Source organism: Mercenaria mercenaria, chromosome 2 (genome assembly GCF_021730395.1).
Source record: "Mercenaria mercenaria strain notata chromosome 2, MADL_Memer_1, whole genome shotgun sequence".
Classification (NCBI taxonomy): Eukaryota; Metazoa; Mollusca; class Bivalvia; order Venerida; family Veneridae; genus Mercenaria; species Mercenaria mercenaria.
In genome coordinates, this window is record NC_069362.1 from 89225928 (window position 1) to 89298016 (window position 72089).

A 72089-nucleotide genomic window follows, 5' to 3' on the forward strand; every position below is an offset into this window, starting at 1 on the left:
TAAACATGCTTAAAGCAATTATTATGTTTTCCTTTTTAGCTGCTTTATCATTGTTAATCTATGTTTGTCGGAAAATAGCTCATGAGCTAAGGTTAACTTGTTATATTGTATCCGACGTAAAATAAAGCTTCTTGTATCTTGTATTTAGTGGTGTTCAGCATACACGAGGGGTAGACTCTTCCACGCGTTAGATACTACAGATCAGTGAAACAGACTAACACGAGGGGTGGAGACATTTAGTAACTTCTAGCCAAAAGAACTAAATTTGTAATTTTCATGGAATGTGAATTTTATGCACCGGTGTGATGTAAACAAACATGGCGGCAAGTTCGGTATTTCTTGTGATGGTTAGCGGCCAAATTGAATCTGCAGAGGTAAATAAAGAGCATTAATCTCTTATAATTCTCTGTTCAATCGCAGGAATGATTATTTTTTCATATGCCTATATATTACCCGAGCAGTAAGCTTAAAAGTGCCAAAGTTATATCTTGATTTATGAAGGGACAGGTTGAAACTCGCTGCTGCCAGTACAGAGACTCGGCTCATGTCTCTTTCTAGCTAAATATCAGCTCAGAGATTAAATTTGCTGTGATGGATCTCTGAGCTGAAACGAATCCCGTATTAAAACCTAAGCTGAAATCGTGCCAGAAGTCTTCTAGAAAAGTGGGAGTTGGAGTGGGATATGGAGTTCAACCCCTCAAAGTGTCAGGTGATCCACGCCACTAGAAGGAAACATCTTATCCCTACCCAGTATTACCTACATGGAGTCCAACTTGAGTCGGTCAGCTAAGCTAAATACCTAGTCTAAATAATGAGACCTTGGGTAGACCGATTTTACATTTTGATATTTTACTTGGTCTACCTAGAGGTCTCAACCAGAAACAATCAAAATTGTGGTGGAAACTGTGGTCGATTGAAATTACGATTTTTCAGTAGTCACGATTTTTTTTAGCCCTAACAGCTTACCTGTTTTTTAAATCATAAATAGTAAATATAAAACATAAGAACAGGACATATTTATCGAGAATTTTTCATTTTCCAATACGTAGTACACGCGATTTAAACCTCTGAATTTTTTTAACTGCCATAGTTTGAAAGTTTTTTAAGGAATATAGATAATATATACACCATTGGAAAGGAAAAATTAAAGGCTTTCTATGTATCTATGTATGTATTTCTTTTTTTGATCCGTCTCTTTATTATAACATAATTCCCGCCCAACGGAATCCATTGGGTGTTATTTACGCAAAGAAGGGGACAGTGCTATCACATTCTTTTTCTTTTCTGGTTTGTACTCGGAGGCGGATATCGACAAGTCAAGAAAATATAACGATATTCAACTCTCGAGTACAATTATTTGGACTACTAAATACCTAGGCGTGGATATCTCAAATGACCTATCATGGGACAATCACATAAACAGGTCAGCCAAAAAGCTAACCAAACCCTAGGGTTCTTACTAAGAAACATTAAGGTCAAATCCCAACACATTAAGACCATTGCTTACCAGACTCTAGTCTGACCCCAGCTCGAATATGCCTTCGAGGTATGGTCGCCCCACACCCAAAATCAGATTGACCAAATACGCATCCAAAGGAGAGCCGCCTGTTGGATCAAGACTGACTACGGCCGTACTCCCAGTGTATCAGATATGCTCCACTCCCTAAACCTTCGTCGACTGGATTTAAGGCGTATAGATTCTAGGTTATCACTCTTCTATAAGATTCATCATGATCTGGTTGCTATCCCAATCGTAGATAACCTTACCCCAATGACCCGATGTGTCCGCTATGGCCATTCCCTAAGTTATAGGTTAATAACTAGAACCACTGACTATTACAAGTTTTCTTATTTTCCGAGAACAGTGTACCATTGGAACCAACTTCCCCCCAGTGTAGCCCACCTCCCTACCCTAGAGCAGTTCAGTGCTGCAGTTTGCAGCCTTGAACACGCCTTGCCTTAGTTATCCTGCAAACTCAAGATTGAAAGTTTTAACCTTTTTATATCAGCAAAGTTGTTATTTTTTTTTAGTTTCTTCCACTCTATAAATTTTTATCACTATATTCTTTCTCTTTATGATTTTGACGCGCAAAATGTCTACGTTCCCGCAAGAGGTTTGACATCTACGGAAGATAGATAGATAGATAGAAGTCTGTCACGCTAAAATTTCCTCAAATGAAATGCAGTGGACTCACCTTTTGGGCCATATAATGATATATGTTTCAAAGATGATGACAAAAGATGAAAGGTTTCATTTAGAGGATATGGTGCACTGGAAGAATTGAGAAATGTTAGAAAGTCCTACTTTAACATTCTTGTGACATCTACATTTTATCACAGGAACCTGAAATTCTATCCTATCCATATTTAATAAGCCAACACAAGTCTATATAAAAAAAGTCCCCCCTCTATATCGTATATAAAAAATCACGAGGAATGCAATGCATCCACACCCAACCCACCTCATGAAAAACAATAAAATTTCAAAAAACACTAGTGTGAGTGTGATCGGGTTTTGTAATTATCAAAGGACAAATAAAATAAACCCGGAATTGTGCTTACTTGTCGCTATCACTGTATTGACCAACACAAAATCAACAGTTTTAACAACATTTCGTTCATCGTCGAAACCATTGCGTGACGTCACATATTTTGCCTCGGAGATAATAAATAAATAGTTTCTCTATACATTATTTTTTATCATTAATATTTCTTTCAATAAATATTACATCTTTGAATTCATTTACCAGTTTAATAAAAGAATATTTAGCCAAATCATATTGGAAAAACCCAAAGATGAGAAGTAACTCGAGCGTTCCGAAAAGCAGGAAAGTAACTCGACCATTGACGCAAGCAGGGAGTAACTGATATTTTGTTATCATGGCCAGACAGCTATGTCTAGTGATACAGTATGAGTTTTGAACTTTTCTGATATTAGATGTGTTGGAAATGACGATCCTGCTTTGACAAAATTCATGGTTACGCGTTCATAATATTGTACTTTAACCCGTATGCTGTATAATACAGTTCTTACTGTATTACCGGATACAGGCATTTACACAACAACTTTATCAACTCCGCAGCAGAAATCTACATTAACCTGTGACGTCACACAATGGCTTAGACGATGAACAAAATGTTGTGGAAACTGTTGATTTTGTGTTAGTCCATAGGGTGACAGCGACAAATAAGCACAGTTCTGTGTATATTTTATTTGCTTTATTTGCCCTTAGATAATTACACCACCCAATCACACCCGCACTTCTGTTTTTCGAAATTTTCTTGTTTATATGTAGTGGGTGGGGTGTGAATGTGTTACATTCCTGGTGTTTTTAGCTCACCTGTCACAAAGTGACAAGGTGAGCTTTTGTGATCGTGTGGCGTCCGTGCGTCCGTCCGTGCGTGCGTAAACTTTTGCTTGTGACCACTCTAGAGGTCACATTTTTCATGGGATCTTTATGAAAGTTGGTCAGAATGTTCATCTTGATGATATCTAGGTCAAGTTCGAAACTGGGTCATATGCGGTCAAAAACTAGGTCAGTAGGTCTAAAAATAGAAAAACCTTGTGACCTCTCTAAAGGCCATATTTTACATGAGGACTTAATGAAAATTGGTCAGAATGTTTACCTTGATGATATCTAGGTCAAGTTCGAAACTGGGTCACGTGGGATCAAAAACTAGGTCAGTAGATCTAAAAATAGAAAAACCTTGTGACCTCTCTAGAGGCCATATTTCTCAATGGATCTTCATGAAAATTGGTGAGAATGTTCACCTTGATGATATCTAGGTCAAGTTCGAAAATGGGTCACATGGGGTCAAAAACTAGGTCAGTAGGTCTAAAAATAGAAAAACCTTGTGACCTCTCTAGAAGCCATATTTCTCAATGGATCTTCATGAAAATTGGTGAGAATGTTCACCTTGATGATATCTAGGTCAAGTTTGAAAATGGATCACATGTGGTCAAAAACTAGGTCAGTAGGTCTAAAAATAGAAAAACCTTGTGACCTCTCTAGAGGCCATATATCTCAATGGATCTTCATGAAAATTGGTCAGAATGTTCACCTTGATGATATCTAGGTTAAGTTTGAAACTGGGTCACGTGCGATCAAAAACTAGGTCAGTAGGTCTGAAAATAGAAAAACTTTGTGACCTCTCTAGAGGCCATATTTTTCATGGGATCTTCATGAAAATTGGTCAGAATGTTCACCTTGATGACATCTAGGTCTAGATTGAAACTGGGTCATGTGCAGTCAATAACTAGGTCAGTAGATCTAAAAATAGAAAAACCTTGTGACCTCTCTAGAGGCCATATTTTTCAAGAGATCTTCATGAAAATTGATCAGAATGTTCATCTTGATGATATCTAGGTCAGGTTCGAAACTGGGTCAGGTGCGGTCAAAAACTAGGTCAGTAGGTCTAAAAATAGAAAAACCTTGTGACGTCTCTAGAGGCCATATTTCTCAATGGATCTTCATGAAAATTGGTGAGAGTGTTCAGCTTGATGATATCTAGATCAAGTTCGTAACTGGGTCATGTGCGGTCAAAAACTAGGTCAGTAGGTGGAAAAATAGAAAAACCATGTGACCTCTCTAGAGGCCATATTTTTAATGAGATATTTCATGAAAATTGGTGAGAATGTTCATCTTGATGATATCTAGGTCAAGTTCAAAAGTAGGTCATGTGCCTTCAAAAACTAGGTCATTAGGTCAAATAATAGAAAAACCTTGTGACCTCTCTAGAGGTCATATTTTTCAATGGATCTTCATGAAAATTGGTCAGAATTTTTTATCTTGATGATATCTAGGTCACATGTGCTCAAAAACTAGGTCACTATGTCAAATAATAGAAATAACGATGTCATACTCAGTTCAACACTGGAACATGTGGGGATAGGTGAGCGATTCAGGACCATCATGGTCCTCTTGTTTTTATATAGAGGGGGGTCTTTTTTATATAGACTTGTGTTGGCTTATGGATGGAATAGAATTTCAGCTTCCTGTGATTTTATTAAACTTGATTATTGAAATAAAAGATTTTGCTTTTAATTAAAATGTCTTTAACTATTTTCAACATACCTTTCAACAAATTATAGTATTAAAATTCTTTCAAAAGGCGTGTGCTACATCTATGAACATTTATTAAACTTGTATAAATGTTGTGTCAGTTATGTTTAAACATTTGACTTTCTTTCATCATTTGCCTTCAAAGAATTTGTAACACTTCCATTTTAAGGCTTTGAAATAGTTGTTAAACTATCGAGATTGACATTAGGATTTGAATTCAGTCTAGCATTTTACAGGTAAATATTGCTATCCTAGGCAAACAAAACTGATAAAATAATTAATTATGTACACTGTGAATAAACAAATCGATCACTGGATGCCTAGAAAAAATCTAGAGTATAAGCGAGGGGTTCAGTTACCCGATGGCTAAAATGCAGGCTAGGCGTCCTGTTATCGGACAGCTAGACACTTCCTTTAAAAAAAATTATTTACGTTTATTTCTGTTTTATTTTATTTTTTATTTGCAACAAAATTAAAAATGAAAATGAGCAACTATTATATGGAAAAAGCAGGTCAGTACTCCTAGACAACCCCCAACAGTCTTGTGTCTGCAGGTATGGATCCATATCTCTAGACACTTTCTATCAAATAAACAGAATCTGATGTGTCTAATCTTCCAGTTACTGGACGCCTGCCCATTTAAGCCAAGGCTGTGCAAATGATGGTCAAGCAAATACTGGTACTTTATCAGCACAACCTTCATGCAGATTATTTTTGTTATTCATAGATGGTCTTGCTGATTGATTATTTGCACCAGTCATGTCAATAAATTATTTATGTTATTCACATGACAGCCATGCGGGGGAAAGGTTATGCAAATCATTTTTGTTCAATGTGACTAAACATACTGTATACATTTGTAGTAAAGTTTTTCTAAAGTGTTTCCTGTTTATCAGAGTATTCTTTTTATTTATTTGTTCTGACAGTATGAGTTCATTAATCCCTCAGAATGATTTGATATCAGTAGAAAACTAATGAAAAGCATGCATTTATGTCAGCAAATTTTTACATACAAAATATTCTATTTATTGTTTTTCAATTTGTTTTTCAGTTTCCTGAGTTTGATGATATTTACTGTAGATATTGCTTCACATATGGACAAGATTGGCTCATAACATCTGTAAGTACATGATTTTTCTCAGGGAAAGCAATAATGTAGTACTTTTGAATACTTGTAGTATTAGTAAGCTCCCCTCCATTGAAAAATTCAAGGGTATGAAATCATTGATATTCAGTATTGGCTGTAGTTGTAAGGATTCTGGTAAATTAGCAATTTTTTTGAAAAGCAGGGACTCAAATAGTTACCTGTGCAAGTCTGTCAAAATAGGAATGGCATTCCATCTATACAGTGCTTTTAGTAGGGTATAGCGGATTTTAGGGTGTAGAGAACTAAGCTTGATAATTTTTGCATTAAGAAATTATTATATAAATTTTTAAAGTAAAAAAAAAAAAATATCCTATTCTTTTATTGGCTTGCAGACAGACATTCTCACATACATCCTAGATGTTAGCTTGTTTTGTTATTTTTCTTGTGTCATTGTCTGAAAATCAGTGCTATCCTGTACTGACAGTTACGCTAGTGACTATGTAAAGAGCATAAGAGTTTTGCATGTAAGTTAGTACATTGTATCTCAAAAACTAATGCAAATATTGAATGGAAACTTCATACCTTTCTCTGAGTTTATAAGACTAGGTCATAGCATCAGTTCCCATTTATTAATAAGTCTGACATATATTTTGTATTGTGTTTTGAATACTGATGTGAATAAAATTAATGTTGTTGTTGTTGCAAAATTATGTCCCGTTTCGAACGTAAAATCTTCTGGTTAAAGTTTTGCATGCAAGTTACTATCTCCAAAACTAACGCAGATATTATGAAGTTAAATGTAGCTTTTATTTAAAAATGTGAAAATGCTTAGCTATCCTTACATGTAATTTTACTCATGACAAAGTTGGTACCAAACTGTTCGTTATTTTAAGTAGAAAATGACAATTGTAATTGGAAATTTAAGTTGTGTTATTTAACTCTACATTTAAAGAACAGAACAGAACAGAACAGAACATGATCTTTATTACACCCAAGTAATTATACAATATGGGGATTAAACATAATGACAGTATATAATAACATGTTTACATGAACTTCCGACAGGCAAATATTATTTTATTGTTGGGGGAAAACATGAATGTATCAGAAATTTTATACATCTAGTAAAAATCAGTATTTCAAAAATTACAGAGACTACAAGTTGTATTTATAGTTTACAAACATTAATTTAAGTTGTAGATAAAAAAAAAAAAAAAAAATAATAATAAAATAAAAGAAATCCTAGCAAGTAATGTAGTTATTAAAGAACAAATCAACAAAAAAAAAAAAGGTCGTTATGAATATCATGCAGACGCTTTAAATTCTGTTTGAAAAAAAATGATGAGTTATTGTCATCACTTGAGCGGTTGTCGGCGTCGGCGTTGCCTGGTTAAGTTTTATGTTTAGGTCAGCTTTTCTCCTAAACTATCAAAGCTATTGCTTTGAAACTTGGAATACTTGTTCACCATCATAAGCTGACCCTGTATAGCAAGAAACATAACTCCATCTTGATTTTTGCAAGATTTATGGCCCCTTTTGTACTTAGAAAATATCAGATTTCTTGGTTAAGTTTTACGTTTAGGTCAACTTTTCTCCTAAACTATCAAAGCTATTGCTTTGAAACTTGGAATACTTGTTTACCATCATAAGCAGACCCTGTACATCAAGAAACATAACTCCATCTTGCTTTTTGCAAGAATTATTGCCCCTTTTGGACTTAGAAAATCAGTTTTCTTGGTTAAGTTTTATGTTTAGGTCAGCTTTAATCCTAAACTATCAAAGCTATTGCTTTAAAACTTGCAACACTTGTTCACCATCATAAGCTGACCCTGTACAGCAAGAAACATAACCCCATCCTGCTTTTTGCAAGATTTATGGCCCCTTTTGGACTTAGAAAATATCAGATTTCTTGGTTAAGTTTTATGTTTAGGTGAACTTTTTCTCTTAAACTATCAAAGCTATTGCTTTGAAACTTGCAACACTTGTTCACCATCATAAGCTGACCCTGTACAGCAAGCAACACAACTCAACCCTGCTTTTTGCAATAATTATTGCCCCTTTTGGACTTAGAAAATCATTTTCTTGGTTGAGTATTATGTTTAAGTATACTTTTCTCATAAACTATCAAAGCTATTGCTTTAAAACTTGCAACAGTTTTTCACCATCATAAGTGGACACTGTACATCAAGAAACATAACTCTGTCCTGCTTTTTGCAAGAATGATGGCCCTTTTTATACTTAGAAAATCATGGGTAGTACAATAGTTCTATTATACAAAAAAAATCAGATGAGCGTCAGCACCCGCACGGCGGTGCTCTTGTTCTTTGTTACATTAGTTTCTTAGTGATAATTAGACATATTGTTAACATTTACTTGATACATTGTGACTGTTGATCTTTGTGACTATTTCATTCTTACTACACATACATTGATGATTGAATAAAAAAAATAATTGTTAAACTTCTACATCTTACTTGGACACTTAACTTTAAAAGGCTGTACCAAGTTGGTTAACAATAAGCAATTCCCCATAACTAAAAAAACTCGTTTCTTAATACAGATACTGGATTGACTCTTAATTCTAAAGATATTTTAACATTTAGGATAATATTCCTGATTCTGGAACAACAATTCGAATAGCCACGCACTGGCTGTCTTAGGGACAGCTCTTGTTTACCAACCTCACCCAGGGTCAAGTCCCATAACTATTATGTATTTTGGGTAAAATTTGCCCCCATTTGGACTTAGAAACTCCTGGTTGAAGTTTTGCATGCGAGTTACTATCACAAACTAAGGCAGATATTGAATTGAAACTTGTGTCTTCAGGGTTATAAAAGTTCTGGTGATAGGATTTAAACCAGACTTAGTCAAACTATCGTAATTGTGATTTTTTTTTTCAATTTGACTGTAATTTCAACAGATAATTAGTTACTTTTGGTTAATAATCTAGGAAGAGTTCTTGAAAGTATAGTAATTGTAACAGGTGATATTGTAACAGCCTGTTTTTACAGTGTACATAAAATAAAATAAGTCCAATATAACTTAAATGAATTTCAAGTACTACCTAATTTCTCGTAAGTGGTACAGTATCCTCATTGAGTGCTAGAGGTCAATGTTGCTTTGTTCCTTCAAGCCATGTCACATTAGCCCCCCCGCTTAGCTCAGTAGGTAGAACGTTGATCTACGAATTGCGGGGTCATGAGTTCGACTTGGCAGGGCGTATGTGATATTTGATAAACGACATTGTGTCTGAAATCATTAGTCCTCCACCTCTGATCCATGTGGGGAAGTTGTCAGTTACTTGCGGAGAACAGGTTTGTATTGGTACAGAATCCAGGAACACTGTTTAGGTTAACTGCCTGCCGTGACATGACTGAAATACTGTTGAAAAACAGCATTAAACCCAAAACAAACAAACAATTTAGCCATGTCATATTAGACACATAAAAAGTTATACATATGATATGAGTAGCTCCTTGGCATGTTGCTCAGCACTGTATAGAAAGCTACCTTTTTTTTCTGTCATACCTTCAGGGCTCGACCTGGAGGATTGCCCTATTGCCTAGGACAGGTACAAGTGGAGTGCGGACAGACAAAAAATCATAGTCATTTCTAAGAAAATCATGTACTATGTTTTTTTGCTACACTGTATTGCAATACCTCAGCAGAAATTGGGTTCCGGCACGTAAAAGTATAGTTAAAGAATTCCCTATGACAATTTCCTCTACAGAGTTAAAGTCAAGTGAGGAATTTATTTATTAGTTGTATAACTTTTTTTCACAGTCAGCCAAAAATGAATAAATATATTAAATCAGATAATGTTGTGTAAACAAGAGTTGTTTATTAGTCCCCTACTGGTTGAAAACCAGTTTCGGGGACTATAGGAATGCACTTTTCCGTCATTCCGTCCGTCCGTCTGTCCGTCTGTCTGTCCGTCCGTCCGTCCGTCTGTCCGTCCGTCCGCAATTTCGTGTCCGGTCCATAACTCTGTCATCCATGAAGGGATTTTAATATTACTTGGCACAAATGTTCCCCATGATGAGACGACGTGTCATGCGCAAAACCCGGACCCCTAGCTCAAAGGTCAAGGTCACAATTGGAGGTCAAAGGTCAACAGGGCTTTTTTCCTGTCCGGTCCACAACTCTCCCATCCTTGAAGGGATTTTAGTATTACTTGGCACAAATGTTCCCCATGATGAGATGATGTGTCATGCGCAAATCTCGGACCCCTAGCTCAAAGGTCAAGGTCACAATTGGAGGTCAAAGGTCAACAGGGCTTTTTTCCTGTCCGGTCCATAACTCTCCCATCCATGAAGAGATTTTAATATTACTTGGCACAAATGTTCCCCATGAGGAGACGACGTGTCATGCGCAAAACCTGGACCCCTAGCTTAAAGGTCAAGGTCACAATTGGAGGTCAAAGGTCAACAAGGCTTTTTTCCTGTCCGGTCCATAACTCTCCCATCTATGAAGGGATTTTAATATTACTTGGCAGAAATGTACCTCATAATAAGACGATGTGTCATGCACAACTTTCAGACCCCTACATGAAGCTCAAAGGTCAAGGTCACACTAAACAGTCAAATGTTAACATAGCATGAACAGGGTCTGTTTCGTGTCCGGTCCATAACTCTGACATTCATTAAGGGATTTTAATATCACTTAGCACAAGTGTTCCCCATGATGAGACGACGTGTCATGCGCAAATCCCAGACCCCTAGCTCAAAGGTCAAGGTCACAATTGGGGGTCAAAGGTCAACAGAGTTTTTTTCCTGTCCCGTCCATAACTGTGCCATCCATGAAGGGATTTTAATATTACTTGGCACAAATGTTTCCCATGATGAGACGACGTGTCATGCGCAACACCCAGTACCCTAGCTTAAAGGTCAAGGTCACACTTTGAGATCAAAGGTCAAGAGGATTTTTTTCCTGTCCGGTCTATAACTTTGTCATGCAAAGCAGGATTTAGATATCAGTTTGGCACAAATATTCCCCTGGATGAGACAACATGTCATGCGCAAGAACCAGGTCCCTAGGTCTAAGGTCAAGGTCATATTTAGAGGTCAAAGGTCAAATTCAAGAATGACTTTGTACAGAACATTTCTTCTTCATGCATGGAGGGATTTTGATGTAACTTGGAACAAATGTTCACCACCATGAGGCACCCTGTTTTTAGAATTACGTCCCTTTGTTGTTTCTATAAATAGATTTTATTGTAACTTTTTTATTACTGGCGGTAGAGAAAAATCGAGACCACTTTTCTGTGGTACAGCATGCATGTTACATCCAATTTTTAGGTGTATTTTGACCTATCTCTAACCTGGTAAAGGGTTTCTTGTGGACTTATATTATATAGATTTTTTTTTTTTTTTTTTTTAAAAGATTAATTTCCCTTTGTTGTTACTATAAATAACTTACATGATAACATTTTTATAATCAGCCAAAAAAATTCAGTATGAAAACAACTGTGGGTTTTTATATATGCACATTTTAATCCAAGTGTGTTGTTATAACATATTGTATATGTAGTACAATATTGTTTATACATCATTGACAGATATCAGTTCATTATGTTATACTGCAGTAGAGAAAATTAGGTGCCTTCCAGTAGGGGACTTTGTATTGCATGGCAATACTTCATTCACTTGTTATACAGGGCTTGGAGGAGGGAATTACTCAAGTAACGAAGAAAAGTCAGGATGAAAGACAACAGTTTGTATGGAACTTCCCTCTTGATGTCACATTTAAAAGTACAAACCCACATGGATGTAAGTGAATGGAGTATAAGATATTTGAGCTGCACCATGAGAAAACCAACATAGTGTATTTGCAACCAGTATGGATCAAGACCAGCCTGCACATCCGCGCAGTCTGGTCTGGATCCATGCTTATCGCTAACGGTTTCTCTAATTGCAATAGGCTTTGAAAGCAAACAGCATGGATCCTGACCAGACTGCATGGATGCAAATGCACTTAGAATGTTGGTTTTCTCATGGTGCAGCTGATTTAAATATGTCCATATAACATTGACTGCTATGTAGAATCCATATACATGTAGTCTAGTAATAATATGACTGTATTCTTGCATACCAGACGGGGATTTCCGGTATCTTTACCGGTGCTGGAAAAATCCATCTTACACCCCGTCTCGTGCTGTAAATGACGTATAACGAACTACATATATGTAGAAGATTTATGTAGTAATTTATATTTTATTTAAAAAACAGAATAAAATTCAATACATTAACAGTTCCTGTTAGTTCCTGATAGTATATTTCTTGATTCAAATCACGTTATTTTATCAAAAATTCATAACGTTACGCTGCAACTGATAAAACAAAACCGGAACTAAACATTGTTGTTTGTTTTGAAATGCATGACGGACGTTGGTTTACGGCGCTTTGTTTAAATACACTGCCATAAGAAATAGTTCTAAAAAGAAAGTCGTTCTATTGATTTTATTTTTATTATTATTTCTTGAAATCGGTATGCAAGAAAAAGATTCTGTCACTGGTTATAGGTGCAAATGGAAATATCCAGCTCTCGGTTAACTGTTTAGGCGGTAACTGACGGCAAGGAGCCTCGTTACCACCTAAACAGTTACTTTCGAGGCCGGATATTCCCATTTGCACCTATAACCTATGGAAGAATCTTATATAAAAAATCCGCAGGAAAATAGAGAAAAAATTAACTAAATTAGGTGTAATAAAAATGCGATTGCTATTTTTAGTACATGTATTGGTAAATATTGAAATATTGTGTGATTGTTAGAATAAATGGTACTGCCTTCAACATTGCAAATGTTTCTAGGAACCTTAAATGTAATACTTGCGTAGCTATAAATGCTTCTTCAAATGAAATTAGTTTTCTGATTCTTCAAAAAATCAGCAGTGCATCAGTCGTGTTTTAATACATTTAACCCTTTCATTATTGTCCTGTTTCCCGTGCAAGTTTGAAAAATTGGCAGATCTTTTCGGCAGTTAACCATTTTGTTTTTCAAGTATTTCTCACTTTTTTTAAATTTGCAAACATTTCATTTTCATAAAAACATTCAAATTGACTTTAGTACTAATAATTATTTAACATTAATGTCTGGTTCGTGATTTAAAGCTCATTACAGGAATACACATGTTCATTTCTAAGTCAGATCCTCTTATTTGAATTTTAAATCTAATTAGAGGTTCGAAAAATGTCATTGTGAGAAGCTTTAATATGGTTATCCTTAATTTAGTGCAACAAAAAAAATCAAGAAATATTTTAATCAGGATAAAAATAGTTGTTTCAAAACAATCAAAATGTTTCTGTTCTTACTTTTGAATTTATTTCATGTTTTCTATTGCCTTTTTTCACCCATGTGCTAAGGAAAATTTGAGAATAATGCAAATTTCATTACTAGAACTTTTAAAAATCATTTTTTGTTTTTTTTCAATTTCCATTTAATGATTTATTGTTCATGGTGTCATACATGTTTTACAGGGCCTCAGGTTGTTGTGCATTGCTACGGTCCTGATGTGTTTGGAACAGAGGTTGTAAGGGGATATGGTGTTTGTCATATACCAATCACACCTGGAAGGTAATTTATACTCATTATCCCCTACTGAAGGCGGGTTGATATTGTTATGGCGTTTTTCGTCCAGCCATCTGAAAATAGAAACGTATATAATCTAGAAAGTATTTTAGCTACAATCAACAAACCTCACATGCATGATTATTAATCCCCCTTGACCTAGTAATTAAGCTGTTTTGCCCCTTGAATTGGTAAAAAAAAAAGAAATGAAAATCCTTATAATTCAAAAAATATTTCATCTATTTAAACTAGTAAAAATCCTTTGAAATGTTTTATACAGTGTACTCCTGTATTGGACGCTCTCCCATAGTTTATGACTCGTACTTTCTACGAAAAAAGTTTGATTTACAGCAATATTCACTTGCCAAATCTATAAAAAAATAATCTCTTTCTTTTTGAAGGGGCGAGTAAGGATGGTCCCTAAAATAAACATTCCCCTCTTGCAAAATGCAGGGTCCTTTAAAGTTGTTTTTTCAGAGGTAGTAAAAAATCATTAAGAAATTTTAGTAATAATTACCAAATTTGCTTAATCAGTAATTCAGCAGGCTGTATCTTGATATAAAACATTTAATGCACTTTATTTTAAACTATCTCTTTGCACTTTAAAAGTGTAAACATACAAAATTGTTTTGGTAATAACATAATGTTCGTGCATAATGCGTAATGTTACATCTTCGTGCAGACGGGCACAGTAAAGTATTTATTTTAGTTTTATAGGAGTGGAAAGTGACCCATCCTGTCTTCTGTAACTCTGAATGTAATTACTGCTGTTCTACCATGTAATTAATCCATGATGAGACTCTTAAAGAATTTAATAAGCTATGTTTTTTTATGATTTCTGTAGTGGCTCTAGAAAATAGTCATTATACCTTGGATGCTGTAATCATGGACTGTACAGACTTGTTTTGTTTTGAAATACAGCACTCTCCTGTGTGCACAATGCATAATTGTTTTTTTCAGAATCTGTACAATCGAAAAATCTAAACAAAGGCTAATTGTTTAGTAAGTAACGGTTGTTTTTATCTAACTAATTTAAAGAAGTATAAAATACACAGATTGGCAACAGGGGATAATCTCGCGCAAGCTCGTGTTTAGGCGGGTTATCTTACTGAAGCGTTTGCTAACTTGATCACTCGTGATCAGATCAACAGATGCTTATAAAAGTATTACACTGGCGATACAGCTGGCACGTAATAAACCGAATCGGGTCCAATTTTCAAACGACAACTTTTGATTTCTCAGACTTCCAATGATAAATTAAATCCTTCCCTTTTGTAGAAAATACTAATAACATTAAAAAGACACTATTATCATTATAAACAATCTGATAGAAAGTTTTTCACAACACAAATTTTTATCCTTTTGCTGTCTGTTTCATACACCGGTAAAATGAGATCTCATTCAGTTCCCACATGATGTTGGCGAGATTTGCTCTATATGCCTTTGAAGTTGCCGATCTATTCATTTTTATAGCTCTTTGACTTATGTAAATATCAAACTGAATCAGTGAACAGCTTTGACAGTTTTTACTGTTTTATCCATCCAATGCATTTCCTATAAACATTTTGCATTTTCTTCAAATCTTTAATAATCAAGTTGATAGTAGAGAAGATAAATCACTTTATAAAATACAAAGGTGTGTGTGTATGTTACAAATGTGTATGTTACAGGCACATGGTATAATCACACTGGCTAAAATTGATCAGATCAGATCATTGTTCCAACATTGTTTGACTGGTGAATTTACATACAAAGAGTGGTAAACATTGATAAAATTATATATTTTCAGTTTTGTAGGTATGGTTTACAGGAATTTGTTCCCATAATATAATGAACCAAATGGAAAAGATGGGTGGGCCTAGAGCTCAGATGGGTCAGAGTCTGCACATTGTGTTCATTTATCTGATATTCGTGCTATTGATTCAAAACTTCTGTACAATCTGATGGTGTAACAGTGGAAGGACATTTTTGTTAACTTTTGAGAATATCTTATGAAGTACTTTGCTTATCATGATCAAGTATTATTATTTTACACTTTATATTTTGAAGGGGTTTCTTGAAAGACAGTGCATGCATATTTTCTGTGAAATAATCTGGTTAGTTTTTGAAAAATTGGCCAAAACCCTAACACATCACAGTTCCAATTGTGTCGCTACTTAACATACTCAAGTGGTTACCATTCCGTTTCTCACTTTTTGAGCTAAAAATTCTCCCCATAAGAATCATTCTGACTTCACACAAACTAGTGTACCAACATTCTACTATAATTATGCTGAGCACAACGGCTGTTCTTATATATTGTATTTGCATATTTATTTTTGCGAGACAGTAGTCACATTTTTTGTGTAATTTATCCAGAACTAGTTGAGGGCCATTTTACATATGCACAGAAACTTAAATGAGTTCTAAACCATTGCCACTTTTGTTGTAAAGAAATTGGCTAATTGTTTCACATAATTTTTTATTATGAACCCATCATTGATTCCATTTTCTGGGTAAAACCGTGTGATAGCCTGCATGTAAACTGATAACATTAGTTATTTATTAATATCCAAAATAGTAACAACCATTTTGATATGTGAAAATGTTCCAAGTGACATAATACACAATGAAGTTCAGAAATAAAGTTGTAAGGAAAACTTCATTTTATGGCAAACAATAATTATAGGTCATTGCTTTCAAGGAGTAAAATGTTAAAAACATTCACAGGTTGTTTTGTGTAAATGAAAGATACACATGGTGTAAAGCTATGGTAAGGACTAAGGCTTAGACATTGAGATTATGAGAAACAGGATTGTATCCTGGACTGATTTAAATGTGTTTAAAGTAGCAAGTCATTGGAACAGTGTTGCATTAGGTTTCTTGCTGATTATTCAGAATCTAAAACAAACTGCAGGTCCATTATTATTTTCATTTGACTCTGTATATAATGGGTAAAAAATCCTTTAAACCAAAAAAGTGTCATTTCATCCATTTTGAATCCACTCTTTCTGCAAAAAATTCACAGTTCAAGTAATGTTGGAACCACCTGATCTGATCAAGCTTAGAATGACCATTGTGATGTAGTGACTAGTTGAATGGCCTAAAATTGGAAGATACTTGATGATGAAATTTACATAAATGCACAATAGCTGCAAGCAAGTTTATATTAATATATTCAGAGCAGGAAAAAACTGCTTGTTAGTGGAATATTGTACAATTATTTGCCTTATTGACAAGGAATTGCTAGGAAATTCTTCTTCTATATGAAGGTTGTCATTGCCGTTGGGAATGTGTGAACTTGTGACTTGCAATTAGACCGAGTTAAGTGCTTAGAGCTGCGAAAATATGGAACAAGTAACACGATTAATTATATATGAAAATTTTGAAGTGGACCATTCACATGGTGTAGATGTATTTATTTCTGATATGGATTTCCCTTAATAATTATGTCTTTTTGCCTTAACAATTAGAAAACAGCCTGTTTATTAAGATCATATAATTATATATATATAAGGTAGAGCGTAAGGTCATTATGGTTTCGAAACTGGCAATTATCCCATTTAACCAGAGAAATGCTGAAAATATTGTGATGTTCTTTGGTAAATTATGAAGAATGCAAGTTTTATGAAATTATGTTCGGGTAATCATATACAGATTTCTTAGAATGCAATTATTAGCTTGTCTATTTTTAAAAAACTACAAGATATTGTCGTCACTTGATGGTTGGCGTCAGTGTCGGCATTGGCATTGGTTATAATTTTGATTAGGTCCACCTTTTCTCAAAAACTGTAAGAGCTACAGCTTTGAAATTTTGCTCACTTGTTTATCATCATTAGGGGACTATGTAGGCCAAGAACCATAACTCTGTTTTGCATTTTGTCAGAATTATGGCCCTTTTTATACTTAGAAAATTTGAGTTTCTTGGTTAAATTTTTTGTTTAAGTCCACTTTTTCTCAAAAACTATCAGAGCTACAGCTTAGAATCTTTGCACACTTGTTTATCATCAGTAGGTGACTATGTAGGCTAAGAACATTAACTTTGATATGCATTTTGTCAGAATTATGTTCCGTTTTGTACTTAGAAATTTGAGTTTTTATCAAATTAAAGTTTTTGTTTAGGTCACCTTTTCTCAAAAACTATAAGAGCTACAGCTTTGAAACTTTGCACACTTCTTTATCACCAATAGCGTACTATGTAGGCCAAGAACCATAACTAGCCTGCATTTTGTCAGAATTATGGCCCTACTTGTACTTATAAAATCTGAACTATAACTCTTTTCAGCACTTGCAGAAGAGCAATGGCACATGTAGGCAGAAAGTGATGTCAAATCACCTTCAGCTTTCCTCATATGTAATGGAAATGAATGTCTTAGAACAAAGGTTAAACTTGAAACAAAAGTTACATTTTATAGTTGTCTTCATTCAGGGTTCACATGCAGGGATTACCCTGTCTAAAAGTATGTATTTAACAGAGCTTTAACTTGTTGTAGACTGATAAAATAGGGTGTAGTTGATCTTTTCATTTAAAAGCTGTTAAATACTGGTAAGTATTTCTCGATAGAATGATCAATTGTTCAATTAAAAGCTTTCATGTTGTTGTTTTTTGGTGGGCGTGGAGGGGTGGGGGGAGGTATTCCGTATTTAAGCATTTATCTTGGTTATCACTGGATATTCTGTTGAAACTGAATAAAAGTAGAAAGAGTTAAAGAACTGAGATTCCATAAGGATGAATATACTCTTACTTAATGGCAATGGTGGTCCTGAAATGGTTATTAGCACAACTTATTATAGCCCAATGCCAAGATAGATTTATGAGTACTAATAACCACTTCAGACACACCATTGCCATTTAGTGAGATGTTTATCATAAACCTTAATACAACGATTTCTTGTTTGCTTGAATCAGTTGAACATATAAAATATTGACATTCATGAATTTTGTGTTATCGTGATGACACAGGGTAAAATGACATAAAAAATGAAGTCACTCATCCATGGTGGGCCAAAAATCAGGGGGGGGTTTGCCCGCTTCTAGTTATATGGCCTAGGTTACAGAATTTTGTCCTAAGCATTTTTGTTACTAGTGTAGTGTATAAAAATGCTAAATAGAGTATTCCCTCCTGCACCACTATCACCAGTGTCAGCTGGTAGTATTATCCAAATGAATTCTACCATTTTACACCACTGGAGAGTCATATGGCTTTGATGATGATCTTTGGACATTGCTATCATTTAAGCCGTGCCATGGGAAAACCAACATAGTGGGTGTGCGACCAGCATGGATCCAGACCAGCCTGCGCAGCCGCACAGTCTGGTCAGGCTCCATGCTGTTCGCTTTTAAAGCCTATTGGAATTGGAGAAACTGTTAGCGAACAGCATTGATCCTGACCAGACTGAGCGGATGCGCAGGCTGGTCTGGATCCATGCTGGTCGCACACCCACTATGTTGGTTTTCCCATGGCATGGCTCATTTCTGTTCAGAGCTAATATTTAAACACTAAGCATTACATTTTGGTTACTCCGGGCAATTTCAAGGCCAATAATATAAAAAGTGGAAAAAAATTGACTGTTGATAAAATGTTAAGGCCACTGATGTTGAGGCAGAGAGAACGTCTTCTGAATCAGATAGCCTTTAGCCAGCTGGCGGCAATTTATGATTCTGCCTTTGCAACCAGTGCAGACCAAGATCAGCCTGCACTTCATTCAGGCTGATTATGGTCTGCACTGGTTGCTTTTCAGTCAGAAAATTATCATTGAAGACCCCTTCAAATAATAAATGGTATTGCCCAAAGTAAATGATGGACCAGTCCATTATGGAAATTTAGCAGAGTAAGGGTTAATAACTGGAATTTCTCAATCTTAGTTATGGAATATTCATCTTATGGTTGCATGTGGTCAATAGATAATTGGTTAAAAGTAAGGGTGTCACCATATCTGTCACCTGATCTCAGTGTTGTTAAGATTGAAAACGTTAACCCAGACATGTTCTTAGACTTGTATTTGAGATTTGATTATCCTGACTTCTCATGAATCAATGCTTGTTAACTCAGTCTGTGCTAACTAATAAGACAAGAATCTACAGCTGCTGCTATAATTGTTGAGTAATGTTGATGGATAGAAGTAAATGACAAACAAGAACTGTGAATCACTTTGTTAATTACTCTGTATAATTCTGTTTTGTAGACACAAGAGAAAACTGGCCATGTTTGTGCCGGAATCATCATCAACATTACAGAAGTTTACCTCCTGGTTCCTAGGTCGACGCCCAGAGTACATAGACCCTCGGGTTATTTCACAGGGAGAGGGAAGAGAAGGTAACCTATAAATTGCTTAGTAGTCAGGGGTCAATGAGTCATGGTTTATGTAACATTCTATGAAATATTACAAAAAAAAAAAATGACACAGGTGCCTTAAAGCGACTAACCCACACATTGTGAATTGTAATTTTTGAAATAAATTTTCGACAGAAGGGAAAATGCCGCAATTGTTTCATATGCTGTCTAGCGTCCCTAAAATTCCTACTTTTTCCTATTTTTTTTCAATTTGGCTAAAATTCCTATTTTTTAAAAAAAATCAATGGAAATTCTTAAAAGGCCCTATTTTTTCACAAAAATTCCTAATTTTTTTAACTTTTTTGCAATGATCAAAAAGAGAAAATGTTTTAAATGTTGTTTTAAAGTTCTTCTTATTCAGAAAAAAAACAGTTTAGCACAGATCAAAGCAGTTTACCAGTGGTAGACGTCTTTTCTGTAAATAAAGCACTATTTGTGAGTTACTTTTATGTCAGTCACATAAAGGTAAGCACATTACATGGTCTTTAAAGTCCATATTTTAATTTGAAAATTCCTAAATTTAGCCCTAAAATTTCCTTTAAATTGTACCAAATTCCTTATTTTAGCCCTATTTTTTTGTACAAATTGTCCTAAAATTAGCCCTAATTTTTTGTCAGGGTATGCTAGACAGCCTGCATATATTTACATGAATAATAATGGTTGACCAGTTTATAGTTTCCAGAATTACGGAAACATTTGAATTTTTGCAGTTTTTCTCATGAAGTTTTATATAAACCGTTACAACGCTTTATTTTGTTATTTATGTTGTAAACATTGATAAATATAAAACGAATCGTGACAGTATTTTTAGACGCTATCATCACGTGGGCAGCAAACCAAAAGTGTGCATGTAGTTTGATGGGTCAATTTACATACTCGTCTACCTATTAAAAAAGGGAAGTCAGAATGATTTACTTTACTTTATTAAGGTAAGAACTGCTTATCGTACTGAATAACATTACCTAAATATTAAAAGTACACCACAAAACCGAACTATAGGTAGCGCACAGAATTATGGCGTTTAAAAGTGAAAACAAAACAATAACATAAAATTAAGTCAGTACACTAAGTTTACGATTTAGTCAATGATTCCTTGTTGGCCGAGCGGTTATGGTATTTGTATTATACCTTTTCGTCGGGAGTGCGATCCCCAATTTTTTTCAGTTTGCATTACATACTTTGTGTAAGTTTGTTTTTCTCTGGTTTCTAATTTATTGTTTTGTTGCTTATTTTCATATAAAATTGGTAGTATCTGTAAATCAATCAATCCTAAAATTATGGCCGGGCGATGCTTTTTGTCGAGCCCGCTTGCAGAAGTGAATACATAGTTGTCCAAATGGCTGTTCGGTGTATGTGCGTGCCTGCGTCCGTCCGTCCGGATTTGTTTGTCCGGACCATAACTTTGACATGCATAGAGCAATCTCGTTTATATTTGGCATGAATGTTAACCTCAGTGGGACGGAGTGTCCTGTGCAAACCGCAGGCTCCTATCTCAAAGGTCAAGGTCACACTTGGAGGTCAAAGGTTAAATTCAATAATGACTTTGTCTGGAAGATTTCTTCTTCATGCATGGAGGGATTTTGATGTAACTTGGCACAAATGTTCACAATCATTTGTGGAGTGTCATGCGCAAGAACCAGGACCCTAGGTCTAAAGTCAAGGTCACACTTAGAGGTCAAAGGTCAGATACAAGTATAACTTTGTCCGGAGCATTTCTTTTTCATGCATGGAGGGATTTTGATGTAACTTGGCTCAATTGTTCACCATCATAAAACGGAATGTCGTGTGCAAGAACCTAGAATTACTTCCCTTTGTTGTTACTATAAATAGCTTATATTGCTTTTTTATTACTGGTCGTAAGGAAAAATCAAGACCACTTTTCTGTAGTATAATATGCATGTTACATCCAATTTTGAGGTGTTTTTGACCTATCTCTACTGGTAAGGATTTTTGTGTGGACTTAGTTTTTTTTAAAGATTTACTTCCCTTTGTTGTTACTATAAATAACTTATATTGTAACTTTTTGCAGTCATTTTTTATTTGGCATAAATGTTTGCCTCAATGAGACACTGGGTGTCATGTGCAACTCCTAGTTCTTTTGACAGCTGGCGGGCTCGACATGTTGCCCGTGGGCATCTAGTATTAAAGTGAAGTGTAAGATATTTATAAAACTAACACATACAGGTTTAAAAATATCACAGGAAAGCTTAAAAAACACTAGATCGTATTAAACGTGGAGTGTATTTAGACATAATTACGTGTCAGTTGTGACATATAATTTTAGTGAACATGTTAGAACTAGATTTGCAAACTCGTTTTGTCTTCATTCAATTTTAGTGAAGAAAAAATTAAAGACAAAATTTAACGGGTCTGGGAAATTCAGTTGAACTAACAACGAAAAAGTATAATACGAATACGAAAAAGTATAATACGAATACCGTAATGAGAAATCACTGATTGCATTGTAAACATACGAAGTGTACTGACTTCATTTTAATATGTCATTGTTTTGTTTGTTTTTATTATGCCCCCGAAGGGAGGCATATAGTTTTTGAACCGTCTGTCGGTCTGTCAGTCTGTCGGTCTGTCCGCAATTTTCGTGTCCTGTCCATATCTTTGTCATCCATGGATGGATTTTCAAATAACTTGGCATGAATGTGTACCACAGTAAGACGACGTGTTGCGCGCAAGACCCAGGTCCATAGCTCAAAGGTTAAGGTCACACTTAGACGTTAAAGGTCATTTTTCATGATAGTGCATTCGTGTCCGGTCCATATCTTTGTCATCCATGGATGGATTTTCAAATAACTTGGCATGAATGTGTACCACAGTAAGACGATGTGTCGCGCACAAGACCCAGGTCCCTAGCTCAAAGGTCAAGATCACACTTAGATGTTAAAGGTCATTTTTCATGATAGTGCATTCGTGTCCGGTCCATATCTTTGTCATCCATGGATGGATTTTCAAATAACTTGGCATGAATGTGTACCACAGTAAGGCGACATGTCGCGCGCAAGACCCAGGTCCGTAGCTCAAAGTTCAAGGTCACACTTAGACGTTAAAGGTCATATTTCATGATAGTGCATTGATGGGCGTGTCCGGACCATACCTTTGTCATTCATACATGGATTTTAAAATTATTGGGCATGAAAGTGTACCACAGTAAGATGACGTGTTGCGCGCAAGACCCTGGTCCGTAGGTCAGAGGTCCTAAACTCTTACATCGGCCATAACTATTCATTCATAGTGCCATCGGGGGCATGTGTCATCCTATGGAGACAGCTCTTGTTTCAAAATGTCACAATAGTGTGCAATACCTGTACGTTTGCACTCTATTGATAATCAGGTGATGTTTTTTTTTTTAAACCGGGAAACCCTTATTAGAAATTATAGACGAATGTTTTTATCATAAATTTATTAGTAAATCAATGATTTTCAACAGAATTTGATGAAAAATACATTGTAAGAACATCGAATATGCAGCATAAAGGTGAATACAGCAAAAGTTTGATTTTTTTAAAATCTGACACCACGATGTGTGGGTAATTAGTCGCTTTAAAGCTGTCTAAATCAGGTTTTGTGTAATTGTAGTGTTGTAAACAAAATTTTTGTCAGTTGTTATTTATGAACATTAAACTTAACTCAAAAACCAAATAGGTCATGCAAATAGCTATGATATTTGCAAAATACTTTGACCTTTGCCCTGTATGCTCTTGGGATGTAAAAAGATTCTTTCATGATGACTATCTTCTACCCAACTGCTTGCTTGTACTGATAACATACCTGTAAGGGGCAACTGGGTCTTCCTCTATCATAGTAAGTTGAATCTAGGATATAAAGTGTGTAAGTGTTACAGAAAAACCAACAAAACAAACTAGTTGACTTGGAAAACAACCCATAAAGTTTCTGTAGAGAAAATGATTAATGGTATACTGTAAAAACATTTAATTCTGCAAGTATGAAATTTCATAGTTTTGGCCAAAATGGTTTTTAGCTCATCTGATTTTTTGAAAAAAAATGATGAGTTATTGTCATCACTTGAGCGGTTGTCGGCGTCGGCGTCGGCATCTGCGTCGGCGTTGCCTGGTTAAGTTTTATGTTTAGGTCAGCTTTTCTCCTAAACTATCAAAGCTATTGCTTTGAAACTTGGAATACTTGTTCACCATCATAAGCTGACTCTGTATAGCAAGAAACATAACTCCTTCTTGATTTTTGCAAGATTTATGGCCCCTTTTGTACTTAGAAAATATCAGATTTCTTGGTTAAGTTTTATGTTTAGGTCAACTTTTCTCCTAAACTATCAAAGCTATTGCTTTGAAACTTGGAATACTTGTTCACCATCATAAGCAGACCCTGTACATCAAGAAACATAACTCCATCTTGCTTTTTGCAAGAATTATTGCCCCTTTTGGACTTAGAAAATCAGTTTTTTTGGTTAAGTTTTATGTTTAGGTCAGCTTTTCTCCTAAACTGTCAAAGCTATTGCTTTAAAACTTGCAACACTTGTTCACCATCATAAGTTGACCCTGTACAGCAAGAAACATAACTCCATCCTGCTTTTTGCAAGATTTATGGCCCCTTTTGGACTTAGAAAATATCAGATTTCTTGGTTAAGTTTTATGTTTAGGTCAACTTTTTCTCCTAAACTATCAAAGCTATTGCTTTGAAACTTGGAATACTTGTTCACCATCATAAGCAGACCCTGTACAACAAGCAACATAACTCCATCCTGCTTTTTGCAATAATTAATGCCCCTTTTGGACTTAGAAAATCATTTTCTTGGTTGAGTATTATGTTTAAGTCAACTTTCCTCATAAACTATCAAAGCTATTGCTTTAAAACTTGCAACAGTTTTTCACCATCATAAGTGGACACTGAACATCAAGAAACATAACTCTATCCTGCTTTTTGCAAGAATGATGCCCCTTTTTAGACTTAGAAAATCAAGGGTAGGACAATATTTCTATTACACAAAAAAAAAAATCAGATGAGCGTCAGCACCCGCAAGGCGGTGCTCTTGTTTGATGAAGATATGAATTCACAGATTTCCACTTTTTAGCTCACCAGAGCACAAAGTGCTCAAGGTGAGCTTTTGTGATCGCCCTGTGTGCGCCGTCCGTCATCGTCAACAATTTGACTGTTAACACTGTAGAGGTCACAGTTTTGGCCCAATCTTAATGAAACTTGGTCAGAATGTTACCTTCAACAAAATCTTGGACGAGATCGATATTGGGTCATCTGGGGTCAAAAACTTAAGGTCACTTAGTAAAAGGCTTGTTTGTACTCTAGAGGCCACTTTTTGGCTCCAGTCTTCATGAAACTTTGTCAGAATATTTGTTTTCATGAAATCATGGACAAGATTTAATCTGGGTCATTCGGGATCAATAACTAGGTGCCCGCCCGCTTAGCTCAGTAGGTAAGAGCGTTGGTCTACGGATCGCGGGGTCGCGAGTTCGATCCTCGGGCGGGGCGTATGTTCTCCGTGACTATTTGATAAACGACATTGTGTCTAAAATCATTAGTCCTCCACCTCTGATTCATGTGGGGAAGTTGGCAGTTACTTGCGGAGAACAGGTTTGTACTGGTACAGAATCCAGGAACACTGGTTAGGTTAACTGCCCGCCGTTATATGACTGAAATACTGTTGAAAAACGGCGTTAAACCCAAAACAAACAAACAAACAATAACTAGGTCACTAGGTCAAATGAAAGAGAATGCTTGTTTACACTCAGGCCACATTTTTTTGAATTGGTCAGAATGTTTGTCCTTATAAAATTTCGAACAGGTTAAAAATAAGATCAGGTTGCCTAATGGGTAAAAAACTAGGTTACTAGGCCAAATTGAAGATAAAAACTATAGAGGTGACACTTTTGCTCCAATCTTCATGAAACTTGGTCAGAATGTTTGTCTCTTTGAAAACTCAGACAAGTTTGAAACTGGGTCATGTGGTTTCAAAAACTGGGTCACTAGGTCAAACATGTTTGTAATAATGTGTTACTCTGGGAAGCGACCTAGAGCCTTCGTGGCTATCTTGTTTAGACAAAATGAATGCAAGTTGTATTTATAGTGATTTTATCTATGAAAAGTAGTCCCCCACAAATACTGATGATTTCACAGTACATTTGAATAGAGTCACTTAAGAAAATGAAACACAGTCATTTTCTGTTACATGATTGCTGCTTTGCAATTAGTGAAGTTTTCATTCAGTCTTAAACAATTCAAAATAATGTTTCCCTAATCCATTTTATTTATTCTTTGTCACAACTGATTCTGATGAAAATGCTGTGCACTTGTTTGATTGTTTCAATGAAATTAAACTTTTGACATGAATGCACAATCTGTATTGCCAAAAAATTGTTACCTTAAGTCTTTAGATCAGCAGTGGATGTGGCAGAATATAGCAACTTTTTAATGTTTCTTACTTAGCAGATGTGTCATTTTTATCGCATGAAAGGATTTCTTTCTTTCTTTTATTTGAAGGGGGATTAAGATCAGATAGTGGATGAAGAAATTAAAATCCAAATTATTATCTATAGAAAAAGTATATTAACATGTTTTATTGACAGGCATATAGTAAAGAAATACAGATTATTAATTGTTGCAAGACTAATGTGTTTTTTCAATGGCTTCAGCTCAGCTTAAGTTTTGTTTATGACCAAAATGGAATTTCAAGGATAACATATGAACAAAATATAAAACACTCTATATTAACTCAGAAATTTAAGTTACCTTTGGAACAGTTAATTTTTAAAATAAATTTTGTTATATCTTACTCTTTTTTTTTTCCGTCGTTTATATGACAGAAAAATTGTTGAAAAAGACGTTAAACCCGAACACACACACATACATTTTTTCAGAATTTCGTAAAAAATACTGAATAATCTCATTTTTGAGTCGGCTAAAGGCTGAAAGCCTTTTGACGAGTCCTTGCTGTTCAGCGATTCTCTAAATGGACCGAATAACACGTGAAGGGATGTAGTTCCATTAGATTTCTCAAACTTCAAACAGTTCACTGCATGAATGAAGTTAAGTTGTGTCAATTCCCTTTGCTATGACCAATATACGATGTAATCTGTCATATTTATGACTTGTAATTGTGCAATACTCGAATGTAACTCATTAAGCATAAATGTGCATTTTAAGAATTGCGCAGGCTTACAAAGCTAATGGGTAACATCCAGCGAAAGACAAAAAATAGTTCCACAGGGCTCCAGATAAGATGCGTATTAGCGTAAATTACGTATAGAAATAATGCAAATACGCATGTCTAATAATTTCTAAGCGTATAAAAACGTATATATAATTACAGAAACGCACACAATGCTTTTTTTAAAAACAAAATCTGAATCGTCTGGATGCGTTAGGTAACATAGCCGATCAGCCTTAATTCTCCCACATTGAACGTAAACACGCATCGTATGATTTCTATAAACTTTGCGTGGGTTGAATTTTGCAGTCAGTAAACGGATAAATTATCAGAAGAAGAAGTTGTATTTTCTTGTAGTTTTTGAAATCGAAAGTAGATCGTCTATGTTTGGCTGCTTTCACGAAACGAAACAACTTTTTTATGAAAAGATTTAAATAAGAGGTAATTTAACCGTAAACTTCAATGTCAGATACTGCCAATTGCTGCTAAATGTCTTCGTATCATCACAATTTGTAAAATATATTGTTGAAAACTGGAGAAAAGTGTAATCGTATCTGAATCTAATATTTTGGGTAAATATCAAGCTCACTGTGTTATGAAATTTTAAGAAAAAAACTAAAAACAAACTGAAACTGGTAGACTATACTGTCAGTACATCAATCATTAGCCGACTCAGGCCCTTCAGACCTTTGATTCATTTTTCCTTTATCCTGAAGACATGGTTTTTTTTTATTTTTAGCTCCACTATTTGGTAAATAGGGGGGCTATTCTACTGAATCGCCCCGGTGTTGGCATGAGCTTTCTTGGTTAAAGTTTTTCGGCAACCTTTGTTTTTCTGTCATATCTTTGTTACTATTGCTTATATCTTACTGTAACTTCACTTAAACATTGTCCAGCATACAAACAAAGTTTGTGCAGGGGCTGGGCCCATTATACATAAGGTCAAGGTCACCAAGGTGTTATACTTACTAATAGGTTATTTTTAAGGTTAAAGTTTTTTGGCTACCTTTTGTTTTTCTGTCAGAACTTTGTTACTATTGCATATATCTTACTGCAAGTTCACATGAACATTGTCCGGCATACAAACACAGTATATGCAGGGGCTGGCCCCATTATACCCAAGGTCAAGGTCACTAAGGTGTTAAACTTAGGTTATTTTTAAGGTTAAAGTTTTTCGGAAACCTTTGTTTTTCTGTCATACCTTTGTTACTATTGCTTATATCTTACTGTAAGTTCAAATAAACAATGTCCAGCATACAAACAAAGTATGTGCAGGGGCTGGGCCCATTATACATAAGGTCAAGGTCACCAAGGTGTTATACTTAGGTTATTTTTAAGGTTAAAGTTTTTTGGCAACCTTTTTTTTTCTGTCATGCCTTTACTATTGCTTATATCTTACTGTAAGTTCACATAAACATTGTCCAGCATACATACAAAGTATGTGCAGGGGCCGGGCCCATTATACCCAAGGTCAAGGTCACAAAGTTGTTATACTTGGAATTATTTTCATGTAAAATTTGTTCGAAAGCTTCGTTTATAGACATATCTTTGGTACTTTAAAAGATAATGACTTGAAATTAAAAATATTTCGTTATAATCATCATCTGCATGTGCGGTTACAATCCCCATAACTCTAATTGTATTTTTTACAGAATTATGCCCTTTTCATACTTAAAGATTTTTGGCAATCTTCACTTCCTGGATATAACTTTAGTACAATATAAGATAAAGACTTGAAAATTAAAATGTATCTTTATCATCATCATCTGCATGTGTGGTAACAATCCCCATAACTCTGATTTGTATTTTTGACCAAATTGTGCCCCTTTCATACTTAAATTTTTTAACAAACTTCGTTTTTTGGACATAACTTTGGTACTTATAAGATAATAAATTGAAACTCAAAATATATCTTTGCCATCATCATCTGCATGACTTGTATGGTAACAATCCCAATAACTCTAATTTGTGTTCCTGACAGAATTATGCCCCTTGGTGTATCGTCCTTTTAAAGTTGAGGTCTCTTATTGAGACATATATTCATTTTACTGTCAAATCTCCAAATAGTAGAGCGCGCTGTCTTACGGACAGCTCTTGTCATTTATATCAATACATATCAAAGCTTGTACTTCTCATGTGACTTTTACATGAAAAAAGTAGTGTGTGCTTGCAGTCATTATTTCCATAAACAATTTTGGACTAGAGTTAAAAAGCTGAAAGGTGGTTCCTTAAAGCCTTTGAATTTTAAGTAAAATATATACTTAGCTTGCATGGTGTGTTCCCATGGCAACATTCATTGAGTTTACAATATCACAATTTTTGTACAGGATTGTAAACTATTTACTTTGCACCCCTCTGTCTTCCCAATAAAATCAGTCTTGAATAATCACTTTCTCAGAATCCAAATGACATTTCAATACAGTAACTTAACCGAAAAGCTGCATCAATTTGAGCTGCGCCATAAGAAAATCAGCATAGTGCATTTGTGACCAGCATGGATCTGAACATCTGCACAGTCTGGTCAAGATCCATACTGTTTGCTTTCAAAGCCTACTGCAATTGGAGAAACCGTTAGCAAACAGCACGGATCCTGACCAGACTGCACGGATGCGCAGGCTGGTCTGGATCCATGCTGGACACAATTGCATTATGTTGGTTTTCTCATGGTGCGGCTCATTTGATTATTCACTAAAACCAAAGATTCATAGAAAATATTTCAGCAGATATTAGATGTTAGAAGTAAGTTAAAAGAAAAAAGATTGCTCAAGATCACATACTTTTTCATGAAAACAGCTATTCATTTTACACAGTAACTGACATGATTATAGCGTCATGAAGTCTGTGGGGTCATTTCAATGCAAGAGTGTTTTTTAGCATTCCTGGGGTAACATATATTACTTCAGCATAATTCTACCTCTCAGCATCAAATCATAGACAGGTTAATCCAGAAAAATGCAAATACACCACATTTGAGCTGCACCATGAGAAAACCAATATAGTGCAGGCTGGTCTGGATCCATGCTGGTTGCAAATGCACTATGTTGATTTTCTCATGGCATGCCTCAAATAGTGTTTTTTTTAGCTCACCTGTCACAAAGTGACAAGGTGAGCTTTTGTGATCGCGCAGCATCCGTCGTCCGTGCATGCGTGCATGCGTAAACTTTTGCTTGTGACCACTCTAGAGGTCACATTTTTCATGGGGTCTTTATGAAAATTTGTCAGAATGTTCACCTTGATGATATCTAGGTCAAGTTCGAAACTGGGTCATGTGCGGTCAAAAACTAGGTCAGTAGGTCTAAAAATAGAAAAACCTTGTGACCTCTCTAGAGGCCATATATTTCAAAGATCTTCATGAAAATTGGTCAAAATGTTCACCTTGATGATATCTAGGTCAAGTTTGAAACTGGGTCACGTGCCATCAAAAACTAGGTCAGTAGGTCAAATAATAGAAAAACCTTGTGACCTCTGTAGAGGCGGTATTTTTCATGGGATCTGCATGAAAATTGGTCAGAATGTTCACCTTGATGATATCTAGGGCGAATTTGAAACTTGGTCAACTGCGGTCAAAAACTAGGTCAGTAGGTCAAATAATAGAAAATCCTTGTGACCTCTCTTGAGGATATATTTTTCATGGGATCTGCATGAAAATTGGTCAGAATGATCTAGGTCAAGTTTGAAACTGGGTCACATCCGGCCCAAAACTAGGTCAGTAGGTCAAATAATAGAAAAACCTTGTGACCTCAGTAGAGGCCATATTTTTCATGAGATCTGCATGAAAATTTGTCAGAATGTTTATCTTGATGATATCTAGTTCAAGTTCGAAACTGGGTCAACTGCGATCAAAAACTAGGTCAGTAGGTCTAAAAATAGAAAATCCTTGTGACCTCCCTAGAGGCCATATTTTTCATGGGATCTGCATGAAAATTGATCAGAATGTTCATCTTGATAATATCTAGGTCAGATTTGAAACTGGGTCACATGCAGTCAAAAACTAGGTCAGTAGGTCAAATAATAGAAAAACCTTGTGACCACTCTAGAGGCCATATTTTTCATGGGATCTGTATGAAAGTTGGTCTGAATGTTCATCTTGATGATATCTAGGTCAAGTTTGAAACCGGGTCAACTGCGGTCAAAAACTAGGTCACTAGGTCTAAACATAGAAAAACCTTGTGACCTCTCTAGAGGCCATATTTTTCAATGGATCTTCATGAAAATTGGTGAGAATATTCACCTTGATGATATCTAGGTCAAGTATAAAACTGGGTCACATGCAGTCAAAAACTAGGTCAGTAGGTCTAAACATAGAAAAACCTTGTGACCTCTCTGGTGGCCATATTTTTCATGAGATCTTCATGAAAATTGGTGAAAATGTTCACCTTGATGATATCTAGGTCAAGTACAAAACTGGGTCACATGCCTTCAAAAACTAGGTCATTAATTCAAATAATAGAAATACCTTTTGACCTCTCTAGAGGCCATATTTTTCAATGGATCTTCATGAAAATTGGTCAGAATAAATGATGTCATACTCAGCTCATGTGGGGACAGGTGAGCGATTCTGGACCATCATGGTCCTCTTGTTTATAAAATGACACAAGACTGTCTTTTTAAAGTATGCTGTATGATCTTTATTTGCAGTAACGAGAGTAAGATCTCAAGGATTTGTGACAGTGTCCTTCAATGTTGTCATGAAAGATTTGAAGAAGCTTGGATACGATGTACTGCCATCAGATGTATCTACTGTCAATGTGCCAGAAAATGTCGGCATGGCAACAACGGAAGCGTGATCTACACAATTTCTCCCATTTAATTTATTTGAAATGATCTTAATGCAAAATTCTGTGATATTGCTGAGAAACATGATAAATGTTAGGTATACAATAGAACAGCTATTGAAGAAACAAACAGATTACACGTATGTTCAGACAGAGTGCTTGTTTCATGTCAGATTATTTTAATTGAATATATTCAATATGATTGATATCATGGGTTTAATTGAAAAATAAAGGTTTGAAAGAGTTTGGGTAAATATTTAAAGTGTTATCAAAAGAACAAAGGCCAAAGATAAAAGATGTATAGACTTATATTGAATATTGAGATTAATAATCAGTATAATTGCAGCTTTTATCAAGTAATCATTTATTCAGAAGTATTCAAACTGAAATGGCATTGTCATATAATGCTACAACAAATAGAGGCTGGTAGATGGGGATTTAGCAACTTCAAACTAAGCTAATATTTGATTTTATTATGCCCACCTTCGAAGAAGGAGGGGTATATTGTTTTTCAGATGTCTGGTCGGTATGTAGACCAATCCATTTCCGGATGATATCTCAAGAACGCTTGGGCCAAGGATCATGAAAATTGATAGGGAGGTTTGTCATAACAAGCAGATGAACCATATTGATTTTGAGATCAGTAGGTCAAAGATCAAGGTCACAGTGACCCGTAATGGATAAATGGTTTCTGGATGATAAGTCAAGAATGCTTGGGCCTAGGATCATGAAAGTTGATAGGGAGGTTGGTCATGACCAGCAGATGACCTCTATTGATTTTGAGGTCAGTAGGTCAAAGGTCAAGGTAACAGTGACCCAGAACAGTTAAATGGTTTCCGGATGATAACTCAAGAATGCTTAGGCTTAGGATCATGAAAGTTGATGGGGAGGTTGATCTTGACCAGCAGATGACCCCTATTGATTTTTAGATCAGTAGGCGGAAGATCAAGGTCACAGTGACCCGGAACAGTTAAACTGTTTCTGGATGATAACTTGAGAACGCTTAGACTTAGGATCACGATACTTGATAGGGAGGTTGATCATGGTCAGCAGATGATACCTATTGATTTTGAGGTCAGTAGGTCAAAGGTCAAGGTCACAGTGACCTGGAACAGTTAAATGGTTTCAGAATGATAACTCAAGAACTCTTAGACCTAGGATCACGATGCTTGATAGGGAGGTTGGCCATGACCAGCAGATGACCACTATTGATTTTGAGGTCAATAGGTCAAAGGTCAAGGTCACATTAACCCGAACAGTTAAAGCGTTTCCGGAAGAATGCTTGGGTCTAGGATCACGAGACTTAATAGGGAGGTTGATGATCATGACCAGCAGATGACCCCTATTGATTTTGAGGTCAATAGGTCATAGGTCAAGGTCAGCATTGACACAGAACAGTAGAACTGTTATGCACAGTGACCAAATGATTTCTGTTCCTTGTGCAATTACTGAATGCATCAAGGGGGCATTTCGTGTTCTACGAGCTCTTGACGAAAATTAATACATGTCTTCTAAGTTATGCTACCCATGTATTGCACAAACCAATACTAGTTTAATTCTTATTGTTATAGTTGTTGGTATAAATTTCACTGAAAATATATTCTGTGTAAATTAATATCTTGTTACCATTTTTTGGAAAATAAGGGATAGCTTTACTACCATTGTGAGGCAGGTGCCATTCAGCTTTATTCTTCATCATGACATGTATATGAAATAGCATGCATGTCAATGCAAAATAAAGAAAAAAGATTTTCAAAAGAAATGATATTTGTGTTCTAAATCTTAGATTTTAGCTGAGTTAGAAATTCAAACATTGTACATAATAAATGTTTGTGCAGCAACTGGAAGAAAATCAGGATATTTCTTTTCAGTAGGTGATACAGGTAAATTCTCATGAACTTTTGACCTTATTATTATCATGTAGGCACCAGGTATTTACATCTTCAAATAAAGACATTCTATGTGAGACCAGTTTGTTAAGATTCACAGATGTTTATGTCATTTAGTTACTGTATTGACCTAAGGCTATGATTGTAGTACATGTATTTTTTTAGGAATGAAAAATAAATTCTTATATATATGTTGTCGTGTTAATCTAAGTGTGAAGTGAGGGTGATGATAAGGTAATTTTGTTGGGATGTACAGGCAAAGATATTAATATTCAACATCACATTTTGAAACTGAGAAAATCTATATGAGACTGAGTATTGATGGATGGGCTTACTTGAACATCTTCAAAAGTACGGGTCCAAACTACATTGGACTAGGTCTGAAGCATGAACATCTTCAAACCACTTGTCCGAACTACATTAGGCTAGGTCTGAAGCATGAACATTTCAAACCACTGGTCTGAACTACATTAGACTAGGCCTGAAGCATGAACATCTTCAAACCACTGGTCTGAACTGCATTAGACTAGGCCTGAAGCATGAAATCTTCAAAACCACTGGTCTGAATTGCATTAGACTAGGTCTGAAGCATGAACATCTTCAAAACAACTGGTCTGAACTACATTAAACTAGGTCTGAAGAATGAACATCTTCAAACCACTGGTCTGAACTACATTAGACTAGGTCTGAAGAATGAATATCTTCAAACCACTGGTCCGAACTACATTAGAGTAGGCCTGAAGCATGAACATCTTCAAAACCACAGGTCCAAACTGTATTAGACTAGGCCTGAAGCATGAACATCTTCAAAACCACTGGTCCGAACTACATTAGAGTAGGCCTGAAGCATGAACATCTTCAAACCACTTGTCTGAACTGCATTAGACTAGGCTTGAAGCATGAACACCTTCAAACCACTGGTCTGAACTGCATTAGACTAGGCCTGAAGCATGAACATCTTCAAACCACTGCTCTGAACTGCATTAGACTAGGCCTGAAGCATGAACATCTTCAAAACCACTGTCTGAACTAGATTAGACTAGGCTTGAAGCATGAACATCTTCAAACTACTTGTCTGAACTACATTAGATTAGGCCTGAAGCATGAATATCTTAAAAACCACTGGTCTGAACTACATTAGACTAGGCTTGAAGCATGTACATCTGCATTAGACTAGGCCTGAAGCATGAACATCTTCAAAACCACTGTCTGAACTAGATTAGACTAGGCTTGAAGCATGAACATCTTCAAACTACTTGTCTGAACTACATTAGATTAGGCCTGAAGCATGAATATCTTCAAAACCTCTGGTCTGAACTACATTAGACTAGACCTGAGGTATGAACATCTTCAAAACCACTGGTCTGAACTACATAAGACTAGGCTTGAAGCATGAACATCTTCAAACTACTTGTCTGAACTGCCTTAGAATAGGCCGTAAGCATGAACATCTTCAAAACCACTGGTCCGAACTACATTAGACTAAACCTGAAGCATGAACATCTTCAAAACCACTGGTCTGAACAACTTTAGACTAGGCTTGAAGCATGAACATCTTCAAAGTACTGGTCTGAACTATATTAGACTAGGCATGAAGCATGAACATCTTCAAAACCACTTGTCTGAACTTCATTAGACTAGGGCTGAAGCATGAACATCTTCAAATCTCTGGTCTGAACTACATTAGACTAGGCCTGAAGCATGAACATCTTCAAAACCACTGGTCCGAACTACATTAGACTAGGCCTGAAGCATGAACATCTTCAAAACCGCTGGTCTGAACTACATCAGAGTAGGCCTGAAGCATGGACATCTTCAAAACCACTGGTCCGAACTACATAAGACTAGGTCTGAAGCATGGACATCTTCAAAACCACTGGTCCGAACTACATTAGACTAGGCTTGAAGCATGAACATCTTCAAACCACTTGTCTGAACTACATTAGACTAGGCCTGAAGCATGAACATCTTCAAAACCACTGGTCTGAACTACATTAGTCTAGGCTTGAAGCATCAACATTTTCAAACTACTTGTCTGAACTACATTAGACTAGGCCTGAAGCATGAACATCTTCCAAACCATTGGTCTGAACTACATTAGACTAGGCATGAAGCATGAACATCTTGAAACTACTGGTCCGAAGTACATTAGCATAGGTCTAAAGTATGAACAACTTCAAAACCGCTGGTCCGAACTACATTAGACTAGACCTAAAGCATGAACATCTTCAAAACCGCTGGTCTGAACTGCATTAGACTAGGTCTGAAGAATGAACATCTTCAAACCACTGGTCTGAACTACATAAGACTAGGCCTGAAGCATGAACATCTTCAAGACCACTGGTCTGAACTACATTAAACTAGGCCTGAAGCATAAATATCTTCGTGCCACTGGTCCGAACTACATTAGACTAGAGCTGAAGCATGAACATCTTCAAACCACTGGTCTGAACTACATTAGACTAGGCCTGAAGCATGAACATCTTCAAACCACTGGTCTATACTACATTAGACAGGCTTGAAGGATGAATATCTTCAAAACAACTGCTCTGAACTACATTAGACTAGACCTGAAGCATGAACATATTCAAAACCACCGGTCCAAACTACATTAGACTAGGCCTGAAGCATGAACATCTTCAGAACCACGGGTCCGAACTACATTAGAGTAGGCCTGAAGCACGAACATCTTTAGAACCACTGGTTTGAACTACATTAGACTAGGCCTTAAGCATGAACATTTTCAAACCACTGGTCTGAACTACATTAGACAAGCCTGAGTGATGAACATCTTGAAAACCTCTGGTCCGAACTATATTAGACTAGGTCTGAGGCATGAACGTCTTCAAAACCACTGGTTTGAACTACATTAGACTAGGCCTGAAGCATGATCATCTTCAAAACCTCTGGTCTGAACTACATTAGACTTTGCCTGAATCATGAACATCTTCAAAACCTCTGGTGCGAACTACATTAGACTAGGTCTGAAGCATGAACGTCTTCAAAATCACTGGTCTGAACTGCATTAGACTAGGCCTGAAGCATGAACATATTCACAGTACTGGTCCGAACTACATTAGACTAGGCCTGAAGCATGAACATCTTCAAAACCACTTGTCCGAACTTCATTAGACTAGGCCTGAAGAATGAATATCTTCAAAACCACTTGTCCGAACTACATTAGACTAGGCCTGAAGAATGAATATCTTCAAAACCACTTGTCCGAACTACATTAGACTAGGTCTGAAGAATGAATATCTTCAAAACCACTTGTCCGAACTACATTAGACTAGGCCTGAAGAATGAATATCTTCAAAACCACTTGTCCGAACTACATTAGACTAGGCCTGAAGAATGAATATCTTCAAAATCACTGTTCTGAATTACATTGGACTAGGCATGATGCATGGACATCTTCAAAACCACTTGTCCGAACTACATTAGACTAGGCATGATGCATGGACATCTTCAAAACCACTTGTCCGAACTACATAAGACTAGGCCTGAAGAATGAATATCTTCAAAACCACTTGTCCGAACTACATTAGACTTGGCATGATGCATGAACATCTTCAAAACCACTGATCTGAACTACATTAGACTGGCCTAGAGCATGAACATCTTCAAATTACTGGTCTGAACTACATTAGACTAGGCATGATGCATGGACATCTTCAAAACCACTAGTCCGAACTACATTAGACTAGGCCTGAAGAATGAATATCTTCAAAACCACTTGTCCGAACTACATTAGACTAGGCATGATGCATGAACATCTTCAAAACCACTGATCTGAACTACATTAGACTGGCCTAGAGCATGAACATCTTCAAACCACTGGTCCGAACTATATTAGAATAGGCCGTAAGCATGAACATCTTCAAACCACTGGTCCGAACTATATTAGAATAGGCCGTAAGCATGAATATCTTCAAACCACTGGTCCGAACTACATTAGACTTGCCTAGAGCATGAACATCTTCAAACCACTGGTCCGAACTACATTAGACTAGGCCGTAAGAATGAACATCTTCAAACCACTGGTCTGAACTGCATTTGACTAGGCCTGAAGCATGAACATCTTCAAAATCACTGGTCCGCACTACATTAGACTAGGCCGTAAGCATGAACAGCTTCAAAACCACTGGTCTGAACTACATTAGACTAGGCATGCAGCATCGTTGCAAGGTCCACCCTGCCTAATTTTTTTCAGATCTTGGCATTTATTTGACAAGAGCTGAAAATGGAAAAAGCTTTGCAGGACATCTCATAAATCCTTTGATGAATCTTCATTTAATTTTATCTGTAGTATCTTTATAAGGTCTGCTTTCAAATTGTTAGCTTGACTTTACAGTGTTTATGGAGAACTGTCCTATTTCACCAGGCGGCCATGTCCATTCCACGTCCAAACCGTAGTTATAGAGATGGTGTACTTTATCTTAATCTCTGTAATTACTGAATGGATTTTCTTCATTTTTTTACATCATTAGCCACATTATATGATTGTGATTGGGTTGTGATGTAGAAAACACCTATATTTTTTGGGGTCAGTAAGTCAAAGGTCAAGTCAAAGGGGACTGAACCTTGAAAAATGTTCCTGCTCAGTAACTGAGAATTACTTGACCTAGAGACTTCAAACTTGATGACGACATGATTGGGATTATGAATGAGATTACCCATATTGATTTTAGGGTCAGTAAGTTAAAGGGTGAGGTCACAGGGTTCGGAACCTTAAAAATATTTTCCGCTCAATAGCTTGAGAATTACTTGACCCAGAATCTTAAAACTTAATAGCATAATTTGGCTGTGTTGTAGATGACACCTATCATGTCTTGGGTCAGTTCTTCAGAGGTCAAGGTCACGGGGACCTGAACATTGAAAACTCTTTCTGCTCAATAACTTGAGAACCACTTGACCCAGAACATTTAATCTAGGTACTAGCATGATTGGGCTTATGAAGTAGATGACCACTTTTGTTTGAACAGTAAATCAAAAGACAAGGTCACAGGGGCCCGAACCTTGAAAATGGCTTCCACTCAATAACTTGAGAACCACTTCAAATTTGACAGAATGATAGGGCTTAAGAAGTAGATTACCCCTATTGTTTTAGGGGTAAGTAGGACAATTGTCAAGGTCATAGTGATCATTGGACTGAAAATGGGGCAACCCATCATAGGGGACATACAAATTTTTCAAACGGCCCTTGTTATTTTGAATATTTGGTTAATTTTGCTGCACAGTCACTTTATCTAGGCTGCTTCTAAATGGATTTGATTCAAACATACTTAGTAATACATGCATGTTCCACATTATCACTCGCAACATACGTCATGTATGAAACAATGTACATAATTCTGTATCACCAATTTTTCATGAATAAACCCCTTTTTTAAGCTCACCTGAACTTTGTTCAGGGTAAGCTATAAGTAAAGGTGGAGGTCCAGCATCCTTCGTCGTGCTACAACATTTTTAGCTCGACTATTTAAAGAATAGTCTAGCTAGCTATTCTACTCGCCGTGGCGTCGGTGGTTAACAATTTGCATGCAAGTACATATGGCTATCATTTAAATGCATATACCTTTGAAACTTATTTTATCTTTTTTTAATCAATTAACAACCTCAATGGGTCATGTCCCATAACTCTGACATGTATTTTGGCCAAATTATGCCCCCTTTTGGACTTATAATATCCTGGTTAAAAGAGAAAGTCCTGGTTAAAGTTTTACATGCAAGTTACTATCTCCAAAACTAATGCAGATATTGAATTGAAACTTAACATATGTCTTCGGGGTTATGAAACTAGATGATAGCATCAAGTCCCATAAGTCTGACATGCATTTTGGCCAAATTATGCCCCATTTTGTACTTAGAAAAGTATGGTTAAAGTTTTGCCTTTAAGTTACTATCTCTAACTCTAATGCAGATATTGAATTGAAACTTCACATGTGTCGTTGGGGTTATAAAACTAGTTGATAGTATCAAGACCTATAACTCTGACATATATTTTGGCCAAATTATGCCCCCTTTTGGACGTAGAAAATCCTGGTTCAAGTTTTGCCTGCAAGTACATACAGCTATTACTTAAAGGCATATAGATTTGAAACTCATTTTTTCCTTTTCTAGATCAATTACCAACCTCACTGGGTCAAGTTCCATAACCCTGACATGTATTTTGGGCAAATTATGCTACCTTTTTGACTTAGAAAATTATGGTTAAAGTTTTGCATGCAAGTTACTATCTGCAAAACTAATGCAGATAATTAAATTGAAACTTACAAGTCGAGGGCTGAGCGCGAAACTATTGTATCTTGTTCTTTATTCATATACAGTTACAATAGTTTCGCGCTCAGCCCACGATGTGTCTTTGGGGTTATGAAACTAGTTGATCGCATCAATTCCTATAACTCTGACATGCGTTTTAGCCAAAATATGTCCCATTTTGAACTTAAAACTGCTGGTTAATGTTTTGTATTTAAGATTCATTTAGGGTAATATTCCTACTTCTGTGACAACGATTCGAATAGTCGAGCACTGGCTATCTTACGGACAGCTCTTGTTTGGAAACATCTGCTCCTCTGGAAATACTTGTCAGATTTATACCAAACTTGGTCAATAGTATCCTGGCATTGACCTCAAGTAGTTTTTGGCCCCCTTTAGAGATAAAAAACCCCAACAAAACTTCTTTTCATGGACAGGTCTTCTCTAATCTTTATGAACTGAAGGCACTTGGCTGCTAGAGCTAAAACTAATAAAACCTTTAAACGAATTCTTCTCATGAACCACTTGATGGATCTTCATTAAATTTGGTCTGTACCATCATTATAAAGACCTCTCCCAAGTTTGTTCAAGTGAAGGCACTTTGCAGCTAGATATAAAAATAGAAATTCCTTTAAACAACCTCTTTTCATGAACTGCTTGATAGATCTGCATCAGACTTGATTTGAGCATCATTTAAAGGTTCTCGGTCCTTAAAGGGACCAAATGCCTCCATTTGAAGAAATTAAACAATATATGTAAAACCACAGGGATACATCACATAAAGGTTTTGGGGTGGTCTGGGGTATAGTAACCCCAATTTATATGTATCATCTTATCTGATTGGCGAGAACCAGTTGTTATAGCCAATCAGATAAGCGTGTACAGCATCTAACGCACGTGGCTCACATGTGACACTATGGCGAAGTCGGCGAGAATTGTTTTTAGCTACGAAAATAACAAAGCATCACAGGACTTATAGACCCGCTTGTAGTTCAATACCGAGGTTTGTGAGATACGTTTTGATCGTTTTGTAAGGAGCATCATTCATTTCCTTTTGTTCGCCTGCCGTACATGAGTTTTACAGGTGATTTTCTATGATAGAACGGTGAACGCGATCTTGTTAGACTTCACGTTTTTTATGAAAAAGTAAGAGTTTCGCATCTCACTCTGCAAAAACGGTTTATGACAGCAAGAAATGAGAATGTTTTTTATGGATATTTATATTTAAGCAGTGTAAGGGCGTATCAGCTGGTATTTTAACGTAACAAATGAGACTTTTACAGCAGTTGCTAATGACCATATACCAAAATTGCCATTTTGACAGCTGGATCCCTTGTCTATAAATAAGGGTTACTATACCCCAGACCACCCCAAAACCTTTATTTGATGTACCCCTGTGTGTAAATCTCTGTCGTATTCAGACATATTCAACACTGAACAATACATCAAACGAGTCATTTTTTGCGCTCTATATCTGCTATTAAAGTATGCATTTTCCTCCCTGTTTAATTGAAATGCTTAATAATTATTTGCAAAAGAAAAACAAGTACTTTTCAAGCGCCCATTGCGGAAAAACGTGACGTATTATTTGAGGGCGCGTGCGTCTGTTAGTCACATTGTCCTGAGCATTAAAAGTAATTCAAGGTTACGACTTTACATTGGCATATAGATATACGTAGGTGACAATCAGATGACGAGAAAGTTGGTTACTTATTCCTTATTCCTTTTCCGAATAAGGAATAAGTAGCTAGGTATTTTTTGTTACTTATTCCTTATTCAAATGCGAGTAAGTAACAGACACATTAACACCAGATAAAGTCTCATATCCTACAAAACGTGTTCTGAACACATCTCATATCTATTTCACCGAAAAATCTTATAAGTCGAATAAGGAATAGTAACTGGTTTCATTTTGTTACTTATTCCTTATTCAAACCCGAATACGTAACGGACAAATTAATACCAGATAAAGTATTATCTCGTTCACCATTTTTTCAACATGATTTAGTTTACAGAGCGCAAAAACCGAGTTGGTACTAGATGATCACAAGACGAGCGCTTTATATTTCGTGTCCGGAGCATTAATAACTCAGGTAGGTGGTGATGAGATTATGTGCAGAAGCAGTGGAACAATCCACATTACTCCTCCCTCCACTTTACGTTTCTTGTGCCTTTGTAGCCGGCCAGCATATAAACCCCCATCCGCCCCAGCCCCAACCCACCGTCACATTACCACCCACAATTACGCATCGCATAAAAAAATTCTTTAAATTTCACCAATTCTTCCTCTGATCAAAAGTTTCGGGCATATAATGCCCCGCTCTGTGCTCCTATATTGTCACTATACACATGTACTTTCATAATATCTTATTAGTCCACTTTTTTAACTTCTTAGTTCTTAACCAATATTTACCAAACTTTGTAACAATGTTTATTGGCATATCTCGCCCAAGTTTCTTTTGAAGCATGTATAGTCTCTTGTAACTCTATTACATAGAATGGCTATGTACATTATGCTATTTTATCTTTTATGATGAAAATTATTTGTTATTTTGCACAGTGTTTCCCAGCTAAGAATCTGTTTTGTTCTACGGACGAATCACTAAATTAACATAACAACTTTAAATTAACATTAAAAGTAAATGTAATTCATTAAGAATGCGTATAAGAAACGTATTGGACAGAAAATAGTATTACGTAGGTCTCCGGACAATGATATATTCAGACAAAGTCAGGAACAGTTTTACATGAAGTAACTGTGCTATGTTGTTTCTATTAAAGCGCGAATGTACAAAATGTGCTACTATGTATTTTTCCAGTCGCGCAATAAACAGTTTTACAGTACAGATGCACTCACACTAGATTTAAGGGAATCAGACACCATAAATAGTAAGAAAAATGACATTTATTTTATTCCTTACATTTGAAAATTTGCATGATTTTCTTGAAATTATGACTACATTTTTCAAATATTATTGATATAGGTTATATTTATTCCATGTGTTTAATTATATAATTGTGTGATGCACATCAGCAGAGGAACCTCATCAAATATCGTGTGTATTTCTGACAGAAATTAAGGTATCAACTTATTGAATTTGCCCCGCGTTCCACGGGTTTAATTCTGATCTTTTAAACAAAGAAAAAGAATTCCGCTAAGATAACAAACGAGCAATGTGAGGATTTTCATTTGTCTTTTCGGCCTTTATCCTCTATCCATCTTTCTTGCATCGCTCTGCAAATACTCCGAGAATAAATCTAATTCTACTAATGAAGTATCTTCAGCAACAAAGGTTTCCTTTTCGAGAATTCTTTGCAAATTCATATCTGAATATTACAACCTGCAAAGTATGGTGGCTGACTTGGGACATTTTCATGTGGAGTGCGCGCGGTTTATGTAGCAAGTTTCATTGAATTTTGAAAGTTTCCTTGTACCGTCTTGTTGCCAACTCGACAAAACAAACTATCAACGAGCCACAATAAAACATTGTACGCAACTGAACGAAACATATCATTTCGCACTGGTGCAGGCACCATTGATGAAAATAACGAAATAAAATGTTTTGTTGTCTCGCGATGGCGTGTGCGCCACGACCCTTCGAAATGTGCAACATAAACGGCGTGCACGCCATCGCAAAACGACGAAACATTTTATTTCGTCATGACGAGAACGTCAACGCGCCAAAACGACATATTTCTTAATTAATGTTACGCACGCCATCGCAAAACAACGAAACATTCTTTTTCGTCTTGGTGCGCCAACACGAATTTTTCCCTTTTTCGGCTGAAACAAGCCGCGATGAAACGAAATGTCCTAAATAAGCCACCACAGCAAAAAGGTACTCCTTCTAATAAACATGATTGCGTAAGTGGCTGAACAGAAACAGTTCGGTAGTCTAATTAATAAAAGTTTAATTATAATGTAGTGCACAGGAACTGTCAGTTACTTGCAGTTATTAATTTCTGACTTGAAACAGCTGTTGGAAAATTACGCTTATGCAATACAAAATCAAAACAAGAAATATGTTTTATCCCTTAATTAGAAATTGATGAAAGGGAACATTTTGGTTTTCTATTCCTTTCCTGTAGTAAAAAATGCTCAAAATAATAAAAAAATATTGTTGTTAAGGAAATGAACGGGTTCTTAAATAACAGGCCAATTGGTTTAAATTCCCTATATTCAGCTTACAGTATTAATCATGTTAAATGCATTATAATTTGTTAAATGATAAATGCACGTAATGTTCTACGCAGTTAACATAAAATAATGTTTCACATCCTGGTTAACTTTAGATAAGTTAACCGCAACATCGTAAAACCATTTTTAGGTCAGAGACCACCGATTCCAAAAAGTACAGGGAACTTACTGGGAATGAGGTAAGTGTATACCTGGGAATAAGGTAACGTCTGTGCGTTCTGATTGGTCAGTCATGTAAACAAACCCAGGAAGTGATTATTTTTTCAAAATTGATATTTTTTCACTGCATTTACAGTATTTTATTATACATTTCGACAAAATTTGCTACATTTTATGTGTATTGAAAAAAAGTTGTATCAAATGAATTTCTCCCGCCACGTCAATGATGTAAACAGGGGGTCATCTCATTCACACGAAAATTACTTAAATAAAGTATCACTATTCATATATTTTTCGTCCGATATTTTGGTAGAACTAAGATAGTTCTTGAAAAACTTGTAATTAGATATACATGTTTCGATGTATGGAAGACCGTACACGCCATAATGTTACAATGTAAGTCTATGGGAAAACAATTGGTGTTCTCTAACCTATAGCAGCATAAATGTTATCTTCAATGTGGTATTTCGAGTGCCTTTCAATATATTAATAGAACCGTTTGTCATAATAACGCTTGCGTTGTGTATTATCCAATACAAAATATAATTATTCTATGGAATATTGTGCTCTATTTATGTCATAAAAATCTTTGTATGCTAATCCTGAAAACATATTTGGAACGTTTTCGCACGGCGATCTCTCTTAAACAAGAGCATCGCTGATATTTTTGTCTCTGTATAGTAGAAATATTGTCCTACCCATGATTTTCTAAGTCAAAAGGGGCTATAATTCTTGCAAAAAGCAATGTAGAATTATGGTACTTGCTGTGAAGAGTCACCTTTTAATGGCGAATAACTGCTCCAAGTTTTAAAGCAATAGCTTTGACCGTTAATTTAGGAGAAAAGTTGGCCTAAACGCAAAACTTAACCAAGAAATCTGATATTTTCTAAGTCCAAAAGGGCTCATAATTCTTGCAAAAAGCAAGATGGAGCTATGTACAGTGTCAGCTTTTGATGGTGAACAAGTGGTGCAATTTTTAAAGCAATAGATTTGATAGTTTAGGAGAAAAGCTGACCTAAACACAAAACCTAACCAAGAAATCTGATTTTCTAAGTCCAAAAGGGGCCATAATTCTTGCAAAAAGCAGGATGGAGTTATATTTCTTGCTGTACAGAGTGAGCTTTTGATGGTGAACAAGTGAGGCAAGTTTCAAAGCAATAGCTTTGATAATTTAGGAGAAAAGTTGTCCTAAACATAAATCGTAACCAAGAAATCTGATATTTTCTAAGTCCAAAAGGGGCCATAATTCTTGCAAAAAAGCAGGATGGAGTTATGTTTCTTGCTGTACAGAGTGAGCTTTTGATGTTGAACAAGTGTTGCAAGTTTCAAAGCAATAGCTTTGATAGTTTAGGAGAAAAGTTGACCTAAACATAAAACTTAACCAAGAAATCTGATATTTTCGAAGTCCAACAGGGTCCATAATTCTTGAAGAAAAAGCAGGATGGAGTTATGTTTCTTGCTGTACAGAGTCAGCTATTGATGTTGAACAAGTGTTGCAAGTTTTAAAGCAATAGCTTTGATAGTTTAGGAGAAAAGCTGACGTAAACATAAAACTTAACCAGGCAACGCCGACCCCGACGACGATCAAGTGATGACAATAACTCATTTTTTCCCCCAAAAAATCAGATGAGCCAAAAACTGTAACGTAACAACGAAAGAATCATGAAGAAATTAAATTTTGGTATTTTTAAACATGTAAGGAAAAAGAAAACTCGCACTGGCAAAGACAATATGACTGATTTCACAGCGTTACCAGACAGAGTCATATGAAATTTGACATGTTATTTGCAACTGTTGTCAATTATGTAAAAATTTGGTCATTTCTAATATCTCACTCGCAACGGAGAACCCAGTATGTGTTATGCTAAAACTTACACTTGCTGATGGAATTTATTCTTGTGTTGTGTCAGTCTTTAAATGTATTAGACAGTTGCATTATTTATTGAATTTCTCTCCTGTTATATTGTAACAATCAAGTAATATCTCTCGTAACTGCAAATAAGCTTTGTGTAATAACAATTTATACACACGTTAGACGGTTCATTCGCACTGATACTCGGCACAATTTGACTGATAACGGAGCATTCAAGCATCTTCCTGTGCATGATCTTTCAGTGGCAGTGGAATAAATGAATTAAAAAGATTGTTTCAAGATACAATGTAATACATTGTATAATGAGTAATGCGACCACAATACGGACCAAATTACATTACACTCCCGTAAAAATGTAAATGCTCTGGTGTCAATATTGATAAGGACGACGCTAATCACAACAAATAAAAAAGAACAGAGGATTTGTAACTATGGAACGCCCCATCTGTCTTATGTCATTGACGTTTTGTGTTATCATTTCAGAGCCTGATGTAAAGTTGTCAAAACAGTGTCTCATTATGTGAAAAGCTGTGTTTTTATGCAAACGTGTCGAAATAGTTTAATATTATGTTTATTTTCCATGTTATCTTGTCAAAGTATGGAATGAACTTGTTAAAGCTGTGTGTTTTATTGTGTTAAAACACTATATTATCATGTCAAAGTGTGATCATTACTGCAGTGTGTTACTGTGCATGAAAAACTATGTAACCTTGTTAAAGTATTACGTGATCTTGTTTACAGAGCGTATTAGTACAAATGTATGTTAAAAATCTATGTTATCATGTTAAGGTTCGTGTGATTTTGTTTACCGAGCGTGCTATTATATTAAAACGCTGTTATCTTGTCAAAGTGTCGTGTGATCTTGTCTGTTGAGCGTGTTGTTATGATATAAATCTATGTTATCTATTCAACTTGTGGCGCTAACTTGTCCAAATAGTGTCTTATTATATAGGTAGTAGGCATGTTATAAATTGTGAAAGCCTGACTTTAACCTGTTAAAACATTGTCTTATTAAATAAAAAAAAGCTATGTTATCGTGTCAAAATAACGTGTGATCTTGTCTACCGACGATACTAATATGTAATAACGTTATGTTGTGTTGTAAGTTTTATTATGCTAATATGGTATGTTATTATTTCAAAGTGTGAAGTTAGCTTGTCCAAATAATGTCTTATTATGTTAACAAGACATGTAACCATTTTTCAAGTGTGGTGTTAACATATCAGTGTCTTATTAATATGTTTAAAAGCTATAATATCATGTCAAAGTACCGTGTGATCTTGTTTAAAAGCAACTTTATCTTGCCGAATTTGGTGATTACTTGTCAAAATATTGTCTTTTTATGGTTACATATACCATGTTTTCATTTGTTGTCAAAATAGTTTGAAAACGATAATGTAGTATTATCATTTATAGTATTAAACAGTATCATGTTAGCTATTTAAATGAAATAAAGAAAATACATAGGTGCAAAACAAAGTTTTCACTATACATTTTTATATCAACTTTTGTATCGCCTAGTTCATTACATACATAGAAGCAGAAGGTAGTCTGTAATGACACTTTACTTAAATGCGTTTTGGACTAGCTATAAAACACTTTCTATTTTTGTCACGTGTAAACTTAATGTCTTGGAATTACAAAGCATAAAAGATATAATCTGCAAGATCTACCGTTTATCCAATTTAAAACCACGGAAATAACCAATTATTATTTAATGCATTTCATAGTAAGATAGTTTATCCCTGTCTCATTCATCTTTGTAAAGCATCACAATTTAAAGTTCTCAGTTTTTGTTATTGCAAAATGTTGTTCAGTGTGACAGTTACACGAAACGATTCAATCTATCATAATATTATTATTTACAGATAGCAGAGAGACAGGCATAATTTTAGACAGGGATAATGAATCTGTCTTTTATTATTTATTTCTGTTGAGTCTGCAGATATTTTAACTGATACTTTTGATATTTGAGCCGCACAATGAGAAAACCAACATAGTGCATTTGCGACTAGCATGGATCCAGACCAGCCTGCGCATCCGCGCAGTCTGGTCAGGATCCATGCTGTTCGCTTTCAAAGCCTACTGGAATTAGAGAAACCGTTAGCGAACAGTATGGATCCTGACCAGACTGCGCGGATGCACTATGTTGGTTTTCTCATGGTGCGGCTTATTTTCGAACTGTTTCTTTTCTTATTACTTGATATTTTCTGTCCGTAATTCAACACATTTGTAGTTAACTGTCTAGGTCTTCTTTTAATAATCATAGCTTTATTAAAAGTTTTTATACGTACTTTCTATAATGTTTATAACCCTTACAGAATTCTCGTTTATACTGCACAGCAGCAGAAACTGTATTCACGTTGCAAACATACTGTTTACTCACAACAATTTTGCAGTAGTTTTCCACAGCATTATGAATAAATATGCTGCAAATGAAGTAAGAACATGTATCACACAAATGCTGCACAAATACTGTATTCATGCCGCTTTGACATGAAACATGTAACGCTATGCTGTATCAGCAACATATACTGCAAAATTTAATGTACTGCAAGTAGCTACTTTCATTATGCTGCTATTACTTAAAACGAATGAAATGAAGGAATGTACTGCAAGCATACCGTATGTCAGCTGCGTTTCTGCTGCACAAAGAATTACTTCAGTGAGTATATTCTGCATTTATGATCAGACTTGAAGCTGTGACTGAATACGACTTTTAATATTTATTTATCAATTATTTTGCTCAGATCAAATTTTAGTTGAACTCACGGACTCATTAAAAACCATTAAGAAATTTTGGAATCGGTGTTAGGTGCATAGCTAGGCTTGAAATGATACTGATGCTGTTCTTGGTAGATGTCCATTTGTTTGTCAGTAATTTAAGTTCGTGATATGGCCATTTACGTGAACTTTATGTTCTTGGAACAGTTCAAGAGCCGGTTTTTGAAATAAAAATAAAACTTTAGGAGTGAATTGTATATGTGTATCAGCAGTATACTGCAGTTGCAATATATTTGAAACTTACTGCATTAATTTTATGGTTCCTGCATGTACATTGAATGGGAAGTGTGCAGCATTGCTGGAAATACACTGCAGATATACTGTAAATGTACTGGACGTATGCTGCAATTCTGTACGGGGAAAGTTACCATAATTATATGCACACATTTTTGAGATTATATTTCAGATGCACTTAACATGTTAGTATTTTAGTTTGATATATATGAGAGAAAAGTACCTTAAAGAACTTGATTAACTGGTAAACTATTTCGCAAATTACATTTTATATCTTAAGTTATTAATAATAGAATAAGGACAGAATCTTTACTTTTATGGGGATGTTATTATATACTTCGAGATACTTCGTGGGATTCGACTCGGCGGTATATGACAATTTTGTGTCGATTTGCCTCAAAACTCAACTCACTGTATAGAGAAAACCCGCCTATTCTACTTTATTGTGTATGATAAAATGTGTGGAAACTCCACGAAAGCCAGATCCAGTGGAACGAGATCCTTTCATATTTGTCTTCTGTCATTTATTGAGCCCTTGATTGCGTCTTTCATTCTGATGTGCTTTTTGCAAAGAAACGGAATACATTTGTATATGGTTAGGTTATATCTATTGTAGAACTTTTTTGTGTTTTACTGTTCGTGCCCTTTCTTACCATTGCATATGCTATCGAATAATTTGGAAAGTATAACCTTATTTCTTCAACTCTACTGTAATTTCGGAACATTAAAAGTTAGGTTTGGCGTGCATCGTTAACCGATACTTAATACTTAAGTTGTGTTTTGCCACTGACCGATACAATGTACTTTTATTTGTGTTTTTCATCTACGTGATCTGTATGTTTTACGTGGCTATGTAACCACAGTAATGTGAATATCTGCCACGCGTACACAAACGCTATCATATGGGTTTCAGGTGGCGGCGTTCCTAGAACATACCCTTTCCTATTTGATCCTTGGCCTTGATTTCCCGAATCTAGTGATGTACTGTATATTTTTAATTACATTTAATTGTTTAAACACTAGGTCTTGTAGAACATACCGCTATTAATGTTGAAATACTCTAAGCAACAAATAGCTTTAATTCAACGTTAGGTGGAAAACAAGCTTCACTGAAAGTGGAATCGTGTTCCATGATAGTTCAGTGGTAGAGTGTTCGCCTCCGGATCGTGAGCTCCTGAGTTTGAGCCCTACCGAAAAGAGAGAGACAAAGAGGCACAGACAGAGAGGGCACAATTAGGCAGAGTAGCTGGTCCAGCGAAGAGACATTATTCATGATAGATAGACGACAAAGCATTGCAGCTGGTCCGACGCAGAGAATTAATTCTTGAGAGAGTGTCTTCATATTACAATTAAGCTAAGCTGCTCAACCGATGCAAAGAAATTATTCCTTGGCGGGAACCTTGAAAATATATGCAATGTATCCTCGAGGTCCGGTTAACTTTCAGAGAGAGAAAATATAGCTTCTCTGGTCCCAATTAGTTATAAAGACTAAAAAGTCACTACTGATTTGTGAGAATGAAAACAGAGATTTGAGTATATATATGCAAATGTTGAACCAGTACGAATGTGTAGTACAATTCGGGCTCGTATATAAAGCAGCATCGAAACTAATCTTATTGGGTTAGTGGACTTGCTGTGGCATGTGCGTGTTCGTTTGTACTGCTAGGCGCTTTGCCGTAATTGGTCTGGTATATTGTGGTTGTGATTTAGTTCGTATAAATTCTCTCTGCTATATGCAAGGCCCATCTTAAAAAAAGAATTACAAGCCTTATGTTCTTAAATGACCTATAAACCACCAACAAACACCAAGAAAAGTAGGGGTCATGTATCTTCTAAGAGAGATTTTATGTCTGGCAGGTGAACACTGGAATATCTTTCAAACAGGCAGCTAAAATGTAGGTATGAACACATGAGTAATAAGGTTTGTTTACATTTCTATAAATGCAAACCATCTCCTTGAAAATGCTACCAAAATGTCAAGCATAGGTTCACAATGAAATATAGAAAGGAACTGACTTACATGAAAAAAGCCACTTTAGCTGGGAAAAGGCCCGGAAGTGCTGCTTGATTACCTATTTAGTACTATTGTCTTTTCTCCACAACCGAGATTTTTGGACTTTATCGTAGATTTATATATAAAATTTCTATCCGCCGAGGCGGGCCGAAATAGTTTTGCGTGTCACAAAATGCGGACATTGCACTGCGTCTATCAGCATCACTGAAATATTTCTTACACAAACTTCAAGTCATGTTATGTTATAATTAGCTCTTTACAAACTGTTCTGACATACGCTGTATGAATTCCAAAACGCACAGTAATAAAACCTGAGAATAAACTGAAGGTCTAAAAGGTTAAATAACAGTCAACTACTGATGATGCTTAATTGTAATTGTACCTTGCCAGCTCTAAATGGAACAATTTACAAAAAATATTTGTATATAAACACTAAAAACAAATGGAGAAACTGTTCACCTATTAATTCAAAGATCCTTGAAATAGCTTCTGAGTACCTTAATTTTTTGCTATTTATGAGGCATAAATTCAGGTATAAGATAGCTACTTAAATCTGTTTTGAAGAATTATTTCTTGTATTTAGGTGATAAGTTTTCACTCCTATATAATTATAGAGTAAAATATTTAAAGTTACAATACGGGTATATGTTGACTACCCCTTAAAACATATTGAGCAAGCACTTTCCTTATTTCGAAGACCAATGTTAAATAACCTTATAATACAGACAGCTTCAGTCTATTTTAAATATTGATACTATTAACAGCTTTGATTTACAATAAAAGAACATCTTTGATTGAGTAGATTCATGCAGAATTTGCTGTCTTTTCGAAGGTATTAATGTCGAATATTTATTTCTTTGAGTGTTCCATATTTGGTTAAATATACACGATTTCATTTTCTGTTCACGGAAGGTTGATGTAATAAAAACTGAATACTTAATCAAGAAATGGCTTTAAAAAAGACACACGACGTAGAGGTAATAATGTTTGTCGCATGTTAAAGTCAGAATTAAACAGGATGTGCAGATAGAAAAGATTTGGATATGCATATATGAACACATGATTCATTTGCAAATATTTCGACTAAGCAGCAGATTTAAATGATCAATAGGTATCCTTTCAGTGATAGAAGCCAAAATAATTTGACGTCCTGAGCTGATTCTAAAATAATTTCGTATTGGGTCAGAATCCCCAATAAGTAACCCATAATATCTCCAGTAACTGTTGAACGTTTTTTTATTTGGGTAAAGTAATAGGTAAATACTTACATTTATGATGGAGTAGTGATTTTTCAATACAATTGCACATAGTTGTTGATTGCATAGTCATTATTTTCATGAAATTTAAGATTTTTCAGCTGACCTACTGACCTCCATTGGTGTGGTTATTGTCTTCGCCTGCACTTACCAGAACGTGGTGTCAAATTATGTAAGGAATAACTAAGTTTCGTGAAATCATAACAAAGAATTGTTAAATTTTCTGCTTTATTTTCACAAGGAACATAAATTTGCCGGATGTGTGAAACCCCGTACAGTATGAAACCGGGTACACTGACAGTTACAACCAGCCACACATTCATCTGTAAGCAATGTACGCAACAGGGAAGACGTTTACTTTCGATTTCCCTTGCGATGATAAATTACTGAAGACTTTAAAATTCCAATAAAGCATTTTAGTTTGGGGTAACAAAACTAATAAATATCCCCTGTTTCATATGTGCTTTCTGATATTCAATTTTATTTAAGACTTAGTAATAAATTGTTTATCTTTTCAGCGCACACCTGTTCCGTGCCCCGATTACTATAGAATGTAGGTCAAAATCCATGTTATACAGCTACGCCGAAAAAGAACAACGAAACATAACCATGAAAACTGCTGCATGTCTTCTAACCGTTTAATAGTTTGACTTAAACATAAAAACTACATATTTTATCTACAGTCTATTTACCTAGGACATTACGGTGCACTACGGAAGCACGATTCCAAATCAGTTCCCACAGTACCAGCAATTCTCCCAGCAACATCATCAGCCACCACACACCTTCTTTCAGCAGCAGACATATACATGTTCGAGGCAACAGCGACCACAGGGCAAGCAACAAGACTCGCCTCTATTCAGCACCAATCTGTTCACGTCTATGGCCTCCACACCTGTCCGAAACCAGTCACGGAGGCCAGCTTCCCCTCTGGGTTTAGCTCTTAACTGGATGAGCCCTCACTAGACAAACAGCAAGGTCAGCCACGTAAAGCCTCAGCAGCCTTAAATAGATTGAAGAGCAGAAATTGTGTGACTAATAACATACTTTGTTTTTGATAATTCTTGGTTGATACTGCTCGAGACATTTAAAATATTTTAGTCTCTCTAGTAGTTTTAATTGTTAAAATGATGATAATGCATATGGTGACATTCTTTACTATTGTTTACTGTTGATAATTCGTTTGATAACTATAATGCTACTTTGATATTTGTTTCCACTTTTATGAGCTGAAGTACAGCAATGAAAGTAAATATCTTATGATATGTGATGTATGCTGCAATGTGATGTCTCAGTAGACAGTGTATTGAATGCTTTAAGTATTTACTTAAAATAAAGTGTTATATTGGTGTATAACATACAAAACACTTTGTACAATAAATATAGTTTATTAAAACATATTAGTTTTTCCTAGATTGTGAAACAAGTTCTTGCGTCTTATAGTCTTGTGTTAATCACGCTCGGGTTCAAACCAATACTTGCGTTGATTTTTGGAATGTGAGAAGTCACTAAAAATCTCCCCTCCCTGTGGGATTCAAGCTTGCAACCTCCGGGTCCAGAGTTCGGCGTTCTACACCCTAGACCACGATGGCTTCTAGGTACACTACGCCTCCAACAGATATACGAAACGATGTTTTAATTCGCCGTAAGCCGCCTGGCTAGCGCAATAGGTAGACCATGGACTAAGAATCTGGCGGTCGCAGGTTCGAGCCCGGGTGGAGGCAAAACTTTCTCTGTCGATTTCGCTCCCACCTCTGTTTCAAGTGTGTATGTTCTCAGTTGCGTGCAGGGATAAGGCGTGTACTGAATAGATACCCTGGAAACGCGTTAAGTACTGGTCGCCGTTATAACGTGACATTGACTGTAAATACTGCAGTTAACTCAAAATCAAAAGAAGAAACAAAGTGCTTGCTTTTGAGATTTACCCCGTATTAATGAAATGGCCACAAAGAGTTGTGTCGTCACCCGGGATCGAACCAACAACCACTGGAAATAGAGTCCAATGCTCTATCTATTACAGATGTAGTTTTGAATTCCAGTCTGAGCATTCAAAATATTCAAAATAAAAACAACACATTTTTTATAGTATGGCGGTTGTAAAATGTCTCCTGATGCTTACAGCAAGTGCAAGCCGATGTCCCGTACGGTGTGGATTCGAACCCCAGCCCGAGCATGCAAAATTAAAAAGTCTCCGTTTGACTCTATATCTTGTAAATGTTGAAATAGTTTTATTACACTTACATTAGTACTACAGCAAAATAGGTATTATTTTTTATACGTTTACGACATGTTTTATCAAGTAAAGATGATGTTTAAAACAAACGTCCTCAACTTATGTTAAACATAAAACAATGTCCTCCAATCATCCCCCAATGTCCTGACACTTATTTATCTATCATCCTGTCCTGCCATGGCACAAGACCAGCTGGGCTATTGCAATAAGCTCTTAATAGTCCCTTTGGCTCTTAGCCAAAACCGTGTCTCTGTTTCCTCCTTGTGGCACGGCAATGTCTGGCAGGTTGGCATTTTGTCTCCAGGTCCCAGGAATAAGGTTGTGTGCGTCATCTGGGTTTCGAAGACGGAAGAAGTTGTGAAGGCACATACAAGCTTCAACGATAGCCTACACATTCAGTGGCATCTGTTGCATTGTTGACAGGAGGACTCTCCATCTTTGGGCCATAATACAAATGCATTTTCGACCACACGTCTAGCTCTAGAGATCCTTTAGTTGGCAATCATTTCTTCTATTGACAGCGGTATGGCCTCATAAGATATGAGCGAAGGCCAAAAGCGTCATCTCCCAGAAGAAAATAGGGAAAGCCCTGAACATCAATTGGCACGGGTGAAGGAAGAGGAAACTCAGTGGAGCCATTTTCTAGCATTCTTTCAGTTCTGAGCATCTGACTGGCTTCCAAAAACACTAACATCTATCCACAGGTACTTGTACTCTGCACCTACCAGGGCCATTAGGACGATTGAATGGAAACATTGGTAGTTATAGTACATGGTTCCAGTCTTAGGAGGTTTTCTGATGGCAACATGTTTCCCATCTAGAGCACCACAGGCATGCGGCATATTCCATCGCGTCATGAACTCCTCTACAATTTGTTTCAAAGCCTCGCTGTCTACAGGGCATGTGATGACTCCGTTCTTGAGCTCCATGACCAGGGCATCACAAACTTCTCTCACCAATAAACAGATTGTGTTTCTAGGTACCCTGAAATCATATTGAAGGGTGGCATAAGAATATCTTATTCCATGATGACGCAGCATGATAGCAAGTTTCATCACTGGTTCCAGAGCCTTCCTGTAGTTAGTGCCTTCTTTTTCTATAAAGGAAGTAATGCGTTCAAGAAGTTCGTCAAACATTGGCGGCGTTACTCTCAAAAAGTTGTAGAAGGACTCATGATCATCCAAGTGGAGCTCCTCCATCAGTTGATGATAATGTCCTACGGCTAATTTTTTCTCCGGTTTTAACCAGTTTCTTCTTTGTCGTCTCTATTATGCTATCATCACATTGTATTCTTGCTCTGCTTCCACCAAAAACTGCATAAAACCAACATTTAATATGTTCAGAGCTGCAATATTATCTATGGTTACGGCTAAACCTTATGTCCTACAATGTTGAACCTGTATGGCAACGACCTAAATTTATACCTTACCTTGTGTAATTGTGCTGCAGACAGGACCGACGTTGTAGGAACTGCGAATAAACGTACTAAAAACGAGTGGAGGAACGTACCGAGAACCTACAGCAAACTCTTAGAACTGTTTAGAAACGTATTGCAAACTAAGTATTTTATTTTGGACGTATTCAGGCGGAATGCGGTTGAGTTAAGTCTGTCTGTGAACTGGTTGAACGAGATACAAACGGACCCGGTCGGTGCGCACACGACTGAAATTGACGCCCGATCGCATTACATTATACCATGTCTCTCGTACAATCGAAGTACGGCAGTTCGGTTCTTAGAACGTCCCCCTCTGTCTATATTTGTCATAAATTTATATGTACTTGTTAGATTTTTGAAGCAACCCGTCTGTATTATTTTTCCATCACGGCTTCATTTTGTTGTGGGCCTACTTTGCAAATGCGTGGCTCTAAGGCTGTGTCTTTGGTGCTCTGTGCTTCCGAGAAATATACCCTTACCTATTATCTTAAGTACGTTGTCAGCGGGATGACTGGCAGAAAATTTTGAGCAGGCTCAAAGTTCTGGAGCACCATTCCCGTTCAAACCCGTCCGAGCCAGTCCATAAATGTCTTAGACAGACAGTAGAACGTCGCTACTAAGTCTGTTTCGTTCGCACACACTTTGAGTCGTTTGGCTTCATGTTAAGAACGTATTGAAAAGAGCTTTGTGCGAAGGGACTATTAGTAAGTGGCAGTAACACCTACGGGCATTAGCTGCCTGGCTTTGAATTATCATTATGGCAGAGCAGTTGACGATAGACAAATGTTGCGTTATAGTATTTCAATGTTAATAGCTTGAAATATTTACTCCCATAAAAACGCGGATGTCATGCTTACTACCGATGCATAGCAGTATCGGCGTTAGGGCATCTTCATAAATGAGCAATGTGTAAAAATTTACAGCTAAATAATTCTGGGTACTACTCTAACTTCAACTTTATTTATTTCACTCAGGTCATATACATGACAATATGAAGTTATATATATATTCAATACAACATAAAACGAGGTCACAATCAAACATACTAATGAGAATAGAATTTCTACATTTATGCGGGAGAATATCTTTGTGTTAAACACATTTCAAATATTAAATGATAAGATGATACTTTTAACAAACAAACACTATTTCTTATACTCTAATCCACAACAGTTCGTATTCATAAGCATATCAAATTTTGGTTTAATATATTTTTTTCTAGCATGAGAAAAGGAAGACCATTCTAATAAATAATGGTACTCGTCTCCAATATTACTTTGACATAATGTACATTTTCTATTTTCTAAAGCTATACTGTTCCAATTTCCTGTTTCTACAGGTAGTCTGTTGTTTCTAGTCCTAAATTTTATTATATATTTCAGGAATTTCTGATCCGTTTCAAGTAAATAATTTTCAAATTTGAAATCATGTTTGAACAGTTTATATATCTTACAATTAAGATAGAATTTTCAAGTAAAGAGTACCAGTCATTTAAAAACAAATCTGTCAGTCGTTGCTTTATAATACTACATAACCATTTACAATCTAGAAATTCATGCGATAACCATACGTCGAGCATACCACATTCTATAAATATACCTTGTACATATTTAAACCATTTCAATAATGTTACATTTGTATGAAAGTTAAAATTTTCAAGCAATGCACTATATATATCAAAGGATAGTTTTCTATGTTCTTGCTTTACTAGTTTTGACCAAAAGGATATCATTCTGGTTTTAACATCGATTTTGATTGGCATCACACCAGTTTCGCCATAGACCATAACATTTGGCATAGAGCTTTTCAGCTGCAGAATATGCTTCAGAAATTTGAGATGTACTCGTTCAATAACATCAATATTTCCAAAGCCCCATATTTCACAACCGTATAAAAGAATAGGCTTGACAATCTTTGAAAACAATTCTATTTGTAAATCTATAGAAAGACATAAATTCTGTGTTTTTGTTAATAAAACCGTACATATCTTTAGTTGCTTGTTTAGCTATCCCAAGCTTTGCTTTGTAAAACGAACCACTTTTGCTAAAAAGCACACCAGTCCTAAATACTTATACTCTGAAACAACATCTAATTTCTCTGTTTTATAATAAAAATTACAGGCTCTTGGTCTACCTTTACTAAAAATCAAAATTTTGTTTTTGATACATTTAGCTGGAGTTTCCATTCTTCACAATATGATGCATATACATTTATTGCTGATTGCAGGTCTGTAGCTGATACTGCAACAATAACTATATCATGAGCATAAAGTAGTATAAATAATTTCAAATAATTTTTAAAAACATTTTCTACGGTTATATTATTGCATGAGACTCCTATTACATTTGCATTATTTTCAAAATAGCTATGAAGGTCATTTAAGTATATTGAAAATAGTAAAGGTGATAAATTTTCACCTTGTCTTACACCAACATTACAATTGAAAAAAATCTGAGCATTTTCCATTCGAAAAAAATACATGACTTAGCACTATTATACATGATTTGGACGGTTTGCAAAAATTTACCATTTATATTTTCTCTGATCAATTTGGCCCAAAGACCCTGCCTTCTTATTGTATCAAAGGCACTTTTTAAATCAGTAAATGCACAAAAAAAAGTTTTCTTGCTATTACATAGAATATCAATAAGAGATGATAGTATAAACATATTATCTGCTGTTGTATACCCTTTCAGAAACCCTGCTTGATATTCATTGATGATATCATTTTCAACTATGTATTTCTGTAATCTATTATTTAGAACTCCGGTATACAATTTACCAAGACAACTAAGTAACGTAATAGGGCGATAATTTGCGGGATCACAAGGGTCACCTGTATTTTTGTATATAGGATTAATTTTCCCACTAGTACATGCATCAGGAATTACACCAGTTCTAAAAATAAAATTGAACAACTTCAAAAATATATGCTTAGTTTTGGGGAAAGACATTTTTATATTCTCATTTAAGGTTCCATCAATCCCACTAGCTTTATTATTTCTCAAGGCATTTACCATTTTTGACATTTCATCTCATATAATTGGAGCACTTAATTGTTCATTGTCTTATATACTTTGCTTTTAACCTGTAAGTTTCTTTTGTTTCCATAGGATTTACGAAGTTTATATAAATATTTTGCATTGTGAAAATTGTTTCTTGCCTTTCTACAATCATTATTAAACCATTTGTTATTATTATGTTGCGTACGCATATATGTATCCTGTCTCTTGTATTCCTTGTGGTATCCGAAAGTTTCTTCAGCACATTTCATAAATAGATTTGATATATCGTTTGTAATATTACTAACAGTTTGCTGGGACAGGTCAGCCTCGTTCTCAGCGGCACATAACTTATCAAAAATACAGGCGATAAAATTTTCGTCTAATTTTTCGTAAAAGGAACTTGATTTCTCTTCATTCCAAGTCTTAGTCATTACAGCAACATTTTCTATATTACAAATAGGATCAATACAAAAGGAAAACTCTAACAATATCAGGTTATGTACATCTGACTTCAAATAACAAAAGTCTTGTATACTCAGGTAATTTATACACTCAAAAAAATTCGAAGAGACAACAAAATAATCAACAGAACTGGAGCCTTTACACGTGTAATTGCCATTAAAATCACCTTTTGTTCTACCATTTAATATATATAGATTGTTTCATTGCAGAAATTCAATGAACTTACAGCCATCATTATTACATGACGTGTCACAATTATTTCTTTTTAATCTTATGTTATATTTACCAAATGCATTTAATTCAGTATTCAAATCATCATATAGCTCATCCAGGTCATTTTCATGAAAAAGACTAAAGTCCACTTCTGTATAATCCTTTAAATTTCTGGTTCTAGAATTCCAATCACCAAATAGGCAAATTTTAGAGTATTTTCTTTGAAAAATATCTAAGTAATTTTGTATTTAATTAAATGGATCTTCCGAACTAAATTCAGAACTTTCTGGTGGCAAGTACACTACACCATATAAAATATCTTCCTTTTTGCTAACCCTTTTTGACAAAGTGAACCAAGTGAATATTAATTTACATTCAGTTCCTAACACAGTAACGTATGGGTAAAGATAATGTTTTACAGGTAATCCAATTCCGCCAGATTTTCTTTTCATGATATTTTTTCTATGTAAAATATATCAAAATTTGTGAATTTAACAGTGTCCAATGAATCAAGTTTAGTGTCTTGAAAACCTATAATATCGAAATTATCAATATACGAACAAAACTCTTCATATATTTGCTTACTTTTTAGACCACAACAATTTAGCGACAAAAAGATTCATACGTTGCTGACAGTCTTTATTTTTTGGATCAATTTTATTACATTGATTTTCGTCCGTGCATGACGAGCCATTTAATTCGGCAAGTATATCTCCCTGTCTGACCTGGTGACCGTCACCAGACATCACGTGACAGTCTATCGGCGTCTGCTCGCTGTCACATACCGATTTATCCACATTCATTTCGCCATCACTCTGAGGCCCATATTGAGTTTCTACATATGCCGTTTTTAAAAAGGTTTCGTCACTGTTATTGTCGCAAAAACGTTTTTGCATGGTATCCTCCAGAGGTGAATTTGCTTTGTGTTTGTTTTGTTGTTCATGTGTCCTCAGAGGCTCAAACCTGTTACTTGTAGGGGTTTCAAAATTCAGTTTCTGTTGTCATGTTTTTAGAGGGCCACTGTTAGTGTTATTTTGTGTTTGTGAATTTTGCCACTGACTTTTTGCCATTTGATTTTGTACCGGGCTATTTGTTCCCGAGAGGTTTTCCCTTGTCCCTTGGACGGAACCACTTACCAGCATCAAAGTCATATATTTGACCGTTCACTGTTAATTTATTATTTTTTAAAGATGTTTTGTAGCCATGTTTACTCTTATACTTTCTCATGATAGGAAATAATTTTCTCCTCCATTGGTCCTACTTATTTGCAGATGGGTATTTGTAAACCATATCGTAGTATTATGTTAAACAGAAAGATTTTGAAGTTTAATTACTCAGTAACCGCAATCATTATTGTCAGCAATGAACAAAGATCTAAAATCTTTTTTAGTCGTAACTATTCTATTTGCCAATTACAACTTGCTTTTCATTACGCTGAGTAAGATTTTCCGTGTTTTGTTATCAGTTGGCATTAAGGTTGATATAATACTAAGCATTATAACAATACCTAATGACATTGTCTTTGCATCTAAATATTCTCAGTAATAACTGTATTCTTTCACAAAACGACAGTTTTTATATTATGTTCAAATTTTGCATGTAACTGTACTTGTCAGTCATACCAGTTCTCTTTTACACAACACAATCAATGTTATATTCATGTCTCTTTTTTAGCTATTAAAAAAGGTTGATTGTACGGCGTCCATCGTCCGTCTTCCTGCGTCAACATTGTACTTAATTTTTTTCTCCTCTGAAACTACTGGTCAGTAGAATTTTTGGAAAGATTTGATCAAATGATTAATCTTGGCCCCTTTAAGGGCAGCTACTGCCAGCTAGAGCAAAAAAATAGGAAAAACATTTAAGGAACTTCTCATGAACCGCTTGATAGATCTTTATCAAACATAGTCTGTAGCATCATTATAACATCCTCTCCCAAACTGGTTCAGATGGGGACGATTGGCCCTTTTAGGGGTTACCGTAGCTAAAATTGGAAATTCCCTTAAATGATGTTATCTCATGAACCACACAATGGATCTTCTTCAAACTTGATTTGTAGCATTATTATAAGAATTTTCGCCAAAATTGTTCTGTTAGGGGCACTTGGTCTGTTAGAGTTCAAAACAGAAATACCTTTAAACGACTACTCATGAACCATTTGATGGATATTCACCAAACTTGGTCTAGAGACCAGTATAAGGTCCTTTCTCAAATTTGTTTGATTAAGGGCACTTTGCCCCTCTTAGGGGCAACTAGAGCTACAAATATAAATATATTCTGGTCATGAATCGCTGGATGGATCTTCATCAGAGATGGCCGGTGGCATCATTAGAGGGCTCTCTCTCAATTGTATTCAAACGGAGACTGTTTGCTCATTCTAGGGCTAAAATCAAAAATATTTTTAATGACTACTTCTAATGAACCACTCAATTGACTGTCATCATTCTCGGTCCGTAGCATCATTATATTGCCCCCTCCATTTTTTTTAATTGTGGGTTGGGTTGGGGGAGCGCATGGCCCTCTAAGGACCACTAGACCTAAAGCTACAAATGCCTTTAAATGACTACTTTTCAACCGCTTGATGGATCTTCATCAAACTTTTATTAGGTCCTTTAACTAATTTATTCAATTAGTGTGGCCTCTTTTAGGGGCTGCTAGAGTTGCAAAATAGAGATACCTTTTACTAAATTCCTCTCTAACTCCTGAATGGGTCTTCATAAAACCTTGTCCAGAGCATCATTATAAAGTCTTTTACCATGTTATGTCTTATATAAAATCTATTCAAATAGGGACACTTTGGCCCTTTTAGGGACCACTAGAGTTGAAAAAGAAATAACTTTAGATTATTTCTTTCGATGGTTATGCTTTGGTGCGTGACAGCAAAATGATAATAAAAAATAATGAACAGATTAAAGGATTTTCACCAAACCTAGTTAGAAGCAAAGTCAGATGGTTAAGGTTCAGTTGAAGGACTTAGGCCCATTTAGGCCTCTTGTTAACTTTTCACACAATTAAATTAAGGCTCAAAGATATTACATCGCAAATAATATGTCCCGGTCATACCTTTCATACTAATCTTATTGTATATATTCCATTTAGTTTCTGCATGTTGTTCTCAAATCTGGTGGCATACATTTCAACTTAATGCGGAGTATTATAACAAGAAATCATAGCATTTATTTTGCAACTAAACATTTGCAGTCACGGCACACATGTTTCATATTTGGTAGAGTTACATCATGTGATACTTTAATAGTTTTGTGGCATTGATTTTGATTTACACCAACCATTTGTAATAACTGACTACTTACAATTCTAAGAAACATATATATCTATTCTCTCTCAAAAACGCAATCGTTTTTTTTTTATATTCCTTACAGTTTCTCTTCATGTACGTACTTTCATTTAGTGAATTGAATTTCAGCATTGCATTCCTTGTTTGATATTTGACATTGTTTTTTAAGTATTTAATTTTCAATTTTCTCTGTTGTCAAGGGTTGCAAGTTGAACGATAGGATTTTTGCGTCTGGAAGTAGGGATATTGTACTGCCAGTTCTTGTTGTCTTACGAATACTAAATTCAGCAAAATTTGCATAGTTAAAAAAGAGATCAACAAAAAAAAATAGTTAGCCCCTTACTGGGTGGACGGATAGCTCAGTGGTTTGCACACTGGCCTTCCAATCCTGAGGTCGGGGTTCGATCCCTGGCAGCTACTCGGGAATTTTCAGAAACGCTTTTCAGTGTTTCCCACCCAACTAGAGGTGTACTGGTCAGGAACCCAGGCAATCCTTGCGTGTATCAGTGCTATACACTGGGCACGTTAAAGAACCAGGCTGTCTATTCGAAACGAGCTAGGCTAAGTTAGCCGGATAAGCCTGTATCTGATTTCTGATCTCTCTGTCGTGGGGGCTTTGTCTCACTCTGTCCCTCTGGTCAGATCGCTCTGTGTCTGTACTAGTAGAGGATGAATTATGCGCCCTATGTGGCTGCATTTGAACTATGTAAAGCGCCTTGGGCGCTATATAAATCTGGTAAAATTTAATGTACAACGCCAGTGAATATACTATGTGTAAAATTAGGCGTTTAATCAAATAAAGCAGTTTCAGTTTCAGTTTTACTGTAACTTTGTAACGTAACATATGTTCTGTTTTTGATTTTATTTCTACTGCTCCTAATAGACAATAACTTACTATCACAAATTTGCTTCTCGGAAACATGTTTGCAAATACTGTTGTTATATTCAGTGGTATTTCTTAAGATACAGCTTCAGAATGACGAAAATAGTTTCTATTCGAAATACACATCAATAAGGTCTGTTGCAAATCTTGCATGTATTGTCTACCTACAGCTTAATTGACAATGATATGTGTTTGTATTAGCAGTAAAATGATAAAATAACCTGTATAAGCAATCTCACCTATGGCTAGCCAATGCATGTCGTGTAGATAGGCATTCTAAGTATATTTCAAACATTCTACAACTAAGCCTATCCGCCATATTTTGTTGTGATCACATGCATGTAACTGTGCTTTCTATTGGTTAAAATGGAGTTACAGCAATTCTGGATTAAGTTAAATGGAGATAGAACACTCCTTTACAAAGTCTAATGATGATCACATGATATTAGTTTATGTGTATGATTGGTCAGAATAATTTTAAACATTACAGTGCTTTAAGTCCTGGAGATAGAGTACTTTAATCGTTACTGTTACATTCAAACAGAGGACATGGAGCAAAGTATTACGCAGGATCTTTCTGTATGACGTCAAATGTTACGTTTCCTTGCTCCAGAACGATAGAGCTCGGCGAGACAAACAAAATGATGTAAAAATCTCATTTTTTCAAAAAATGGAGATAGAGCACTATAAGAATCAGGCGACGGAATGAAAGGTTTGGGTAGGGGATCGAGGTGTACGTTATGAAAAATGCACTTTCGAATCTCGTTTCACTATATATAATCAGCTAAAATGTAAGCAAAAGATTATTCAATTACTTGTCATGCTTAACTTTCTTCTAATCGATCTGGGTATATACTGGCGCTATCACAGAACTTGTTCTTTAATAATTATCAATAATAACCTTTCGTCTTGGTATATAACAGAGGTCTGTATCATCGTAAGTGATATATGTGATAGGGTATTAGACATTTCTAACGTAAACGTAAATCGGAAACGGATTACTGAATCCGTAAATGTTATTTGCAAATAATGGTCTAAGGGAGATACTATTGCATTACTATTGGATGAAATTGTATCCCATAGACCACAAATTAGCCTAAAATTTTACGGATTCAGTATTCCGTTTCGTAATTACGTTTACGTTAGAAAGGTCTAATTACATTGTCTCGATAACTATTCATATTTTTGAAGATAGTACAGGATCACTGACCAATATCTATATCTTGGTGACCTCTGAAAATGTCGCAATGCAACACAAGCAAAATGTGAAATCACGTTTATCTTAATGAGAAATTGATTAATAGTTCATGACTACTGGTCATTTCCATTTTAATTTCAAATTCTCAAAGAGACAGTACAGGAAATGATCATGCGTTAGGCAAATATTTTCTCTTAAGTTATAAATATCAGCAACTAAATCACTTTCAAAATTGCCAACATTAATCATTTAAATGTGTTTTTTATATTCACTGCTCTGTGTAGGCTAAGTGATAACGTTAAGATGTTATCCAGATACATTAGTAGAGTAATGTAAAGAGGTACTAAAGGGCCTGACAGACTGACGGGAAGACGTTGTTTTTACATGGGTGAATAAAAACATTATAGCATTTTTATTTCATGTTTGCATACCGAGTTTTTAAACTATTTTAGGTGATATATTCGTTTTTTAAATAATATCTTAGGCCCTAACTATAATCAAAGTATAAGTAAATATTCCTGCTATGAATACAACTTGGCTTTTATGTTGGACTTTAGATCTTGATTTTTGTTTAGTGTAACAAATGCGGTATGCTATTGTCTATTAACAGTTAAAATATTATATCTTGCCGGATCATGTAAATAATACACTGTTACCGATATCTTGATTTAATTTTTTTCATCATAGCCGGATGGTAAACAAACGAATGATGATAGTCCATTTCCGGCCAGGGTCACCATTTGTCTAGAATAATGCAATTTACTCTAGGATAACCAGAATTAAATACATAACGTAGGTACTGTGTGTAAAATACAAACTTCAAGCAGACACTATTTATTTTACACATAATATTATGTATACCATATAACAGCCTCAAGTCAAAAATCTGTAAACATAATCTAAAAATGATCATGGGAAAGATATTGGGAGAAGACTGGTTAAGGTTCAGTGATATGGGAGTAAGTAAAAAGACAGAAAATGTAAGATTCGTTACATCGTGCAAGGACGTAGATGAACTTAATATGTGTGTGTGTGTTCGGGTTTAACGTCTTTTTCAACAGTTTTTCAGTCAAATAAACGACGGTGTCTACTTGTAGCAGTGAGCACAATGCCCAACTTTATAGTGCTGCCTCACTAGAATATCACGCCGTAGACACGTGGCATGATACCCCACCCAGTCACATTATACTGACACCGGGCTGACCAGTCCTAGCACTATCCTCTTAATGCTGAGCGCCAAGCGAGGAAGCTATTAGTACCATATTTTACGTCTTTGGTATGACGCGACCGGGGATCGAACCCACGACCTCCCGCACTCGAGGCGGACGCTCTACCACTAGGCTACCGAGGCGGTCTAGATGAACTTAATAAAAATTGAATAAAGATCAACGTTGTTTAATGCTTCTTGAAACCTGAAACTGTGATTATTACTTGTAGTTAAAGTACTTAAAATCCTGTAACACTAATAGTCTTTTAAAATGTTTGTTTTGTGATAAGAGAATTTTCACATAATTCTAAATCATGTAAGACTTGCACTGGCTCCATAATGCACAATTCTTGTCTCGTTTATTTTGGTAAAGCATAGCCTTGAAATGTGTTCATTTCCTTTTGATCACAAAACATCTTGTTCAAACTGAAAGACAAGAAATCCATCTATCATTCACTATTTACAGAAATATAAACGTGCAGACAGGGATGTGAATTATATATTGCTTTCAGATGAAAATGCACATCAAAGTACAGGGACAAGATAAAACATAAAAACTGATATTAACAAGGCTTTCAAATATTGATATTATCGTAGCCTAGTCTAGTTGCAGCTCGAAAATCACAATGCATTTAGTTATTGAAATATTGCGACTTAAGACATGAATCGGATGTTGCACTCTGTTTTGAATATTTGTAGGCAATATCTAATACTTCAAGTTAATGGACAATGCAGGCTAAATCCCTGCATCATCACAAATATGATAAAAGAATATTCACTTTCATACAGCATTAATCCTCTCATCATGAATGATACAGCTCACTGAACTTTGGTGATATACCAAGCAGTATCTAATGTAAAATCTAAAGTTACTTATCACGCATAACTGAATATCAATGCATTACAAATATATATTTATGTAAAAATAAAGGAAAGTAGATGATATTTTGATATATAAAATTTACACCCACGGTCAATGTATAAGGCCTATTCACATGTATATATAAAAAAAATCAGGTTATCAAAACTATTACACAATTCCTAATAATTTTGAACTATATAGTTCTATTTCGAGAAAAAATAAAGATTTCCTTTCTTTCCTTTCTTATTTGGTATATTTCGATTTTATATTTAACGAAATATATATAATATTACATTATAGATAGGAATTATATATTTTTACAAGTCTATCACTCATCACAAAATTACTGTTTACGTACGTAAATGTCCCATCTCTTGTTTAAATTTGATTTGAAATGGCCAACATCCATATTTCAACATCAAAAATACACAATAGAAGAAGAACAATTTCAGTAGCCGGCAGTGTTAGGAAGGACTAGCGATAGCTCGAGTTATGTTTAGAAAAGTTCGCAATTATTAAGTTATTTCAAGATATTACGACGTATAATCAATTACTGTTCACACTGAGACATTGAAAACGGAAAATCATCACAAAGATGGGCATGTTCCGTTTTTAAAAGAATGAGCCCTGGACACGCTACTCCTTACGAAGCTAGTTACAATTTTTGACAGTAGAGCAGGAAACAAAGGCGTCTTAAATGCCAGGCTGTGGCTTTATAAGGCTCAACTAATGCTGCAAAGACAATAATATAATGATGTTACTGAACACTCGTCGAATAATTGCTGCATAAGCCGTCTTCTGAGAAGTTTCTAAAGTCAATGTACGAGAGGAAAGTGTCCGTGTCTAACTCACGTAACATTATGTCGGTAATATTTTACCAAACATCTTCACCATTTAGCAGCAAAATAAAAATAGATAATTATACCATCTGATTAAAATGGAAAACGACACAACCGTGATTCTGACATGTAACTTTCAATGCCAGAAACATAACCGAGGAGTTAAAACCGGTGAATGGTGCACCAATCTGTGTTACTCTCCATCATGATCTAAGGTCACTGGACACTGTAAAATTAATCTCCGACAGGTGAATCACTAACAAACGCAGATATATCAGATGTATCTGGAAAATGTTCTAGTAAAAGTAGAATGTACACAATGCCTTTGCAGAAGTTTTTAGCTGGGTTTGTCACACAGACATATGTTATAGATCATTTGGCGACTATTGGAGGAATACGCCCGGTGCCTTTCAGAATACTATTTCATCACTGACAGACGATTGGGTAGAACCACAAGTGATGGTAGAACCACAAGTGATGAGTATACACTTCGAGACTTCTCCTGTCATACGGTAGCAATGACTTGCTTCAATAGCATGAGGGTACTGTAAAAAGTGTTTTCATTCGTTTTTTAGTTCTAAAGGACATTTGATATTGATATTTGATATTGTTATCCTTCAAAGTAGCCCTCTGTCACCGAAACATATCTTGGTTAACTTTTTACCTTTTCGTTAAAAGCAGCTCGATAGTTTCCTTTTGGTATTAGTTGGATAAACATAAGTCAAGTACACTCTGCATTTCTGCATTGATAACTGAATTTTATTTGTTTCAATTTGTAGTTAGATAATATATGTTTGAAAGAAACGTTATTTCAATCTTAGATTTAATGGATTATTGACAATATGTACTATTACTGTGGTTGCGGAATTTTATATTTTAAACAGACTAATGTACGTCATTATTTTATCGAATCTACAAAATCACTCCCTGAAAAATAAGTTCCAAATTTAGTGCTCTAAAATGTTTATGCCAATTCTATAAGAACTGATGAAGACTAAACAGAATATGCAGTTCTGTAATAAATGATAGCGAAATTACTTGCAGATTGAGTGATAAATAAATGAGATTTGTTGATTAATTAGAGACATGTGTATCTTATTCACAAAAGTCGCTCAAGTTTGATAAATCTGATATCATTGCTATACAGTCTTTCCTTTCAATAGCTTAGAATAAAGAACATATTTCGTTTCAATGTAATTTGGATAGCATAATTGAGCCGTGCCATGAGAAAACTAACATAGTGGGTTTGCGACCAGCATGGATCCAGACCAGCCTGCGCATCCGCGCAGTCTGGTCAGGCTCCATGCTGTTCGCTTTTAAAGCCTATTGGAATTGGAGAAACTGTTAGCGAACAGCATGGATCCTGACCAGACTGCGCGGATGCGCAGGCTGGTCTGGATCCATGCTGGTCGCACACCCACTATGTTGGTTTTCTCATGGCGCGGCTCAATTTATTTTCCTTCATTTTTCTTGAAATCACTTTCTATTAATGGAAATACATTTTATTACCAATAACTAAAATAGGTATTATTTTCTTTTAAATACGTGTTCTGTATGCATGACAAGTCTAGCGGCACCGACATTGTAACAAGACAACATTATGTTCATCGTCTCTGCTTATATATATATATATATATATATATATATATATATATGATGAATGACATGACTGGTCGTTTACTTAGATTCATTTGTAATTTTCATGGAGAGTTTTTGTACTCTTTATGATATTCACTTGCTTTGTAAGTTTTCTTTATTCCGTCTAGTGAATAGGTATAGCCATTGGAAGGCAAACATATGTGCTTACAATTCAGGACCACATATATGTACATTATGCCCATTTCTCGTTATTCCGAGCCCCTAAGCCGGTTTTTTAGTGCTGGTCAGTAATAGATTTAAGTTTCAAAAGAGTTTTTGCTATAGTTTGATACTCCAACATCTAAACTTATAAAATCCCCATGAAGAAAAATTCTAAGGATTTTTGTAAATGAATAATACAGGCTTTCACATGATGACCCTAACCCTCTGAAACAGCCAGATTCTTTCTCGTTAAAACCGAGACTTGCAATCATTTGTACTAGCTCTGAAAAATAAGGCTTTTTTTGAAAAAGTTCTTTGCTAAAAGTAAGAACAGATATATTATTGTGTTAGCGAACAAAAAAGTTTTAAAATAAATGCTTTCTGTTTTCTGTAAGAAGGTTATATATTACCCCAATGATTTTAGATAAGCAAATTTTGTGCCAAAATTTACTGTTGTGTATATTTCTTTTTTAATGCAAGTAATTCTATTTTCTTTTTATTTTTGTTTAGCTGTCATATGATTTAATACAACATACATAAAATTTAGAAACAGGAAATAGCTGCAAGTGCAAATTTTCCAAAGGCTCGGATCAATGAGAAGGCTCGGAATTACGAGAAAGAGGCAAAATGATGGTTTAACATTTTCAGATTATATGGCGTTAGGCGTTTTTCCAGTTGTATGAATTGATTCGGTGTTATTATTAAATTTTCCTTATGATCACATATTTATATTAGATCAAATATAGCATTTTTTTCTAAATGACATTATATAATTTGATATTTACATTTCATCAACATGAAATTGAATAACTAAATATGATTTATTGTAATAGCAGAACTGTCAATTATTCTATCGATAGTAGTTAGCAACAATAATATATATCCAATAGTTATTTTTTTCTAAACATTGATTTTTCTTTTAAATCTGTCTTAGTTTGGTATTTGATATCTGCATTTACATTGTCTGAGGTATTCTAAGCATGCAATAACTAAAAATGTCAGTTCTGTTTCACTGACACCTTGTTTCATACAAACAGAATGTAAAGTCTACATGTACTTTGCATATTTCATTGAAAAAGAAATACATTATATACATAAAGAGCTAGGAAACAGCCACGGTGTGATGCTTGTGTCGGCTTACTTGAGTGTGGCGATATAACGAAAAAGTTTAACTATGAAAAATAGCTAAACCTCAATAACAGGAAGTGTATGACTTCCAGCTTCTCCATTCATTATCAGTATGAACTGGCGACGGAACACACTAAATTATTAAAGTTGAAGACCTATGAAAAATAGGAATTGGGCTTTCTTTGCATATTCGCCGGCATCTCAAATACGTTTATTTATGCTCTTGCTATTGTTATCGAAAAGAAAATGTTATTGTGGTATGTACAGGTAGTATATAATCATTTCTGAAATCTAAAGGAAATTCTGGTTTTCTTCAACAATCAGAAATGTAAATGATTTCAAAACTGTTATATGTTTAGTCTGTCATCTACAAATCCGGCAGTAGTAACAAACTAAACTAATTTGAGTGTGTGCGAGACATAAAAAAAAGAGATAAAAACTATGATCGTCATTCCTTTGTTAAAGACATTTCCCTGATTTAAGTAATAATAACGGATAATCAGTTACTGTACCTAATGTGACAGTAAGAACGGAAATCATTACAAAGAAAGGCACGAATATTCCAAGAATATTTCGCTTAAAGAAAAATGCTTTCTCAACATGCTAATGTTTACGAAGCTAATTGCAACGTTCACAGTAGAGCAGGAAATGTAAAAGGAATGTAAAAGTCACGTTAACACAGCAGTATGCTTTTTTATATTAGGCTCAAACATTGAAGACAGGGAAATAATGATGTTATTAAATCATATTCGAATCAGTACACTGTAAATTATGGCGTTTACCTAACGTACATATTAAAAATCTGTACGCTTTGCTGCTGGATTTGTTTAACTGATAGCGTTAAAATTTGTAAGAAAAGTATGAAATTTTCAGATTTGATGCAGTGAAATTATTTATTACAAGCACATACGATG

At 35.5% G+C, this 72089-nt stretch overlaps 2 protein-coding genes across 2 annotated transcripts; one reads left to right on the forward strand and one right to left on the reverse strand.

The window, feature by feature from the left end:
* Positions 1 to 223: 223 nt before the first annotated feature.
* On the forward strand, positions 224 to 34033 carry LOC123564552 (B9 domain-containing protein 1-like). Its single transcript, XM_045358219.2, has 6 exons — positions 224 to 374; positions 6115 to 6183; positions 11807 to 11918; positions 13627 to 13723; positions 19883 to 20013; positions 31817 to 34033. Exons 1-6 carry the CDS (start codon positions 318 to 320, stop codon positions 31963 to 31965), a joined length of 615 nt encoding a protein of 204 aa, XP_045214154.2. The 5' UTR covers positions 224 to 317; the 3' UTR covers positions 31966 to 34033.
* Positions 34034 to 55504: 21471 nt separating this feature from the next.
* On the reverse strand, positions 55505 to 56050 carry LOC123562359 (uncharacterized). The gene has a single exon (XM_045354998.2). The coding sequence runs from the start codon at positions 56048 to 56050 to the stop codon at positions 55505 to 55507; it is 546 nt and encodes a 181-aa protein (XP_045210933.2).
* Positions 56051 to 72089: the final 16039 nt, after the last annotated feature.

Coding starts and splice junctions, on each gene's coding strand:
- LOC123564552 (XM_045358219.2), top strand. CDS start 318: ATGGCGGCAAGTTCGGTATTTCTTGTGATGGTTAGCGGCCAAATTGAA. Junction 11,919..13,626: donor AAGTACAAACCCACATGGAT/GTAAGTGAATGG, acceptor CATGTTTTACAG/GGCCTCAGGTTGTTGTGCAT. Junction 13,724..19,882: donor ATACCAATCACACCTGGAAG/GTAATTTATACT, acceptor TCTGTTTTGTAG/ACACAAGAGAAAACTGGCCA.
- LOC123562359 (XM_045354998.2), bottom strand. CDS start 56,050: ATGGAGGAGCTCCACTTGGATGATCATGAGTCCTTCTACAACTTTTTG.